The sequence below is a fragment of the Miniopterus schreibersii genome (assembly GCF_964146895.1).
Source record: "Miniopterus schreibersii genome assembly, chromosome: 19".
NCBI lineage: Eukaryota > Metazoa > Chordata > Mammalia > Chiroptera > Miniopteridae > Miniopterus > Miniopterus schreibersii.
In genome coordinates, this window is record NC_138119.1 from 10,549,094 (window position 1) to 10,617,729 (window position 68,636).

The 68,636-nt window shown below is 51.4% G+C and overlaps 5 protein-coding genes across 5 annotated transcripts; 4 read left to right on the forward strand and 1 right to left on the reverse strand.

Annotated features, from left to right (window-relative positions):
- The first annotated feature begins 8,117 nt into the window (after positions 1 to 8,117).
- S100A8 (S100 calcium binding protein A8) lies at positions 8,118 to 9,199 on the forward strand. The gene is made up of 3 exons (XM_081121275.1): positions 8,118 to 8,206; positions 8,704 to 8,866; positions 9,015 to 9,199. Exons 2-3 carry the CDS (start codon positions 8,726 to 8,728, stop codon positions 9,141 to 9,143), a joined length of 270 nt encoding a protein of 89 aa, XP_080977401.1. The 5' UTR covers positions 8,118 to 8,206; positions 8,704 to 8,725; the 3' UTR covers positions 9,144 to 9,199.
- A 10,490-nt stretch (positions 9,200 to 19,689) lies between these two features.
- On the forward strand, positions 19,690 to 21,319 carry S100A12 (S100 calcium binding protein A12). The gene is made up of 3 exons (XM_081121033.1): positions 19,690 to 19,777; positions 20,450 to 20,607; positions 21,097 to 21,319. The coding sequence occupies exons 2-3, from the start codon at positions 20,470 to 20,472 to the stop codon at positions 21,235 to 21,237; spliced, it is 279 nt and encodes a 92-aa protein (XP_080977159.1). The 5' UTR covers positions 19,690 to 19,777; positions 20,450 to 20,469; the 3' UTR covers positions 21,238 to 21,319.
- Positions 21,320 to 30,271: 8,952 nt separating this feature from the next.
- Positions 30,272 to 32,639, reverse strand: S100A9 (S100 calcium binding protein A9). The gene is made up of 3 exons (XM_081121433.1): positions 32,535 to 32,639; positions 31,986 to 32,154; positions 30,272 to 30,676 (listed from the first exon to the last, which is right to left on the reverse strand). Exons 1-3 carry the CDS (start codon positions 32,585 to 32,587, stop codon positions 30,374 to 30,376), a joined length of 525 nt encoding a protein of 174 aa, XP_080977559.1. The 5' UTR covers positions 32,588 to 32,639; the 3' UTR covers positions 30,272 to 30,373.
- A 7,885-nt stretch (positions 32,640 to 40,524) lies between these two features.
- On the forward strand, positions 40,525 to 51,417 carry PGLYRP4 (peptidoglycan recognition protein 4). Its single transcript, XM_081121461.1, has 9 exons — positions 40,525 to 40,605; positions 41,127 to 41,222; positions 42,110 to 42,208; positions 42,984 to 43,185; positions 44,531 to 44,649; positions 45,947 to 46,099; positions 47,354 to 47,552; positions 49,786 to 49,904; positions 50,960 to 51,417. Exons 2-9 carry the CDS (start codon positions 41,141 to 41,143, stop codon positions 51,136 to 51,138), a joined length of 1,152 nt encoding a protein of 383 aa, XP_080977587.1. The 5' UTR covers positions 40,525 to 40,605; positions 41,127 to 41,140; the 3' UTR covers positions 51,139 to 51,417.
- Positions 51,418 to 55,954: 4,537 nt separating this feature from the next.
- Positions 55,955 to 65,089, forward strand: PGLYRP3 (peptidoglycan recognition protein 3; the record flags this gene model as incomplete). Its single annotated transcript, XM_081121857.1, has 8 exons — positions 55,955 to 56,009; positions 57,187 to 57,294; positions 57,899 to 58,100; positions 58,723 to 58,841; positions 60,056 to 60,208; positions 61,274 to 61,472; positions 63,882 to 64,000; positions 64,890 to 65,089. 8 exons carry the CDS (start codon positions 55,955 to 55,957, stop codon positions 65,087 to 65,089), a joined length of 1,155 nt encoding a protein of 384 aa, XP_080977983.1.
- Between the last annotated feature and the right edge of the window lie 3,547 nt (positions 65,090 to 68,636).

The window sequence follows — 68,636 nt, forward strand, 5'->3', positions numbered from 1 at the left end:
CGGGGCCAGGACTGGAGACAGGGTCCATTTGTTTGTTCATCAGTCAGATACTCATTTGGCACCTACTGTGTGCCAAGGAGTGCAATGAACAGAGCAGATACCACCCTTCCCTGCCCTCATGGAGTTGACATTCCGGTGGGAAGGGGGCAGGGACTCTGTCAGGCTTTTCTGAAGAAGGGGACAGGTGGTCACCTCATTGATCAAGAGCTCTCAGTTACGGAGGCTTTGGCAGCCCCTCCTTGGTGGCAGGAGTATCTCTGCCAGGACTGCCAGCTGAAGGTGGGCAAGGAGTAGGACTGGCTTCTGGGTGGGCAGGAGCAGGAGGCACAGGACCCCAGGCTCCCACAGGAGTACTCTGGAGCTTAGTGTGGAAGGCAAGGCCGGGCCTCAGACTCTGCTGCCTACATGTCTCTCTCCAGGGCCATCTCCTCCATCCTGGACATGTGGCTGGAACTGTATCCTGAAGATTTTTTCCAGCCCCCAGAATTTCCCTGCCTGACCATGCTGTTGGCCTACCTAGAGCTCAACTTTCCAGGCTCGGCCCTGGAGCATCAGGCCCAGCTTCTGCTTCGAGAGTTGGAGCACCTTGAGCCCACAGAGGCAGAGATGGAGGGTGAGGATTCGGGTGAGTGATGTGGGTGTGTGGGGAGGAGGTGGGGCTCGGCAACACAGAGAAGAGTTTTAGAGGCTGGGGCTAGGCCAAGAGTAAAGAGTGGGCTCAGATCACTATCCCCATGGCCTGCAGTCTGGGAAGACTTCCTGGAGGTGGTTTTTTGAACTGTGACTTCTTCGATGGCTATGAGAGATTTTCTGTCTTTAGAAGGTACATAAAAGACAGTCATGGTGATAATATGTTCTGTTTTTGGGTCTACAGAACCAGCTCCAGAGCAAGATCAAGAAAGACCTCAAGAGGCAACACCAACCTAGTTGCCTCTCCAGAGCCAGAGCAGGCTCCAGGCTCAGCTTTCATTGAACTTTAAGAGACAGAAGAACCACCTGCAAAATGTGAGCAACTCACCCCAGCTCCTGCGAGGCCTGTGATCCCAGGTCCTGAGCCACAGTGTGTCAGCTGCCACGGCAGAGAGGGCTCCTGCCCTTTAAATGCAGTTTTTAAATTTTTGTGTTTATCTTACAAATGATAAAGTGTAACTGTATTTTTCTTATACTATTTAGTTAAAATAACATGCATTTTAAATGAAATCTAATAAATGTTAATAAAATAAAATTTAATTTAAATAAAATATAATTTAACTCTATGATCTTTCAAAATGTACATTCCAGGGGCATTAAGTACATTCACAATTTTTCACAACCATCACATCACATCACAACCACTCTCTAGTTCCAGAACCTCTTCCCGTGGTTGTGGGAGGTGTTGGCAGCTTTAGTTTAGCTAGGGGTTGGGGGCCGGCAGTGCACAGCTGTGGCTCAGGCAGGGGAGGTGATGTAAATTCATTTCTATCCTTCCCCCCAGCACACAGTGCACATGGCAAAATTTGGAAGAAATGTCAATGTGAAAAAGAGTTGATATTTAATTGTATGGACCTAAAGTAATTTAAATGGCTACTAGTAATGGATTAAAGAACAAATTTTGATATATGCAAATAAATGACACTGTGCACTCATTAAAAAGCAGGCTAACATTGACTTAGTGTGTGCGCAGATGTCCACAGCATAGTATTAATGAAAAGACCAGTTAAAACACAGTCACGGAAGGAGGTCATCGCTGTATTGGGACAGTGTGTGGGGGGTTGTTTTTGTCCCAGATCAAGAAAAAGGCAGGGTGAAGGGGGGGTGCAATATGAACCCCTCCCCCAACAAGCTCTGCATCAAAAATGGATTTTTTCTGAGTGACAGGTTATTATCTAGCAATTGTCCAAGGTCATATTGGCACACCAAATTCCTTAACTAGGTGGTTTCTAGGTTTTTATTTTTATTTGGCTTTGGATATTGCTGTGGTAAACACCTACTTATTGCTTTTTAACCAGACTTATTGCTGTTTAATTACTTCCTTGGGATAAATTCCCAGGGGAGATTTAAGGCAAAGGCAGAAGGGCTGGCTGACAGGACAGCTTAGATGGGGGAAGGCAGTTCACCTGCCACCCAAAGGCCCAGGTGGTGCCTGTGTGGAGCCAAGCCCACACGTCTGGCTTCTTTTAGAGTGGGGTCGTTTCCACATTGCAGGCGATTATTTCCCTATAATACAGCAGCTCCTACCACTTGTTTCTCACCTCCCACCTATCACCTAAACCATTTAAAACCCTGTGCACAGGAGAAAGTCGCAGCTGTAGCTTGGCACACAGGGCCCTTCGCACTTGTCTCCATCTTACCCTCCAGCTCTGTTTCTCCTAACTGCTCCTCATGAACCCTGTGGACACCGTCCCCTAGCAGGCCACCCACTCTCATACCACTAAGTCTTTGACCATGCTGTTCCCCTGCCTGGAGTGCTGGTCCTTCATGCTTCTCCTTGCAACAAAATCTTTTCTTCAAGTCCCACCTAAAACATTGCCTCCTAAGGAAGCTTTCTCAACTCTCCAGGCAGAAGGTGTTCCTTCCTGGGTGCCCAGGGTACCCTGTTCGTGTCACTAAGTTAGTAGTGTTCACAGCGTGTGACTGTCCCCTCCACAGGACAGGAGGGCAGAGGCACACTGGACACGAGCCCTGGTTTTGAAGGTCTCTTGTCTCTGGAGAGCCCCAAAGAATCAGTGCACAAAGGCAGAGCGCCTGGGAAGGGGCCAGGACAGGGTGGGAAGATGCTGCTGGTAACTGGCTGGGGAGGCGGGTGTCAGGGCCAGGCTGGGAGGGTTGACTGTGAGGTGGGTCTTGGGCAGGCCGAGTCAGAGTCGGGGGCAAGGGCACAGCCAACAATCCGGCCTGTTATGGGGAAGAGCCTGAGTGGAACTTGGGTGACTGTCAATTAGGGAAGTCTTCCTGGAGGAAAGACGGGTTGGGTCTGGTTTTACTAATAAAAAATGATGATAGATGTGGGTGTTACTCCAGCTCAGGGCTACTTGTGACTCACCGACCCAAGTCCTCCCTTGGTCCCTGCCGGCCCCCTGAGACCTGCCCCTGCCCTGTCTGTGCTGTCTGCTTTTCTCTCTCTCCCTGAGAGCTCAGGAACCTGAGGCACGGTCTCTCTGGGAGGGTCTCCTCTGCTTTAGGCCCTGCTACGGCTCATCTTGGTGGGATTCTTCTCTGAGGATTGTCCGGGAACCCACGTCCTAAACTTACTGCGGTGGAACAATGAGTTTTAAAAGACTGATGGGTGATCATCTTCATTGCTCCCCTGTGCAAATGACTGGGGGGCGGGGGGTGTCATTTAAGGGACTAGACTTGGCTCTCTCCCAACTGGGTCTGTAAGCCACAGAAGGGCAGCAGCCCCCTGCGGGCTGAGAGGGGGTCATTTTCTCTGGTCAGTCAAGCTCTGAAGTGGGATTTAGCCCTGCTGCTCCCTGGCGGGACCCCCACTGCCATGCCCCCCCTGCTTGCCCGTCTACCAACACTCGCCTTTGGGGACTCAGCTGGGCCCCACCCTTTCCCCCCTGGACCTTGCTGCCCTCCACAGGGCCTGAAGTCCCCTGTGGAGGTGCGTGTCCCGCTGCCCCACAGCGGGGCTGCTGTGTGTGTCTTCCATCAAGCCAGGGACCATGTCTTACCATCTCCCTGTGCTCCCACCGGGCCCAGGGGCAGCACAGTGGTGGTCAGCCGGGTTGGAGGAAAGAAAACAGGAACCTGACTGGAGTCCCCGTGGGCCTCTTCCTCATGGCCACAGACCAGGCCACCCCTCCCCTGCCAGGGGAGGAGTCTCCCTGCCTGGCTCACCTGAACCCAGCTGGGTTTCACAGGCCTTTGGGCCCGAAGCCCAGTTCTCCTCACCTTCCTCTTGCCCCTTCTTGGGGGGATTTCTTCACAGCCCTGCCTGCGCCGTCCTGATTTTGTCAGCCTAGGCAAGGCCTGCTTGGATCTGTTGGGACATACACAGGACAGGACAGAGCTCTTTCCTGTAAACAGGGCCAGGTTCCGCTCCCCCAGGTTGCCCCACGTCCCACAGTCTGATTACAGGCTCTGCCTCCTGTCTCGTCCCGCCCCCCAACATGCTTACCCAATTCCCGACATCCTCTTCTGCTAGGGCAACCCAGCCTGGCTACCCCTCTCCCCGAACCTCCCACAGCTGTCTGTCTAGAGGAGCATCCCTGGGGGTGACAGTTTGTGGCCTTGCAGGTCAGCCTGCTCCCCTGACAAGCATGCGATCCTGGGAGGAGGTCAGGGCTCCTGTCTGCCTTGAGTCTCACTCACTGGATCTAGAGACTGTTGTTTTTTTTAATCTCTGGATGAAGAAAGCTGTCCCTACAGGGGATGTACCCATAAGAAGGAGCTTGAGTAACTCCCCGTGCCTCAGTTTCCTCATCTGTCACATAGGAATCATTGTACCTGTAACACTCACTTTACAGGGTTATCCAGTGAGCTAGTGGAGGTAAGAACACTTTGAAAACATGACGTGCTGTTTGGATGAGGTGTTATTGTGCCAGGTAATACAGGAGAGGGTCTGGTGAGTAAGAGCCATGTGCTAAGTGCTCAAGAGAGCCTTGGTCGAAAACGTGTCGTGTGTCAGAGACAGTCCCATTTTCCCATGAAGAGGTTGACTCGTCTCCTGCCAAGGAAGTCAGACTGCATTGGTTGGTGGATTTATATCCTGCCTTGTTCCAAAAATGACTTAAGGTGGCTGGGGTGTGATAAAGGGAACTTCTGCGTTGGATAAGGCATGGATCAAGCATTCAATTCTGCATTCATTTAGACCCCCAGTAAGTATTAACTGAGCACCTAGTATGTACCAGGTCCTGGGGCTGTGAAGTGGTTTCTGCTCTATAAACTGGCCCCTGGTCTCAAAGACAAGACAGACAAGAAACAGATGAATCATAATATAGCAGGGTGAATGCTGTGAGGCGTGGGGTTTGGGCAGCACGGAGAAGAGGATTAACTCGGTGTCGATAGGGGAGGGGAAGGAGGCTCAGGGATGGACAGGGGTGGCCGGCAGATGGTGCCTGGGCTGGGTCAGGAAGGACGAGGGGGACTTTACGGTGAAGAGGTGCCCAGGCAGGGGCAGGAAGTAGACGATGTCACACACGTCATAAGTAACCTGAATCATTTGATGCACTGAATGTTGTATCTCTCTGAGGGCCTCAGTTTCCTCATCTGTAAAATGGGAATTATGATAGTACACACCGCATAGGATTATTGTGAGAATTAAATGGGTCAATGTAAGTAAAGCACTTACACCGCCAAGTGGCACAGCAAAAGCCCAATGAATATTAGGTATGATTTTGCTGTTCCTTGTTCTTGTTATCGATCACCGTTCTATTACTGTGTGTGCCAGGCACTGTGCTGGGTCCTGGGAGGCAGAGGCGCACGATCCCGGCGTGAGGCTCGCTCACGGCGCAGCAATGGTGCCACACCCTCCAGCGGTGCTTGCTTGCTGTACGCGGCTCTAAGCGCCTTACACGATGTTTGTACAAACTTTTTATTAAAATGTTATACATATTAAAAAAGTCTGCAGCCCGGCCGGGCGTGGCTCAGCGGTTGAGCATTGACCTAGGATCCAGGCGATCGGGGTTCGATTCCCGGTCAGGGCACATGCCCGGGTTGCGGGCTCGATCAATGACTCTCCCATCATTGATGTTTCTATCTCTGTCTCTCCCTCTCCTTTCCTCTCTCTGAAATCAATAAAGATATATTTTTTAAAAATAAAAATTAAAAAATTAAAAAAAATAAAAAAGTCTACAAATCATAAATATTTAACATCTATTATTAATCTTTACAATAACTCTCTAAGGTAGGTTCTATTTCTTTTTAGGTGGAAGCCTTTAACATCTTATTTTTAACTGTGGCAAAATACAGAGAACATACAATTTACCACCTTGCCCATTTTTAGTGTGCAGTTCAGCTGTAAGCACATTCACATTCAGTCTCCAGAGCTGTTATCACCCTGCAAGTAGAGCTCTGTCCTCCACGGCCAACTCTCCATCCCCGCCTCACTCCGGCCCGGAGCCACCTTTACGCTCGCTGTCCCTAGGAATGTGCCCACACTGGGTACCTCACAGGGGTGGAATCACAGAGCATTTGTCTTCCTGTGACCGGCTTGTTTCACTCAGCATGATGTCTTCAGGGTCCATGGTGCTGTGGCACGTGTCAGAATTCCCTTCCTGTTTAAAGGCTGAATGACACTCCATTGTACACATGCACCACATTTTATTTATCCGCCCATCTGAGGACGGACACTTGAGTCGCTTCCACACTTTGCCTACTGTGAGTAATGCTGCTGTGAATGTGGGTGTATAAACATCTTTTTGAAACCCTGCTTTCAATTATTTTGGATACATACCTAGAAGTGAAATTGCTGGATTGTACGACAATTCTGTTTTTAATTTTTCAAGGAACCACTGTACTGTTTTCCACAGTGGCAGCCTCATTGCCCACCCCCGTGATCACGCAGGAGGGTTTCGGTCTCTTCACATCCCCCAATACCGGTTACTTTCTGTTTATGTTGATAGAAGCCGTTCTAATAGGTGTGAGGTGCTGTCTTACTCGTTTCCCTAATGATTAGTGATGTGGAGCGTCTTTGCATGGGCTTAATGACCATTTGTACATCTCTGGAGAAGTGTCCATTCAAGTCCCTTGCCCATCTTTCAATCAGATTTTTGTTGTTGTTAAGTGGTAGACATCCTTTAGATACTCTGGATATTAACTCCTGTCAGATATATGATTTGTAAAGATTTTCTCCTATTATAGTCTACTTGAAGGTAGACTCTATTTTTAATCTCTACTTAATAATTGAGCTAACTAAGGCACAAATAGGGGAAGTAATGGGCCCAGGGTTACACAGCAGTAAAGCTACGGATATAATGAGGCTAATCCCAGCTACTTCCCCCAGGAGGCGGTGGTGGCCCAGGCCCCAGAGCAGCGCAGGGTAAATAAACATTTGTTGGCTGCGTGAAGGAAGGAGAGGAGAGGGGTTTTCCCTGCAGTCAAGTTCCTGTCGGGTCAGGCCCCTGGATCTGGTCTGGCCGCTGACATGTCCGTCCGTCCTGGGAAACTCAGGTGAACCCCTCGCCTTTCTGCTCTCAGCTTCCTTGTCTGTAGTGGGTGAGTTCTGCACCCCACCTTCCTGGCAAGTGTGTTCTGAGGCTCTAAATAGATTATACCGATGTGAAGTGATTTGTAGCAAGAGAAATATGTGCAACAAATCTTCAGCATCAGAAGCTAGTTAACCTGAGTGGCATTTTGTTGGGTTAGGGAGCAGCTTACTCCTCCTGAAATCCTGGAATCCCCCTCTTCTCCTCTTGGGCAGGAAGCACTCTGGCTTTTACAAAGTACCCCTCCTCCATCCCACCCTCAGTGGGTTCCTCTTCAGCCCAGGCTCCTGGGGTCAAGGCGCACAGCCATCCCAGAGGGGGATGAAGGGGCCCTGGGGTGCTTATGCAAAGGCTCAGAGCCTCCTGCACACAGAGGGACCCCAGGCCAGCTTTTGCCTCCCAGGCACAGTGCACCCCCAGCTTCACAGGGCAGGAGGGGGGGAGGGGCATGGGCAGCAGGAGGGAAACTGGCTCTTAGCAACATGTCCCTGCAAAGTCCAACCACCCACAAAACAACGAACAATCATGGAATTACTGCCCCTTTCATTACTAAAGTCCAGCAGCAGGACAGGTGTTCTTAACCTTTTAGGGGTCTTTGGACCCTCTTGAGAATCTGCTGGAAGCCACGGAGGATTGTGCTTATGTGCACACTCAAAATAATGCACTCACTTCAGTTGCATTTAGAGATGCACAGACAGGCCACAATGTAGATTAGCAACAGTGGGGACTCAGGAGGGGGTGTCCTGGCCACCAAGCTGGGAGATGCCAGCAGCCCGGAGAAGGAGTCCTCACCATCTCTCTTCCTGGTTTCTCCTGCTGGGCACCACTGCCCGGAAAAAGCCTTCCTCTTCCCCGCCACACCCCACGCCCCATCAGAAATGTTCATTCTGCTGTGATTGCCCCATTCACCTGGTTAGGAAACCTGAGGCTGTAGCAACCCTGGAAGGGAGCAGCTGCCTCTGAATGGCCCGAGGCCTCGGCAGCTGGCCAAGTGCAGCCGCTATAAAAGGGAGCGCCACTCAGCCCTGGTATCCTGTCAACTCTGTCAACTGTCAGCTCCGTTTCAGGAAGACCTGGTGAGTGGGACTGCCCTGGCCTGCCCCAAGCTTCTGGCTTCCCCAGGGGAGGGCTGGGGACTCGGCAGCCTTCTCCGAGAGAGGGGAGAGAAAGCTCAGGGAGGTCTGGACCAAGGTCCGGGCCTCCTGGGGGAGTGGAGTGACAGGGACAACGAAGAAGTCAGTCCTCTAGCATTTATGGGTGAGGGCACACTCATCTCCTAAGCTGGGCTTCTCTTGGGCAGAGGGTGAGGGCATGGAGAGAGTTGGCAGGCACTGTGTGTGTGTGTGTGTGTGTGTGTGTGTGTGTGTGTGTGTGCCTACCCCCTCCCACACTCTTATCCATGTCACCCCACCCCGTCTCATCACGGCTATAGCCATCCTCTGGGTTTGGTTATTTGGATGGCACAGGCCAGGACAAAGCCATTACTCGGCTTATGAGCCTTCTGAGTGTCCCCTTAGTCTTCACTCAGCTGTGGGCAGAGGCGTCATCCCCACCCATGTGCTCCCCCTTCCAGGTGGGACAAATCCTCGGGCACCATGCTGACGGAAATGGAAAACACCTTGAACAACTTCATTGAAATCTACCACAAGTACTCCCTGGCGCAAGGGAGCCCCCACGCCCTCTACAGGGATGACTTGAAGAAGCTGCTAGAGGCTGAGTGCCCTCAGTACATGAAGGTGAGGGGGGCTGGGCGTGGTCCAGCTCTCTGCCTGGCTCTGATGACGTCCCGGGGCCATTGGTCCCCCTGCTGCCCCAGGTAAATGGCCACTCTTCAGCTTTCACTGAGATCCTGCCCCTCTGCTTCTCTCTCCCCAATCTGCACAGAAAAAAGATGCCAACACCTGGTTCAGGGAGCTGGATATCAATAAAGATAATGCGATCAACTTCGAGGAGTTCCTGATAATGGTGATCAAGATGGGCGTGGAGGCCCACGAAGACATCCACAAGGAGTAGCAGGGCTGCTGGCCCGGGGCTGGGCCCCGAACAGTAATAAATTGGTTGATACCTCAGACCTCTCTTGTCTCTTGCTTTCCTCCGACAGAATGAGGTTCCTGGGGGTGGAGGGGGGGTTGGAAAACCCACAGGAAAAAAACAATCCTCTGTTGTCCCCCACTCCCTATGTCCCACGAACTTTCAGTTCTTACCATTTGTCTGGTTTCCTCTCGGCCCCCCCTTATCACTCGTCCGTGTTCCTCCTAAACTGTTTCTGAGTCTCTTCTAGTGGGGCCCTGAGTCACTGGCTGTAGGACTTAAGGATTCTAAAAAGTCCATGACACTACAGGGTGATGGAAGGGAAACCACTGTTCTCAAAACTAAATTTTATTTTCCAGCTAAATGTCTTAGATGAGACTCTTGGGAAATGAGGGAGATACCTGGGTAGGTGTGTGAGGGGGGAGAAAGAAACGGATTCTGTGTGGTGTGACAGGAGGTGGGTGTTAAGAATCTCACCGTAAGTAACACGAATAGCCTCAGGCCCAGATTTTGGGAATTTTCCTTTTCTCTTGACTTCCAATCTCCCAACTCAATTAAAAAATAAAGGAAGGGGCAGACAGGCCAGTACATTAAAACTCAACTCAACAAACAGGCTGCTCAAATGCTGCCCTGTGGGGCGAACGCTCTGGTGATCAAGGAGACATCAAAGGGCTTGGTGAATGGGAATTTCAGAACACAGCCGGAGCTGGGTTTCTTGCTGTACCTTGGGAAATGTTCTGTTGTCCCCACTGGGTGATGAGGCTGAGGTGTTGGTGATGGAGAAGAGGGTAGGGAGCTGTCACCAGAATCTCTACACCAGGGTTTTCAACTTAGTCTACTACACATCTCTAAATGGAACTGAAGCGAGTGCATAATTTTGTGTGTGTGTGTGGGGGGGAGTGAGATGTGGGAGGAGGAGATTTACCATTATCAATTCCATTTGCCAATGAGTCTGCTGGGAGGGGCAGACTCATCACTCGGAGGGGCTATGGGAAGGGGACCCAGAGGGCCCTTTGGAGTTTCCTTGTAAGAGATGGGCACTGGCTGTGAAGAATTACATTACCTTGAGCTCTCGACAGTTGGCACCTGAGCTCATGAAGAAGCCAGAAATGCTTCCTGTCCAAGAGGAGAAGAGGAGGGTGGCTGACTCCCCAGGATTTCAGGAGGAGTAAGCTGCTTCCTAACCCAACAACATGCCACTCAGATTAACTGGCTTCCAGCCCTGAAGATTACTCAACCCTGGTTACTGGGATTGTTACTCGTAGTAGACTTTAATCAAATGAGATGCAAATGAGCAGGGAAAGGTAGCAGCTGACACCTTTATTCACCACCCAAGGCTTTAATTACCAGCCAGTCTTATTATTAGCTAACAAGTTAGTGACAGCGGTTGGCAGCCAGCGGAGAATTAAGACTGGGACCTGAGATGAGGGGGTCTAGTTATCAAACAGGAAGGGGGCTCCTGCTGGGCAAGGGGGAGGCTCAGGGCTAAAATCGCTTCCCTCTCAGTTCTCCTGAAGGAGAGCTTTATCCACCCCTCAAAGTGAGGCCGCCACCTAAGTCAGGAGTGTGGGTGCGCCCTCTGATCGCAGAAAGGGGTGTCACGCAGGTCTGAGAGGGGCCTGAAAGGTGAGCTGCTGCCCAGATGTGGCCCAGTCAAAAAAAGACCAGAAACGCTTGCGGGGCTCACCAGGCCTCACTCAACCTTTAGAAAGTATGATGAAGAATGCACAAAGGCAGAGCAACCTCTGTTGTCCACACTGGTGAGGGAAGTGTGTGCGTGAGCGTGTGTGTGTGTGTGTGTGTGTGTGTGTGTGTCGGAGTGGGCCCGGGGGCCACAAATCCCAGTGCCTTTGATTGCCCTTGAAATGCTCTATTGGACTTGCTGCCAATGGATTCCTCAGGGGAGATTTACCATTATTGGTTCTGTGTGCCGACGAGTCTACTGACCTTGAGCCCACTCAGAGACCGTGGGGGAGGTGACCCATAGGGTCCTCTGGGGTTTCCCTGTAAGTGATGGGCACCGGTTGTAGAAGAATTGCATTGACCTCGAGCTCTCAACTGTTGATACCCGAGCTCGTGGTTGGGCAGGGCAGGTGACCCCACCGTCACTGGCTGCCTGGACAAAGAGGTGGAGGCGAGGGGGGCATCACCGGAAGGTCCATGGAGAAGGCAGCTTGGAGACTCTGGTTTACAAACAGGACTGTGCTCATCGCAGGAACCCCTGTGCAGAGTCAACAGGCTGGTGGCCCAGGGCAGGTTGATTTGGTTTCCTGTTTCCCCAGCTACAAATGAGAACAAGTTGAGAAATATGTTGTTTAGCAGGAAACTTCATGCAACGTTTGGGCCCACAAAGGAGACCTTGGCAGATTGAGGCAGATCCGGCCACTGAGATTTCCGGGGCCCTTGAGGATGACCTGTCCGAAATCCTGCTTGTTTACCCTGGTTCTCCACCCAAGGCCCCTGACTTCAGCCAGGATCCTCACAGTGGTGACAAAAACCCTAAAGACATGGAGAAGCTCTGGAATTGGGCAATTGGTGTCTAGCAGTTGAACAAATGAGCTTATTCCTGTGGAAAGGACTTTCCCATACATTCCTCCACCTGGGAGCCAGACCATTCTGTTGGGGTCCAGATACCAGCCTATCTCCCGGCCTCCTGACCTGGAGAATTCAGTCTAAATTCAAATGGGCTGAGGAGGGGACGGAAAGCTACCAACACTTACTGGGTGTCGGTGTGAAAGGAAAAGATCATCTCAGACCTGGAAAAAGACAAAATGGTGATTGCTTACACCTTCGACCTCATGCTAGAGTCAGTCTGAATAGAAGCAAGTTCAGCTACTTGTTGATCTTTCATCATTGGACACTTTTGGGACATGTCAAAGGTCAGCACAGTATATTGGACTAACAAGGCCCGATGGATAAAGTCAGTTTATGTGCTTGATGGAGTAATATGATTGAGTAAGCTGGCAGAGATGGTAAATCCCTAACTGTCAGGGTTTTTATCACTCTGTTTAAAGTTAAGAGATTCTTATATCTCACTTAGGAGTCTTACTTAGGCATTCCTTTTCTGGCTGTCTTTATATATTCTCAAATATTCTTCAAACCAGCTTTAAAAACAAACTTCTTTGCCATTAATGAATTAAAATAAGAATTTTGGGCCCATCATATTTGTTGATAATTGTGCTTCTCAGCACTAGATTTTGTGACAGTTTACCTCATTTATTTTTTGTAACAACCCTAAAAGAGGTCATTACTATTTCTGTTTTGTATATGAAGAGATTCGGAACGGTTAAGATAAAATTGACTAAGCTGGCAAATGGCAGAGGGAAGGTCAGATCCCCAGCTGTCTCCAGGCAAGAAACCTAGGTTAAGGCGGGACACTAAAGCCCTCTTTTGTAGCCGGCTTCCATCCTGTGTGTGCACGGAGGCCCTTCCTCTGCTGGCCTTGTAGTCCTCACCTCCTGCATGGTCTCAGCCATCCAAGCATATAAAGCAAAGCACAACAGGTGCCAGGATGAGTTTCTCTCTTGGGCCTCTCTCACCAGGCACAGCCCAGGGCCTGAACTGCTGTTTTTGGGTTTTTTTCCTGGTGTGAGCAATCCTCTAGACAATGGAACAAGAAGATTGACATTTGCTTTCCTTAACCTCTTAGGTGTTGTTCCAGTAATAACTTCCTCTCCCTTCTCGGCTGGGGAGACTTTCTTTCGGTCTTAGGAGCTCTAGAAGTTTTCATGTAAACAATTCTCTGATTTGCAAAATCACGGTCTGAGCTGGCTGCTAAGGCCAGGACATAGACATTTAGCAACTCTTTCACACCTTCTGACCCAAACCTCTTTCAGGGGATAGTAGCCTCGGCCTCTTGCTGCTGAACAGGCCTAGTTAGCAGCAGAAAGCATGGAACTGTCCTGCAGCCAAAGCCCATCCAGAGGCTCCTCATCAGCCCAGCCCAGCCAAGCCCAGCCCAACAAGGGCTCCATCCAGTTCAGCTTGTTCAGCATCTTCCTTTGCTCTAGCACATTTCCCCCCTGTGCTCTCTAGAGCAAAGTATTTAACGAAAATAGGATACTCTGGATTTCTTTCCTACTTTTGTCCTAGACCATTCATGAGGTGTATCTGTTAAGATTTAACCGTAAATATCACACTTAATGAAGAAAAGATAGACATTTCTCTGTAATGACTGGAAGAAGACAGGGTGCCCCCATTACCACTTCTATTTAATATTTGTATTGGAGGCCCTAACCAATGTTATAAGACCAGAATAAATAAATGAGAAGTAATGGGAGCTTTGGGGGCTCTGGCCACATGAAGTAAATGGAAACCCTGCAGGGCATTCCCAGTTCTGTATTTCATTGCCTCCTTCATTTCTCCCTTGTGAATAACAGCTATTCTTCCTAATATTTTAGAAATGCGCCCCAGCCAAATTGGACTTGGTTCTTTCCATGAGGATACTAATGTCATTACTTAAAAACACACTGACTTGTTGGTATCTCTTATTTTTCTCTGTGGGCTGAATGGCCTTTTCATAGCCTGCACCTGGATACCAGGCTTGGAGCAGGAACGATGCTGCCATAATCTCAGATGTGGAGAAATCAGCTACTTGGAGACCTGTCCTCTAAGAATAGGTTCAGAAATTTAGAAATTCACAGTCTGAAGTAGGGACCTCAAAAAATCATTTCTCCTGCACTTGCCTTTTCTGATATATATTCTGGGTCTCACAGAGAGTTAACTTTTCAACAAATTCAAAAAGTGCTTTATTTGCCTTCTTTTTCTTCCAGAATATTCTGCCAACCACTCTGCGCTATCCAAAGGTTTGGGGGTATCATGTAGGACTCCTTCAAGTCCAGTCCATCCCAGCACTGACATTGGATAGTCAACACATCCATCTCCATAAACCAAACTTTTGACAAAATTACAGCTACTGCCTCAAAGCAACTGGCTCCAGTTCCAGGGAAATCAACTGATCTGTGAGACAGATGGGAATCTTCCAAGAAGCCCTCAGATGCAATAGGTATGACTTGATTAGTCAGTTACAGTCTTGTGTTTTTTATGTTCCTCATTAGTTGCTCATGCTCCCACATCACCGAGTAGGAGGAAGCCTGGTATACCCTTCCTGAGCCAAGGGCTCACTCAGGCCAGTGAGGGTCTGGGGATCAGTTCTGCTCTCCTGAACTGGGGGGCAGACAACAGCAGCCTCTTTGGTGGTGGCTTCTACTTGCTCTAGGAGCCGATGTTGAGGCTGGTCTGCACAATTCCGTGGATGATGCTTCTCCATCAAGCTGCTAGGGCCCCTCTATGAAGCCAAGCCCAGAGCTCTCTGTGCAGGGAAACAAGTTCTGCTCTTCTGAGTTCCTGTCCTGATGATCACACATCACTCCCCAAAACACACTGGGAGGCTGGGTTTGGGAGTTTCCATCAGCAGATCTTACTGTCCCTGAGGCTTCTTTGTCACTGGTATGGTCTCCCCTTTCCTTATGGTAATTTGACTTCAAGAGATGTTTCCTACCTATAAATCTGGGAGGAACCAATACGTGTCTCTTACCTCATATCTCCAGGTGATTTCTTTGCCCCAACTTGGCCAACAGTACTGCTGACTAACTACACACGGGGGTCAGGGGACAGGCCTCTCAGTACCATTGCCCAACAGAGCAAAACAGAACTGCTTCACCCTAGCTCTCTGCCTTGCTGTTCTGAAAACATGGGGCAGCTCTCTCACCAAGAAAATCATTCCCAGCTGGTCAGTAGGGGGTCTCTGTTATAAACCCTCCAGGCCTCAAAATCAATGGAAGAAATATCCTTGGGCGAGGAATAACAAAAAGCAAACAAAACAAACAAAAAATAGTTTTACTGAGATATATAGTTCACATACCACCCCAATTCACCCATTGGAAGTGTTATACTTTTAAGAAGATAGTCAACGCTTTGCAAAATCCATTCTGCGAGAGCAAGGAACTGTGTGCCTTACTGGAAAGCATTTCACTGTGAGGAGGGAGTTTCCTGGGGCACCCCAGGAGTCCCGCAGGGGGACCTGAGTAAAGAGTAGATCTCCTTCAGGGTGAGAATTGCTCACTTTAATACACAAAGCCCAGCAAGTGGCTGAGGTCCCACTCGATCTGCTGGAATCTCGGGTGGGCCTAGCCTCCCTGGTGGTGAACAGCGCCTATTTTAAGCTATAAGCCAGTAGAGTGGTCATTTGGATTTGGACACAGTGTGGACTGATCCCCAGACCAAATCTTCGCCCACACCTTTCTCATTAGCAGGGTCATGGGCTTCCCCAGTTCTGGGGCTCCCGCAGGTTGGGAAGGGGTGGCCCTTGCTCCCCACTGAGGATACCCTCTCTCTTCCTCTCCTTGTGCCCTGCAGTGGGATGCTGGCTGGGGGAGCAGAGACCTCCACCCACTTCTTTTTGGGTGGCCATGGAGAGGTGTTTGGCCATCTCTCTCCTCCCAGCTGAGTTTTTATCACCTTCCCCCAGTGTCGGGAGCAGGAGGAGGCCCTTGCGTTAACTAAGCTGCATCTTTGGGAGCTGGGGAGCTGCACAGTGTCCTCTCCTGTGCACATTAGCCTCAGTCTGTGTAATAATAAAGCCAGGTCCACAGAATGGGCTCAGGTCCCCAGGAAATGACCCCCTGCTCCACAGGTAAAGTGAAAGGATGGCCATTTTAATTTTTTTGAGGTCCTTGGAGCTTGTCTTAGAGGCATCCCTCCCCAGACCTTCGGAGCTTCAGAAGTTCTGGATTGGATTGATGTTCCGAAGGGACTCGCAGTCCCAGCCAGGTGCCGAGGCCTGTACAGGGCCCTCAGCCATTTTCTCCGATGAGGTATGTGTGTGTCTCTCCTTTCCCTCCTGCTGTAGACAAGAGCCTTTTCCTTCCCTTCTGGAACTATCCTCAGTGACGCCAATGAATCCGAAGCCTCAGCACCAAGCCCTCCTGGAAGAGCGGCCCTGCCGTGAGTGGGCCGGGCCAAGTGCCCGCGCCGTCGGCTCCGGCTCGCTCTCCCGTGGCTCCCGGGGCACAGGGTCTAGCAGCACTGACGTCTTCCCAAGTTTCCAGGAAATGCCCCTGGGGCCACATAACTCTCCCTAGCTCTAGCACGCTGTGTGGCCTCTGTCCTCACCACGGCCATGGAGCTTTCCCTCCACGAAGCCCACGAGGATCTCGAGGGGTGTCTCCTGACCTCCTCACCCCTCCTTTCTCCGATGTCTGCCACCTACAGTTCTCAGCCAAGTCCTGGTCCTCCCGGGAATGCCTGCTCCTGAGGCCGTAATGTCAACTCCTGTCAACCGTACTGTCCTCCGGCACCTCACTGGCCCCGCTACCTGCCCTGGAGGTTGGCTCAGAGCCACAGGGTGACCTCATTCCCACACCCTCGGACCCAGGCACTGTGGGTCAGAGCCCCCTTTTCTGGGAAGAGGGTCAGTGTGTTTAGAAACTCAGGGTATGAGACAGAGATGCTAAAACAACCTTTCCTGGAGCGCTCCTGACTACTCGGCTAGCTTGTCTAGGGGCTCTCAAAGAACTGAATTTTTCAGCAAACAAAAACTTCTTTATTTTCCTTCTTTGCTCCCTGAGTGTTTTGTCAATCACCTGGTGCCTGTCTAGGGACTAAACACATCCTGTACATTCACAGGTGTTTGCTGTTTTATTTCATCTTACAATGAACTGATATGCTACATATAGTCGGTGTATGTCGCAAAAAATATATGGGATATGCCCTGGTTGGTGTGGCTCAGTTGGCTGAGCATCCCGTGCACCGAAAGGTCAGCGGTTCGATTTCCAGTTAGGGCACATGCCTGGGTTTGGGGCTTGATCCCCAGTAGGGGTGTGTAGAAGGCACCAGATTGATGTTTCTCTCTCACACCCATGTTTCTCTCTCTTCCTCTCCCTTCCTCTCTCTCTAAAATCAATAAGAACACATTATTTTTTAAAAGATATGGAATGTAATAGTAAAGGGAGGGAAAAAACACATAAAAAGTAAGCATCTGCAGGAGCTCTTCAAGCAGCCTCTTTCCTCTAACTGGTCCCTCTGACTGGTGAAGTGGTGACTCTCATGGTTCAGTGGGTGCAAAGCTCCAGTTGTACAAGATGAAGACATTCTAGAGACCTACTGGTCAGCACGGTTCACTTAACAATATGGGTGTGTGCACGTAAACATTTGGTAAAAGGGTGGATGACATACTAAGTGTTCTTACCACAAACAATAGAAACAAAGGGACTCGGGGTAGCTTTGGGAGGTGAGACCTGTTTATTGTGGTGATGGTATCACGGGTACACACAGATGTCCAAACTCATCAAATCCTACGCGTTAAGTATGTGTAGTTTTTTATGTATGTTTATTATACATGAATAAAGCTGTAAAAGGAGTTGTTTTCTCCTGAGAGGGAAAAAAGGAAGGAAGCAGTGATTTGGACAGTCTCTGCCACACCTGGTTTCCTAATAGGATTACGGCCTTGCTCAACAGCAGTCAACATTTGTTCAACATTAGCTCTAGGGGAACGGAGCAGGCCGTGGTGCTGAGTAAGCTGGATTGGATTCCAGACTGTGACTGTGACAGGATGAAACCCATTACTCGGATCTTATTTTCCCCATCGGCTGCTCATGCTCCCATCTGCCCAGTTCCTCCTCTTGGGGCCTCCCCATCCCTGAATGTTCTAACACCCCTGGGGCTTCCTTACGGCACTGCTGGGAACTGTTCCACTTCTATATGCCGAAGGGGCAGGCAGCCGGGGGCTCACTTGTCCCTCTAGAGCTGTTGCATCTAGACAGTGTGGCTGGACAGTGTGGCCACTGAAGCCTGGAGGTGCAGTTTTAGGGACAAACCTAGCCCACTGCTGCAGGGACGCACTGCACAGGGGTCTGAGTCCATGTCTAGGCCTCCATGGTACCCTGTGTGGGGCCATGGGGTCCTGGGGCCCTGGAACTCCGCTTCTTATAGTCCACTTTGCCATGGCAACTGTGCTAACGAAGCACGCAGGGAAGTCTGTGGTATTGCATGCAGGTCCTCAGGCTAGACTTAAAATATGTTTATTTCAGAGGCCTTGATAACCTCTCTGACCTTGGCCCTTGGGTGGTGATCATTTTTGTCTACATTGGCAGCTCTTTCTCGCTGCCAAGTTTGGGGATTGTGGTGGGAAAGTGGGGGAAGGCACAGAGGGATTGGTGTCTCACTTCCTGAGAGCCCTGGGGTCCTTCTTGAAAATCTATCCAGTGACTGGCTTTGTATCCCAGAACGACTTAGGGAGAGGACTCCCTCCTGTACCTCTCTCCTCCCCAGAGACACAAAAGACAGTCATTAAGTTGGTCTTCTGGGCTTGTCAGAACTCACCCCCACCCCCTCTGTGGCCTGAAAAGCAGCCTGTATAAGCCCCTATCCTAGTGTGGGTTTGGGGTTGCTGGTCTTGGCCTGACCCCCACTCAGTACTCCTCACCTGGATCCTCGGAGGTCAATTCTCAGTGTTATAATTTAGGAAGATGTCTGAACCCATCTGAAACAAAATTCCAAGAGTGCAGCCATGGAATTTGTGCTTCTCTGTCCCTGAGCCTAGCACAGGACTTTTCACTTGGAGTGGGAGTATGGCAAGGAAATAATTTTTTTAAGTCTAATCAAGAATTGACTGCATTGAAGAAAAAATCTGGAAGAAAAAAATCGGGCCTGATAAGAGCATCTGCATCTACCCCAAATTATGTTTTTTACAAAAATCATGAGCATGTATTTTTTTCTTTTAAAATAACTAAAGAACTATTCTTATTTTAGGGGGAGAATGACAACAGTGGCAAAGGTTTTGAAAACAGACAAATCAGGGTTTGGTACTTAAAAAAGTGACTTGACCTCTGCACACTCATCTTCACCTGCAGAATGGGCATACGGTGGGCACGCGCCCCACAGAGCTGGCTGCGGAAGTAAGTGAAGGTTCTATCGAGCAGTGTCTGGCATGTCCTAAGTGCTCAGTACATGCTCACTTCCAACAACACAGAGACTTTGTTTTTAGAAGAGTTTTAGATTTAGGCAAAACTAAGAAGATAGTATAAGCAGCCCCCCTGTTCACATTTGTCTGGTACATTTGTCACAATGAATGAGCCCCTCTTGATAATCATTACAAACTTAATTCCATGCTTTTTTCAGATTTCCTGTTTTAAACCAGCGCTCCTCTTCTGTTTCAAGATTGCACGTTCACTTTGTTTTTATCATCAGCATTATTTTGGGTAATCGACACTCAGCCAGTGCCTCTCTCAAACCTTCCTTTCCAGGTAGGAGCCATCCTGGCGGTGGAACTTGCTCCCCTTGCCTTTTAGGAGGAAGCGGAGGACTGAACTAGAGCTGAGAAATGTGCGGGGCTTCTGTGTGTGGGTGGGGTGGGGTTGGGGCTTCTGTTTCAGGTTGAGCAGAGGGTGCGATGGGTGCAACTTGACCTTCTTTTGTTGCAGTCAAAGCCACAAGTTTGAAGCTTCTATTGAGCAACAGCATGTGTACCAGCAGTTGCCTCAAGGTGAGTGAATCAGAGAAGTTTCCTCACTCAAGGTCAAAGGTGAGGCCTGAGTGCCTTATAAAAACCTTCCTGGCTCAGTGCTCCTCACCAGTGCTGACTTCTTGCTAGAGCTCCACACTCCTCTGCATTGAGGGTAAGTGTCGTTTCCTTGACTGGGCCCTCGGGGGTCCTTAGAGTAGTGATTGCAGGTGGCCACGCTGCAGGCTATTGGAAACTACAATGCCCCACTTGCTGGAGCTCCTCTGGGCTGACTGCATTTTTTTTTAAATTTTAAATATAAATTTTATTTTTCAATTACAGTTAACATACAATATTAGTTTCAGGTGCACAACATAGAGATAAGACACTTATATACCTTATGAAGTGAAGGGCTGATTGCATTTTGGACCCAGGGAGAAGAGCTCTTGCTATGCTAGGTAGACCCAGCCTGAGGACTTAGGGATGGCAAAGGTGGGTGGGCTGGTGAATGTCTGTAAAGGACCTGTGTGGCCTTTCACTTGGGGAGAAGGAACAGCCTGGAGAAACACAGAACCCTTCCCAGCTGAGCTTGAGCGAGCGATACTCTCTGATTATACTCTCCAGGAGATGTGGGGACATGGAACACTGCCTCAGGCAGCTGAGGTTCATTCTTTTCAACGTTAGATGGTGTTAACATTGCCTCCAATCCACAAATGAAGAGCAGAGAGAACACGAAGCCTATGCAGGGGAGGTCATCAGGTGTTTAAATGTTGGACGCAAAAAGAGAGGAGAGAGGGGATATGGGGGGTGGGGAGGAACTGTCTGAGACCTGCCTTGTCTCCCAAAGGTGAACGTGAGGTTGAGAAGATGACTAAGCTGGAAGACCATCTGGAGGGAATCATCAATGTCTACCACCAGTACTCAGCTCGCTTGGGGGATTTTGACACCCTCACCAAGCGTGAGCTGAAGCAGCTGATCTCAAAGGAACTTGTCAACACCATCAAGGTAGGTGACACCCCTGTCAAGGTGAACTTGCCTAGCCTCCTGTGTTGAGGGCAGTGGCAAGGACTGAAGGTTGATGGAGGAGCAAGGACTTGGGTGGCTTCAGCCCCAATTTCAGCACCCAAGGAAGTTCTCCCCCTGCTGTGGGAAAAGGGCCTATCTCTGTCTCTTGGTTGACTTCCTCTGTTACCTCAGGCTGTACTGTCTTTCTCTCTCTGGACTTGTTTCCACATTGCTGAAGTGGAGAAAGGCAGTGTAGGGAAAGGGGGTGGGTTAGTGAACTACAGAGAACCTCCCAGGTCAAGACTTCTGTGCTTCTAGGATGGCTTATGACAGTGGCTTCTCTCCATCTTCTGTTTTGTCATGCTAGATTCTCCAACACAGTTTTGGCCAATGAATTAATGTTCTTGGGACTCCCTAGGCTAAGCTCTGGGGGATAAGAAAGAGGGAGGGAAGCCTGAGCTCACTGTGTCTGCTGTCCCTTTCTCCTAGAATACCAAAGATCAAGCCACCATTGACAAAATATTCCAAGATCTGGATGCTAATGGAGACGGACAGGTCAACTTTAATGAGTTCATAGTCCTGGTGTCCAGGGTGCTGTTGACTGCCCATGAGAATATCCACAAAGAGTAGGAAGCTCTGAGTGGCTTTTCTCCAGCAATGTCTGCAAGAACTGAAGGAAGTGAAAGTTAATAAATGTATCTTGAAAAGTTCTTAAAACTGTGTGTGTGCTTCTTTTCTTTCCATGCCTGTGGTTTCCAAACTTGATCACAACTGCCCCCTGCTATTCTGACAGGCCTCCTTTGGGCCCCTGAGACCTTGTTCTCTCTTTGTTCATTTGTTCACCACCTATTTATTAAATGTTTATTACTTATGCATTTATTCATTCATTCCACAAATATTCACCGACCATCTATGATAGCCACAGACCAAAGACACAAAGTTTATGTCCTCTTGGGGCTTGCATTCTATTGGGGAGGGGATAGAAAATAGACAAACAAATAGAAATATATCTTATGGCACACCAGTAGGTAATAATAGGTGATATGAAGAAAGCTAAAGTAGGGAAGCAGGGCTGGGGGAGGGAGGGTGCTCATTTAGAGAGGTTGATTAAGGAATGCACATGAGCAGAAACCTGAAAGACAGGAAGGAGAGCAGTGTGCAGATACCTGGGGTCTAAGAGTTCCTGGCACAGAGAAGCTAGGGCACCCGAGGGACGCCTCCTTGACTTGCTCTAAGAGCAGCACAGAAGGCAACGTGCAGGAGCTGAGGTGGGGGTGGCAGGAGGTGTGAGCCTACAGGGAACAGGAGGCAGGTCCTACTTACAGATGATGGGAGCACTTTGGACTTTTATTTTTAGTGGACTCAGGAGCCATTGGGGGCTTTTGAGGAAGGGGGCAAGATGATTTCACTTATGCTTCCAGAGGTTGCCCTTGTGGAGAAGAGACAGCCAGAGCAGGCAAAGCACAAGCAGGGAGACCAGCTAAGGAGGGGTTTCCCAGAGCAGAACTGACCAAGAGAAACGTCATGGGGCCACATTTGTCATTGTAAATATAGTTGTAGCCATATTATTTGAAGCCATAATTTGAGGAAATTAACATGGATGGACCTTGAGAATATTACATTAAGCAAAATAAGTCAGTCAGATAAAGCTAAGAACCATATGATGTCACTCATATGTGGGATATAAAACTGAAACTCATAGACACAGACAACAGTGTGGTGGTTACAGAGGGAAGGGGGTGGGGGGTAGGAAAGGGGTCCAGATACATGGCGACGGCAGATGACTTGACTTTGGGTGGTGGGCACACAATACAACACAGAGATCATGTATCATAGCGATGTACACTTGAAACCTCTATGACCCTATTGGCCAGTGTTACCCCAATAAATTTAATTTAAAAAAGAAGAAGAAAAAACAAACAGCAGCCAGGCACAGCCTTGAACTCTGGCAAACTCTCCAGCAGCTGCTCCCCCGGCTCCTCTTCAGCTAGAGGCACAGGCCAGAAAGGCAGAGTTTGTGACAAAATTTCAGAAAAATTAGGTAACTTGCTGGAGCCCAGGTGTGACATATTTGAGGAAAAGTGAGAGGAAGGGGAGCTTAATATTGTGGGTGGGGGTGAGTTTGTCTTTCTATTTATTCAGTGCAAAGCTCCGTGGAGATGTGAAGGAAGCTGGGAATCAGGCCCGAGGCTAGGAAGTGACTGGTCTTAACCCTTGAGGCCTGGGGCTGGAGGTTGCTGGACCACACACCTGAGGGACTGCACCTCTGGGACTAGGACCTGAGGCAGCGCTGAGGCAGAAGGGGAGTGTGGAAAGTACAGCAGGAGCCTGGAGGTTACCCCTTTGCTGGGGATGGGGCAGGGAGGGGAGGCTGAAAATGGGGGGGTGAAGTGGGATTGGCAGAAGACAGAGGAATTTGGACCCAGAGAAGGTGACCTTGGACTGGCCCAGGCTTGGAAGGCCTCTGTCACCAAGGGAGGACAGGGGAGCACTCGGGGAAAGCCCTCACTTGCTGAGCAACCTTGGGCAAATCACGTTGCCTCTCTGGGTCTCTGCTTTCTTCACCTTTGAAGAATTTAAAGGAACTCAAATTCACTCAGGTGTCACCCAGTTTTAATGTTCTGAGATACTTCGATGGGAAGGGGGAGAAACCAAGTGGGATCTAGAAGGGATATAGTATTAGAATCTGGTAAAAAGACAACCAACGGACAAGAAAAATATGCAGTGTATTTGCTATTTTGAAAACATTCACCAACCATGATTTTGTTTCAAAGTAACCAAGTGAACCACAAATTGTACTTAAAATCCTATTTTTAAAATTTTTAAGGGCCCCCAAGCTTGGTGAAAAATCATCAGAGGCACCTGAGAGCAATGAAAAAAGCCCTCAACCTAGAATCAAATGTGCTTGATTAGCCTTCAAGCTCAACTACTTCTTGGCTCTGTGAGTTTGTGCAAGTGACCTCCCTTCTCTGGACCTCAGTCTTTTCATCTCTAAAGTGCAATGCTTGGACAAGGTGACCGCTAATCCCTCCATGAAAATGCATAGCTAGTCCTCTGACCATGGCAGGTACCACGAAACAAGCCAATGGACATGAGGATTGTTAGAGCCACAGGACCACAGAGACTGGACCTATCCCTCAAGCACCTCACTGTCAACTTCCTGTCAACCAACATGAGCCCTGGTCTCCAGCCATTCCAGAACATTCTCCAGCTACCCCATGAACTGTCAGACTTCTCAGATTTGTCCTGTTGTTCTGTCCATCTAGGTGTCTTCTCTTCCCTTCACTAACAGACATTGTCAAGTGTCTGCTCTGTGCTAGGGCCAGGCTGCTGGCCCTTCTTTAGCTCTGGAACTCCTGCTTGTGTATCGGCCTTTGGAAGTCAGGATTCAGTGGGATGGCTACTGGAACCCCTGGAGCAAGAATAGCTGGGATACAGCATTTTAACGTGGCCAATAAACATCTTCAAAGTTGAAAGAAAGCAAACTAGACTGTAAAAACCCAACTTCCTGTGTGTCTCTGATTTCTTTCGTTACCTAACACAGCGCTGGGCATGCAGAGGTTCAAGTTCTGCCCTTTCTAATCTCACCTCGGCATCAATCTGAGGAAGCTTTCCTCCCCCCTTCCTCATCTCCCCTGCCTCCACTCAAGCCAAGAAGACATCAAAGCAACACCTCCCCTGTGCTCCCAGGGTGTCTGCTCATCACTCACCTTCACTTTTCTGTCTCCAACATAATATTGAAAATACCTACTTGGGTGTCTGTTGCCCCCGTGGGACTGAGGGCTCCTTGAGGATGCAAAGATAAGATTCAGTCAGTCCCACAGCAGCCGTCTGACTGGTCCCCATGCTCCTACTCTAGGTCCCCCATCCGTCCTTCACACAGAACCAGATGACCTCCTCCAGCTGTCAATCATATCAATCATCCCCCCTCCCCACAGAGCCAGAATGACCTCCTCCAGTTGTCAATTAAACCAATCACCCCTCCTCCCCACAGAGCCAGAATGACCTCCTCCAGTTGTCAATTAAACCAATCACCCCTCCTCCCCACAGAGCCAGAATGACCTCCTCCAGTTGTCAATTAAACCAATCACCCCTCCTCCCCACAGAGCCAGAATGACCTCCTCCAGCTGTCAATCACTTGCCTGATTAAGACCCTCTGGGAGCTTTCCAGTGCTTGTCATTCAGATCTCATTTTTATTGTTACCTCCCAGAGAGGTTCCTACGGGTCCCCACCCCAGCCCTGCAGTCGCAGTAGCTTTAACATGTCACTCATATTTTCTTGCTGGAACTCATCACCATCTGAATTGGCCTATTCTCTATTCCTCGTCTGACTCTCCCCTGGAAGTGAGCTCAGGGGAGCAGCGCTGGGGCAGTTGGTCGGCCCAGCGCGCTGCAGGCAGGAGCTCCTCCGGGACTGTGCCGGGTGAGTGAATGCCTGCTCGGTGTTGGTGGGGTTGAACACAGTTACTGTTCTCTACCTGAGGGAGTGAACAGGTGACTAAAATGCAAGTGAGACGCCTGTGGTGGTGGAGGGGGTGGGAGAGGACCCCGTGGGCAGCAAATGGGTTTGGAGGCCTTGCTGTGGAGTGGACCCCTCTGCCCAGACCTCGGCAAGATTTGAAGGCAGTTGTCTTGACCCCCCTGCTTCTCCTTTCTGGGTTCAATGTCTTCAGCCCTTGGACCATTTTCCCTTGTGATTTTTCCTTCTATTATTAATCATCTTGTTTTGGAGAAGTCGCTCCTGGTTAGGTGTGACCCCGAGTTACTTCTCTAAGGCATCGCCTCCCTGGGAGCACCCCAGCTACTTGGGACTGCACCTCACCACCGAGACCAGGAGGCCAGCGAGGAAGAGACTCACAGAGAGAATGTCAGAGGGTAGAGAGACAAAAGAGGGGCAAGCAAGAGGGGCAGGGGGGAGGCATGGAGCGGCGAGGGAGGGAACTGGCTCGGCCGGGGTGCCAGAGTCGAGGGTCAGGAGCCTGTGCCCCTGTTGCGCCTGCTGCCGCCACCTCCCCTTTACTCCTGGCTCAGGTCTGGGCACCCACCCCCTTCCTCGCTGTAAGGCTACCTGGGCACAGGGGGGTGTGCTCGGCAGGCCGGCGGCCTTTCCTTCCGTGGCTCCCATTCCCCAGTTCCCGTGGACGGAGGGGTCTGTGATGCCGGGGGCTGGGGTACAATCTGCTGGGAGCTGACAGGAGACTTGGGGTACAGGGACTGTTTCAGGGTGAGCCCCAAGAGGCAACAGGACTTGCGCAACCAGTTGTTTCAGTCCTGTTGTCACTTTGGTCATTGGCATGTCAAAACCCATGACATGGGCTTTTTAAAACCCAAGTTTTCAGCAACTGCTGGGAGGCAGGGCAGGGCACAGAGGTTGCTTCTGGAGCTTCTTTCGGAGCAGGGCTTGAGTCAGGGTTGTGTAAGATTGCCTCACGGGCTGGCGAAAGCTGACAGCCAAGGAACAGTCTTGGGAAACAGCAGAGAATTGTCTTCTTTATCCTATGGGGTTGCAGGGCATGCCCACCTAGGTGAGATGGGGCCTGGGGTATTCGAGATCCTGGCTGAATTCGTCTTCTCTGAGAAGTGCCCCCCGGATGATGGTGGCAGCCTCCTCTTGTGCCAGGGGAGAGTCTCACTCCCACCCCAAATCCTCATTCCCTCCACAAAACCTCCGCTGCTCCCACCCTCTGTTCTTCTGCTGAAAATGTGAGCTCTGTGGCCTAGCAGCTGCCCTGCTTTCCTCTCTACCTCCCGCCTCCCCTCGAACCCAGGGCTCCACATTCCTGCCCAGAGCCCACCTCTGCCCACTTTCAGGCCTGTGCGCATACCTTCTCCTCTGTCTCAAGCACCTGTATGTTTCTAGGGGGACACCCACTGCTGCCAGGCTTGAAGCCACGCTAATCTTTGCCTTCCACAGTGACAGCCAGCTAAGGGACAGCCTGCCCCCTCAAAGTCCTAGGGAACTTTTCATCTCTCTGGCCTTTCCTCTTCCGTGTCAGACTCATTGGAGGTGCTGTCTCGTCTGCCTGCAGGCCTGGGAGTGCCTGAATGACAGGCGAGGCCCCTCCGAGTGCCTGACTTACAGTGAGTCCACGATTAGTGTCAGCTGAGTGAATGAGTGGGCCAACAAGCGAGTGATGAGGTCACCCATCTGTCCCCCTAGTTCCGGGAGCATCTTGCATCGCCCAGGCCCCGGAGCACAGTGAGAGTATTGTTCAGCATCTGGGCCAGGTCAACAGCTTAGGCCTCCACTGCTCCTTCCTTATTCCTCCCGAAAGCCACCCAGAATACGAGTTCCACAGCTAAGGAGAGCAGGTCCCTCTCCTGGGACTGAGGGGTGGCCTCTGATGACAGGTGCTCTGTTCTTCAGTAACTGTGATGCCGGGGAAACCTCAAAGTTATTTCCCAAAGGATGCGTTAAAAATCCTAGAGGGAGTCACGGATTCTCACCTGGGAGTGGGGGGAGGGAATCTTAACCTTGACACTCTGGGTTCCCTAGCTTAGGGAAGAAGCCAGCTCTCCTCTACTCAGCAGAACCAGTTTTCTTCTTGGAATAGAAGGGGCTGATGGGATGGAAGGGCCTGACTCACCTTGACCAGCTCTCTTAAATATGTTTAAAGAGAATTCCCCAGGGTTGTGTAAAGTGGCTCACTGCCAGGCCTCCCCCTGGGTCTAGAACAATCTCCCACTCTCATAACGATCTAGCAGAGCAATAGGGCAAAGGGAGAACTCGGCTTCCAGAAGCTGTCCCCTGCATCCTGCTGCTCCACCCTCTCCCAGCCTTTAGGTTGTACCTGGACATGCCCCTGATGCCCAAAGCTGTCCCATCTTACCCTCCAGCTCCATCAGGGCCTAGGACTACTCCACCTTCACCCAGTCATCTGGAAGGCTGCTGACAGCTTGCTCCTTGCTGGCACCTGGGGATAAGCAGTGAACCTGCCCCAGTCTTTGCCTTCAGGGCCCCATGAGACTTGCTGGTACAGGAAGCGCAAGGGTAGAAGTTTCAGAGAGTTCGATGGGCCTGGCAGAGGAAGCCTCTATATGCTGGAGAAAGGTGGGTGGTCAGGAAAGTCTTCATGGGGGCAGTGTCACAGAGACCCCAGGGTGGGAAGGACATTCTTGATGCAAAGGCACAGAGGCCAGAGAAAGCCCGATGCCGTTTAGGGACGTGTCTTGAAGAAGCGGACAGGGGGCTGTATGGATGGAAGGGGTTCAATTTTTTTCTGTGTCGGTGGATGTGGAGAGAAACTCGCGTTAATGTTCAGAGGGCACCAGGAGACAGGCACTGGCTCGGTGTGAGGAGAGGCTTCTCAGCGCCGGTGCCAAAGGAGGAAGCTCCCTCCCCTGCAGCAGCGGGCAGGGCCCTGTCAACCGCTTGTTAAAGCTGTTGGGGAGACACTCCAGCACGGGGTGGGGCAGGCTGGGTTAAATCAACAATTCACAAGCTTTTTCTCAAGACAAATCCCTTTCTTCAAATGGAAGCTTCTAGGTAAAGGCTGGTATAACTGAATAAAGCTGGGAAGGGGCTTCAGGCTCCACCACCTGCTTCCCCCGCCTGCCAGTGTGAGCTTCCACCACGACACCCAGGAGCCTCCCATCTGCGGAATTCAATCCCACCCTCCTTTCTCCACACCTTTTCCCAGAAGAGAGCATGGAACAAGTGAGAAAACAGAACATCTGCACAGTCAGTATTTGTTGAGAACTACTATGTATCAGCCGTTACTCTAGGTGCTGGAAATAAAACAGAGTAAGACCAATGGCAGGAACTTGGCGCTCAAGGAGTTCGCAGTCCAGTGGGAGAGAGAGTCACAGACATATTCACGGCACCCTCCCCTCCCCTCCTGTCCCTCCCTTCCTCTCCTCTCTTTTCCCCTTCTTTCCTGTCCCCTGCCTTACCCAACCCTACCTTACCCCCCTACTCTAACCTCCCCTTCCCTTTCTTAACCTACCCTAACCCACCCTTCCCTCCCCTCTCCTCCCCTACCTTACCCGGCCCTACCTTACTTTACCCTGACCCTAACCCTACTCTACCCTACATTTTTCCCTTCTCTCTTCCCCTCTCCTCTCTTACTCTCCCCTTCCCTCCCCTACTTTACCCGAAGCATGGAGTCCAGGCAAAGCCACTGGTGGAAACCAGGCCTCCCAGCTCCCAGACTGCCTCTCTTTCCCCTACTAAGATGCAGGCAGAAGGGGTGACCCTTTTGGGAACAGGAGAGTGGTTGAACAAGGCTGTCAGAAGGTGTCTCCAGTTGTCAGTTCCCCAAGTCAGGCAGAGAAGGACCTGGGGGCTTCCAGACTCTGTTCCTCGAGCTCACAGCCTGGAACAGTTCCTCGAATCACCAGCTGCCCTGCAGTGGGAACCCTTAGATCTTTACACCCACGGCAGAGGCCCCTGGGCCCTTAGAGCAGGGGCCAGCATGGCCCGCTGCAGCCAGCGTGGGAGAGCTGAGACCTGCAGTCTGGCCCGGCAGCTCCTTTCTTCATGCCCAGCGCCTGGGGAAGAAGCTGGGAGATGCAGCCATGGAGAAGGTGGTCTCAAGGCCCTTTCCTCTCTGCACCGTCTTGGCTTACTCCTTCAGTGTAGGGCTTGGGACTGGTCCCTTCCCCACTCTGTGCCTTGCTTTCTTCATTGGTAACATGGGGGAAAGATGGCTCAATCTTTCCCCAGCTCCCTCCAATCCTAATTATGTTGGTCTTTTCTCTGTGGAAGGACCGGGCAGGGAAGACACTGTGATTTGGGCTGTGGTCTTCGGAAGGCCGACACTAGTCTGGTGATAAACTGGGAAAGGCCATGGAGCTGGGGGAGATGGCAGAGGAGTCACTGAGATGTCTCTGAAATGAGCTCCTGGGTCTGGAGGCTGCTTGAGGAGAGAAGCTGGGAGCCAGGCCCAGCTACAGGTTTTGCAGAGGGAAGCAAGTGTCCCTGCTGACCTGAGCCATCAGGTACTGACCAGGGACTGACCTCAGGGAGGTCAGTTTACCCTCAGGCTTAGAACCAGAATCTTCAGGCCCCAAAGGCTCTCTGGTTCGAGAGTCCAACCTCCTCATGGGGCTGCTGGGCATGGGTTGGACTCCCTGACTTTCACCCATGTGCACACCAGCCCCGCTGTCCATGGGGAGGGAGAAAGACCCTTCATTTAACAGACACCACCACTCCCGTGGATTCAGAACTTCATTTGTGGGTAAACACACCCAATTGTCCTTGTTCCCAATGCCCAAACTCCAGATTTCCTCCTCAGACATGGCCTGTCTGGTGTGTGTCTGGAATCTTCTAGAGGAACCAGGTCCCATTAGAAGGGAGATGGCTGTGTGGACAGCATTGGGTAAAGAGGGGTTGTGGCTGGGTGGTGGGGGTGGCTGGCATGTCGAGGGAATGGGATACCCCTTTTTTGCTTTCTCTGGTGACAAGGGCCAATTTGACAGTTTGGACAGGGAAGTCCTGAGCTGGGCTGGGGTGACTAGGACCTGAGCAGTAGGGTCTGAGGTCTGAGGTGAGAAAATGGTCAGGGCAGTGAGCACAAGGGGCTCAGAACAGAACGACAACATTGGGGCTTCTCATCTCGTTGCTATGAATGAAGGGGCTCAGCCCCGGGGAAGGGGCCCAGGTGACTAACCCAGGCCCCTGGGAAGGCCAGGTTGCCAGGGCGGAGGAAGCACACAGAGCACTGACTTGGGGCAACACTTTATTCATCTCAGCCCCAGCCTCGGCCATGTGGCACACGGCCCCGGGGCCCTAGTTGGGCAGGAACAGGGTGGCCTGGCCTCCTGATTAGTGGTTGTGGCTATGGCCATGGCCATCGTGGCTGTGGCCGTGGCCATCGTGGCTGTGGCCGTGGCCGTGGCCGCCGCCGCCACCCCTCTGGGTATGGCAGGAGTTGGGGCCACTCGTTCCGAAGCCTGGCCCGTGGCTGTGGCCTTCCCCTTTGGGGGTGTTCTTGTGCATCTCCTCGTGGGAGGCGATCGTCAGCTTGGCCACCAGGATGATGAATTCCTCAAAGCTCAGATCCTTGTCCCCGTTCGTGTCCAGGTCCTCCATGATGTCGTTTATGGCTGCTTCATTCTTCTTTTCCTTCTGGAGGTTGGGAAGAAGGGTGGTCAGGGCGGAGGTGGCCAAGGCCAAGGACAGGGAGCACAGCCAAAGGCCCGGGCAAAGGCACTGGGGCCCAGGCCTGGCTTCTGGGCCTCAATCCAAAACTTAAAAATGACCGTGGACGGGGTACCGTTTACCTTCCAGTTATTCCGCACACCACCCAGGTCTGGCTCAGAGCCAGTCCTGCCCCATCCCCTCCACTCCTGTCCACTTCGCCCCTCCCTCCCCTCTCCCAGTTCCAAATTAGTGCCACTCATTTCAACCTGTGTAACAGGAAGCACTTGAGGGTAACAAGAGGACTGGGATCTTGTGCAGGGACAGGAAGCAGTGTGGGTGCTCCGTTGACCCCAAAGGGTGTAGTAAAGTGTGCAGGGACTGTAAGGGGAGGGTAGGATCCAGATGTGGCAGAAGAGAGCTCCAGTGGGGTCCAGCTGTGCCACTTGCTGGCCAGGGCACCTCAGCTAAGTCCCCTCTGGGACCTGAGGGTGCCCAGCTCATCTCCCAGGCCCTTTCCTCCTGCTAGGCTTCTGCATTATTGTCATCGCCCTGGGGAAGACCTGCCCCTCGTAAGCAGCCCATTGGCAAGGTCCTACCTTCCTCTCCTGGCCTGTCACTCTGCTTTGGGCAGAGGGGTTATTGGTGGAGATGGGGGAGGCACCGGCCTCACACAGGGGAAGTCTCACCAGCACTACCCCCTGCTGTCTACCCCAATCCAGCATCCTGCTTGCTGAGGCCCCACCTGTGGGGACCAGTCAGCATCCCTAACCTCTTTACTGATGCAACTCTCCAACCCTCCAAGGTGGCGGCAGCTCCAGGGTTGGCTGGCCACATAGCCCAGGACATCCGCTCCTGGAGTGGAAATGAGACTGGTATCCAGGTGCACCACCCTTCCTAGTCCAGGTCTCTGCTGCCCAAAGTTTCCAAATGTGTGAAGAAACAAAACGGGCCCTCCTTTTTCCTAGAACTGCCTAATCCTTTTTAGATCAGTAAATACCATACACGGTCCTGAGTGCTGTGTACAGGCCACTGCTGGGCGAGGCTTCCCACGTGCCCTTTGTTTCCTACTGGAGACCCTTCTGATCAGAAGAGTGCCCTCGGGCCTCCTCCGGGGCTTCTCTCCTCAACATTCAGGTCTCAGCTCACACATTCAGGTCTCAGCTCAGATGTTACCATCTCAGAGGGGCCCTTCTTGTCCACCTAACTAGTCATCTCTCCTCTGCCCAGCCCAACTGCCCCACAGCATCCCTCTTACTTTCTTTCAGGCACATATTGGCCAGGAGCCCGACCTTACCTTGAGGAAGTGGGGCAGCTCCTTTTGCACCATCTGCTTGAATTCTCTCTGGTTCAGCCTGTCCGGGTGGCCCAGGCGTGTGGAGTACTGGTGGAAAATGTTGATGATGGTCTCAATGCTGCATTCCATCAGAGACGACATTCTGTCTCCTGTCTTCCCGTTCTCTGATCTAAGGAGAAGCAAGGGGTCAGGTGCTTAGAAGAAAAAGGCTCTGGTGCTTCCTAGACACCTCCTACTGGCTGCTCACAGAAATGAAGGGGGGAAACACAGGGTAAAAAGAAAGCAGTTTACATTGAACTGGGATCTGGTCCTATCCCAGACACGGGAGAGATCATTTTTAGAATATCTGAAGAACATCAAAAGGCAGAGCACTTGAGAGCAGAAGGCTCCAGCAGAACGTGGCCTAACGAAATGAGAAGGAAGCTTTAAAGTGAGCAGGTTAATCAGGGAGGGCTTCCAGCAGGAGGGTTTGAAAGCAAGATAGGTAGCAGGTGTAAAGAAAGGCTTGGTAGGCAAGCTCCTGCCCAGGGAAGCTGGCAGCTTACTTACCTAAGCTGAGGAGTCACAGAGAGGGGTTTGACAGCGTCTTGTGGGCCAGGCATTTATAGGTGTCTCATGGCCAAGAGGCTGCTCAGCCCTCTAGATTGCTTCACAGGTGAGCAGTGTGGTAACCAGAGGAGCTGGGCTGCCAGGAAGGGGGCTGGGGCGGAACAGGAAATGTTCACATAGATCATTCTGTATTTTTGTGAAATTCCCAGTCCCGGGCCTGGAGCTGGTTGGGGAGGAAGTTGCTTGTGTAGTTCACTTCCCCTCTGCCCCACCCCTCTGCCTCCTCTGAGCAAGCTGCCCCTCCTCTGGCACCCCTCCCTCCTCTTGGCCTTACCCCCCCCCCTTGTTGAGGTGGCGCCTTCCCACCTGTGATAGCTGGTGCTGGGTGGGCTGTGGTGGGCTGAGGACTCCTGGGGGAGCTGACCCACTCTGCCTCCCCCATGTGAGCAGCCCAAGGATGACCTAGCCTCCCCCTTCCTGGCTCTGTGATAAGTGCTCTTCCTGAAGGCAAGGGGTTCGAGTGGAGTTTTTAGGTGCACAGGGGGTGAATCTGGCTTACAGGGGCCAGGGTTGGGGTGGGGTGATCAACCCCTTTGTATTGCAGATGAAACTGACACCCAGAGAGGTGTCAGAGCAAGGTCACATAGCTGGTTGCTGACATAGCAGGGACTAGGCCCAGACATCCTTGTTCCAGGCTAAGGGTGATTGGATTATACCTCCCCCTTGTAGTTTAAGGGAGAGATCCTCGGGGCTTAAATGTTTTTAGAGGCTGTCAGCATTACTCTTCTAAATCCTGTTCTCAACATGGAACCACACCCTCGAAGCGCTTATAATAACAAGACAACTGTTTTTATGTAGCCTCTTGGGCAAGACCTGCCCCTCTGGCTGCAAGGCTGCAAACCTCCTGTGGCTCCCATCTCCCAGGAGACAAAGATGAGCTGCTTAGCACAGCACACAAAGCGCTCAGGATGGCCCTGCCTGGCCTGCTCAGCCTTTCCTCCTGCCCCTTCTCCTGGGGCCCATGGTGTTCACTGAGACCTCTAGGCCTTTGTCTTTGGTTCTCTCACCCCGGGTGTGCCCTTCCCTCATGATAGATGCAGTCCTGATAGGGGTACAAGGGTAGAATAAAAATATGATTTTTAGCCTGGCTTGTGTGGCTCAGTGGTTGAGCAGCGACCTATGAACCAGTAGGTCACGATCTGATTCCCAGTCAGGTCACAATCCCGAGTTGCAGGCTCGATCCCCAATAGGGGATATGCAGGAGGCAGCCGATTAATGATTCTCTCTCATCACTGATGTTTCTATCTCTCTGTCCCTCTCCCTTCCTCTCTCTGAAGTCAATAAAAACATATTTTTAAAAAAGATGAATTCCCAAAAACGTTAAAAGAAATACGATTTTTATTTTTTCCTGCTCTTCTCTTCCTCTCTTTTCCTTTCCCACCCTTTTATTAATAGAAGGCGTAACTGATTAATCAACTGTATATGTTTAATCTTATGTTCTGGCTAAGATTTTGTTGTTGTTCTCAGTTGACCAGGCAAGAATAAAGAGACTTTTCACCCAACCCTAAACTTAACACGCCTGGCCACCAGGAATGTGGAGGCTAATTGATTAGTCTCAGAAACACCAGAAGGATGCACACCCGATCACCTCTTGGCCTGCTTCAGAATGCTGACCATCCTGTTCCAGGGCCCAGTAATGAAGAACTTCATCAAGACCCAAGACCCCCACAGGGACTCAAATTCCAGGACTGTAAGTGACCAGAACCCCCTGTACTTCCTGCCCATGTTCCCTTTCTCTGATTCCTCGCTATAAGCTTCTCCTAACAAGCTTACAAGGAAGGTGAATGTTAGAGTTTTTGCCCATCACCTTCCCAGATTCCGACATCTGATATTATTAAACATGCACCTATAACCCAATCCCTCTCTCTGCTTTTTGGTTGGCAGGTAGTGACAGGTAGCACGAGCTCTGGACTCAGTTGACCTCCAATCCAGTCCTACCCACCCTGCAGGGCTCAGTTCAATGGTATGTCCAGGAAGCCTGCTCTGTTCTGCCCAATAGGAAACAGTCTCTTTCCTGGGACAATTATTTTCACAACACTTCCTTTCCTGGAGTGAAGTTATTTGCGTATTTTGCCTTTGTCTGATCATTGCCTGTAGACCCTCAGGCAAAGTTCTTATTCAAGTTCATGCCCTCCAGGGCCTGGCAAAGGGAGACCTCACATTTGCTGAAGGATCATGTGCTTACTGGTACCCTGCCCCTTGACCCAGGAAGCGTGTCTGGAGAACCTACTATAAGGACCTTCTCTAACCTCTTGCTTCCTCCGGTCTCTCCGCTTCCATCAGGGGAGTGTTCCCGTCCACCTCTAGCAGTCGTTTAGTCCAGTTGTCAGGAAGCCTTCCCTCGCTGCCCTGGCCCCTCCTGACCGCACGGCTCTCTGAAAGCCCTTGAGCACCAGACATTAATGTTAGATGCTGGGGAACTTGGTGAGTGAGTCACAGATACATGGGGAAGGCATAATCTTATATCCCGAATCCCTAATCACATTTAAGCTCCAGAGAGCTAAGGACAAGGGCCTGGCACAGTGCCAAGCACCCAGCAAGTATTTAATCAATGCTTGCCAAATGCATGCTTGAATGACTGAGTAAATCATGTACGAATGAATGAGCCATGCAAGTCTGGCCCAGGAGCACAGGAATGGGAACTTCAGGGGCATTCCCTAGTGGGGCCGACCGTCTGTTGTTCGAGCTGATGGAGGAAGCCTGCAGTGCAGCAAGGAGCCTTCCCTCCTCAGGCCATTAGGAAATCTGTTGTTTCTGGCAATCAGGGCAGGTACCCGGGCGCTTCTCCTCTGTGAGCCCACAGCGCCCTCTGCTGCCTCTATTGAAGCACGTTTCACTCTGGACCAAGGATCTCAGCCTGTAGGAACTGGAGAGGCTGGCTGGGCCTGAGAACGTAAACAGCACCACCAACAGGGTGACTGTGGCAACTGATGTGGGGCCTCAGGGTTGGGACACTCACTTGGGAGTGGTGTCCAAAGGCCACAGCAGGCCCCATGGTTCCAGGCCAGCCCAAACTCGGGGGAGGCCAGGGCTGAGCAGTGGAGGTCCTGACCCAGGCAGGCTACTGTTGGCTCCATCAACAGGTGCCCCACCCCACCTAGCCTTCTCACTGCCCAGCAGGCTAGAGGTTGGATGGAATAAGGGGGTAGGAAGTGGGGTTTTCTCCTTGGGGAAACTCAGAGCCTCCTGCTAGGGCATAAATTGGAGCAATATTCCTGGTTCTGGACAGCGACTCTAGAGGCTGCCATTGGGAGGAAAGGGTATGGCTCCATTGGCTGTGTTAAAAATGAATCAGAATACAAGTGAGCTGGCAGAGCTGCTGCAGCTCCAGCCCAGTCATTGTGCCCTTCCTCTCCCCATGTCCCAGCTGATGTCCTTCAGGGGATTTTGCCCCTTCTAAGTTGTCCATATTATACCAGGTGTTATAATGGGGTACAATGCTGAGCACACCGTGGGGCCTTCCCCAGGCTCTGCCTCCTCTAGCCTATGAGAGGGACAGTGGTTGAAAGCTTGCAGTGGACTGAGAGGCTGAGAGCTGGGTCCTAGTCCTAGCTTTGCCAGACTTGCTGGGTGGGCTTCTGAAGTTATTTCCACGTCTGGGCCTTTATTTTCTTTCTTTTTCTTTTTTTAAAAAGTAAGTTTTTATTGATTTTTAGAGAGAGAGGAAGGTGAGAGGGAGAGACATATAGCAGCATTGATGAGAGAGAGAAACATAAACATAGATCAGCTGCCTCCTGCACGCCCCCTGCTGGGGATCAAGCCCACAACCCAGGCATGTGCCCTGAGCTGGAATTGAACCAGTGACCTCTTGGTGCATGGCTCTACAACCACTACACAACACCGGCCAGGCAGGATCTCCATTTTCTTATCCCTTAAGTGAAGAGATGGGATTAGCTGGCCTTTAGGTACTACCTAGCGCAGACTGCAGTTTCGATGGAATCTTGGTGGGCTCCACAAATACAGCGAATCTCCTGGTTTACTTACTGCTCCCTCAGCTGGTGAAGTCAGGTTTCCTCTCCCCACAGGGCAGCTGGAGCCGGGCCAGCCCCTTCCAGGCTGCACACAGCCTGCTGACTCTTCCTGCAACCCCTCCTTCCCTCCTTGCTGCCCTCCTTGCCTCCATCCCAGCTCAGGACTCCCACATGTTCTTCAATGAAGATTTCTGGATTTGGACTCCTGACCACAGGCCTGCTGACATGCCCCATGCCCCTACTGCTCATTCTGTGTCTCTGGTACATTAGAATGGCTCAGAGGAGTTATTCACGGTAACCTCAGACCACTGTCCTGCATCTTTGGGCTCAGTCCACACCAAGCCTTGGCTGACCCCTTGCATCCTCGTGGGCATTGCCGACCGGCCTAAGGTCCTGAGGCGCCCTGCTCACAGCAGCCCCATTCCCTGCTTCGGCATCCACAGCGAGGCCCCTCCAGCAGGCTGGCTTCTTGGATCCTTCACCTGAAGCATTCCCAAGTTTGAATGCCTCCCCCTCACTCTACCTCGGCTGTCTTCTCATAACTTTTGTGATTTCTGGAAAACAAATAAAAAACATCTGGTGTTTCTTTTTCTCTTTCCTGGCTTCTGTTTTTCCAATCCTTCTCCTCCCCTATCTCTTGCAGAACCTAGTTTTTGTCTTCATTATGTCCCTGAGGTTTTAGATCCTTCCAGAAATTTCTGGCGAGTATCTCAGTACCTGCTGCTGGCTTCTTCTGCCTCTCAGGAATCCCTTTGAAGTATACAGCCCTTTATAGACAACGAAGGGCTCTCACATACATTACCATGTTGGCATCTTAATTACTGGCCTTTGGGTCAGTCTCAGATTAACTCCTTGAGAGTGGGTTTCTCGTATTTACTCAGCCTGGATAAGCTTTGCACACGAGAGACAACTGATAAAGGTCTGCAGATTGACATGATACTACTGGGTTACGATGGAACCTATGCTTAGCAGATTGTCACTTCCTATAATTAGGAAGTGGTGCAGCATGGGAGAGCAGAGAAGGAAGTGGGGGTGTGATGGGGACAGGGGAGCTTCTTGTGGGCGAAAGGCTGCTCTGCGATGATCAGAGTGTGTGCTGCACCCTTGTGGCCTCCACGCATCAGGACAGCCTGTGGCAATCCTTGGCCTGGGTTCCCAACCTTTCTGTTCTCAAGACTCTTTTGCACTTGAATAATTACTGAGTATCTCAAAGAGCTTTTGTTCCATGTAGGTTATATTGATTAATATTTACAATATTATAAATGTAAAAATTTTAAAATACTTATTAATTCACCTAACATAGTATTAGTAAACCCATTGCATAGTAACATTTTTAATTTTTTAAATACAAAATAGTTATAGTTTTTTAAAAAGCTAGTGAGAAGAGTCTTTAATAGTCTTTAAATATCATCGTGGATATTATTTTTTAGTAATTCACCAAAACTCAACAAGTGGAGGTTTCTCGCAGCTTAGTTGCAGTGTGGAATCTGAAACCATATCAATGAATCCTTTGTACTCTGTCAAATTAGAATCCGTTGGTCTATCACAAAATTTGAATGGGTCTTTTATCCAGGCATGACTTTGTAACTTCATGTATGGCCATTTGGGAAATAATGATTCGCTGAGTTAATCTCATCTTCCAAATGCTGACACATTTCACTCTCTAACAGATATATAAAATAACACTGATTAATATCACCATTTATCTCATCAGAAAAATCTTTGAGTATTGGGAAACTGTTGAACTCATGGTGGCAGGTGCAATATTCCAAAATTCTGACTTTTGCTGGAATGTTCCAAATTTATTATTCAAACAAACCCCGTTGGTTGTTTTCCTTGAAGTGCTATTTGTTCTTTCTTTCAAGTAAAAATGGTGTTCCAGGGGAAAAGTGACTAGTTTCGCTCACCACACAATCGCACGAGGGCTTTAATAAAAGAAAATATCTAATAAAATGAATAATTTTACTGCTTCATCAAAAACATCCTCAAATGAAACTCTTTTTCTCTTGGAAAGAATACAGGGTGATCAATACACTGACTGCTAGTGCAGTTTGGTGCCACCTCTTGGTTCTGGCTGAGGCACTAACAGTTTTACATCTTGTTGTTTTTGCATCATCAGTGTAAATATCAGTGCAGTGAAATATTATTCTGGAAACAGTTTGACCTCAAACTTGCTTTTCTTTCTCCTTTCTTCTTTCCACACCGTTCAAAAGCATGCTCTGCTGTGTCAGGGACCGGTAACGAGACAGACTTGGGGGCTTCCATCGTGGAGGTTTTATAAAGACATCCTAACCCTACATGATGCAGAAGAGGGAGTTAGGCAGGACTGATGGTCACTATTCACAGAGGCCTCTGGAAGAAGCCAGGCTGAAGTGGAGCCTCGGGCCCAGGTGAGGGAGGGAGCCACCCAGCTGAGACAGGTGAGAAGGGCTGGGAAGGGCACCAGCGCTGGTCATTCAGAACTTAGCAGGCCTGGGAGGATTTTATTCCTAAGGGCACAGACCACATAGCACTCTTCCTCCCTCCCGATGCCCTCACCCAGAATAGGTGTTTGCCTCAGGGAGCCCCTAGGCCTGTTAGTCCCCCAAGAATTTGCAAGTCTCCGACTGAACTCTGCTCTACCTGCTCTTTCTCTTCTCTTAGGCAGCCAGCACTCCTCGGGCTTCCTGGTCCCCCAGCCCATCTGCAGAGGAGAACCAGTCTCCTTAACTCCCTAATTCGATGCCCGGGAGGCGGGCGAGCCCACAGCCTTCTCATTGTAAGAGTTTTGATGGTAGTGAGGACTGGGAGACAGCAGAAGCGTGGACAGCCTCGGGTCACCAATGTTTGTGAAACTGTGGGGTCCCTGCAGCTTGGGCCCCAGGCTAGCTCTACTTCATCTCCTTCTCTGTCTCCAGCCTGTCCCCATAAGCACCCTTGCCCCAGGATGTATCCCCTGCTCTCCTGCACAGGTGCTCTCGGCTGTCTTCCCAGCCCGGGCCTGGGTGGACCCACTGGGGAGAACAGTGGGGGAGACCAGCGTGGGTTCAAAGGACGCCTCCCAGAGGGCTTTTCCCGGAACCCTGGGCCTGAGGGTGAGACTGCAACTCTGAGAAGGGCAGCCTTTCTGGATGGGGGCACTCCCTCAGAAGGGTCCTGTCCACAGTCTCCGGAGGCTGTCCCTTCCCCTGCGAGGTGAGAGCACCCGCAGGTCCCCCTGGAGACTCATGTCCTATTGCGCTCAGGGGAGTGCCATGTGGAGCTGTGAGAAGAGTCAAGGGCTCCAGGAGATCAGACTGTGCACTGTGGGGTGAGTTAGGTGGTGGCTATAATACGGCCTAGAGCTGGGGTGAGGGAGGGGCTGGAGAGTCTCCATTTGTGGGAGGCTCCCTGGGTGGATGACAGTTGCTGCTGAGGATGGGGGTGTGGCAGAAGGGGGGATGATGGGCATGGAGGCTACAGAGTCAGAACAGGGCATGGCTGCCGCCTCCTGGAATGCATCTTTCTATTTCTTTGCTGCTATCCTGGACACTGTCCCCCACCCCCAGTCCTTTGTGGGGCAGGGTGTTGGCAAGGAACCTCTACCCACAGCCTTCACACGCCCAGTGAAGATCTGTCTCCAGGCCAGGAAGTTCCCAGATGTGGGATGTGACCCCCCCCCCAGGTCCCATGGGCACCCCCAGGTTGGCCGGGCCTCCTGAGGGCTGGGGTGAGGAAGGAGCTCAGGGAGCTTGGGCAATCTTGCCCTTTCCCAGGGAGGAGGCACCTGGGCTTATTCACAGGGCGGGCCCCTGCTCTCAACCCGCCTCCGGTTTCACCAGGCTCCTCTCAGTGCTGTGGAGGGAGCAGGCTCGAGCCTCAGACCTCTGCCCTTCTCCTCTCCAGCTTCTGTTAGGGATCCAGCTCTCCCCCTCTGGGGAGCCAGAGCCTGAGGCTCCGTTCCCAGGAGGGGGCGCCCTCTAGTGCAGGGAGGGTGAAGGGCAGAGGCCAAGTCTGAAAGGGGGAGCTGCCAGCCAATGAGGGGTGAGCCACCTGCACCCTGACCTGCCCGGGATCCCCAGGTATTTCTGAATGTGTGTGTGTGAGTGTTTTTTCTTGGGAAGGCCTCTCCCAGTGAAGGGACTGGATTCAGCCAGATGGAGAGTTAAGATCAGATTTCCTCGGCCTTAGAACTGGGGACGTCCCCCCCCTCCCAACCCATCCCCAGCTGGGAAGGTCTCAGTACTAGACCCACCCATGTGCATCTGGATTCTATGGCCCTACCCTCTGAGAATGGGGGTCAGCAATGCTACACTCAGGGTTAGTGTGAGGATTAGTAATATTGCAAGTGCGAGTGTCCGCACAGGCCCTGTCCACAGTAGGCACTCAATGAAATGGACTTGCCCAGGCTAACAGGACGAGGGTGGTTACCGCTCTGGCGAGCAGCTTACCTGTACTGGGGACCCTGAGAAGTCTGGCCAGGAGCTGGCCCTCAGGAGGCCCACAGTTGGGCAGGAGGCAGACAGGGGGCCATGCAGTGGGTGGGTGCCTGTTTGAGGAGTGCACATGGGGGGGTCAGGTTAACTGTCTGTGCCTCTCCCAGGGCCAAGGTCCACAATGTCCTCGTCAGTGTCCCAGGATCACGTGAGGATGCTGCTGTGGCTTCTTCTCTTTCCTGTCCTAGGTCTCGGGGCCTGGGGTAAGTTTTCCATCATTGGATCAGAGGGTCTGAGAGTAACTAAAAGAATCATTTAAAGTCTCATTGCAGGAATTTTTTAATGCTGGCTCTCCCATAGGGAGAAAGAATAGCTTTGTATCAAGAGCCCAGAGCTTGGAGTCTGTAGGCCAAGGTTCAAATTCTTGTCCTGCATCTAGCAATGATTTTAAACAAGTTATTTAGCTCTTTAGACCTTAATTTTACCACCTGAAATTGAGGTGAGGTTATGGTCTCCTAAACTTACTGTGAGGATGAAAGGAGAAAATTCAGAAAGGACTTCACAGTGCTATTTGTTATTATGTGGACCAGAGGCTAGCCTGTGACCAGGGTTCACGTTTTTCAATAAGGGAAAGTTCCCTGGGGAGTTAGGATGCCCGTCTCCATGGTCCTTCACAGGAGCAGGGGCATCTCAAATGCCCCAAACCAGTCCCACAGGAACTGTCTTGATTATCACAGGCTATTCTAATCCCTCCTCCACTTACTCTCCCCATAGCTTCCACTAGGTAAGAGTCACACAGAGAGGACACTGTGAGTTTAAAGTGCCTGGGTACACTCCCAGCTTTTTTTTTCCCAGCTGTGTGTGTAGATGTAGCTCATGAGAGAAGGGTAATGTTTCCAACTCCCTGCCCTTGGCTATGTCACTAGCTTTCTGGGGGAGTGCCTGGAGTCAGTGCTGGAGAAAACCACACCATGTGCTTCTCTTGGAGGTGGTCCTCTGGTCAGCCCAGAGGGGCTCCTGGAGGGCCTCAGGGGTCTGGGGAGACAGAGGGAGCCTGGAGGGAGAGGCAGTTCCTGGCCCGAGCTGTGTGCTGAGGTGGCTGGTACTGGGCTCTTTGAGGACTGAGGCAAAATGGAATGTTCCTTTGCAGGTGATTTCTCCTGGGATAAAACACAAACCAGACTCTTGTCAGAGAGGCTCCGGTACCTGTTCGGCAACATTTCCCAGCTCACTGGAAAAGGCAGTCTGGGTCTGTATGGTGACGAGGCTTAAGGATGGCTGGGGTTGGGGATCCTCAGGTGACAGATATATCTGAGGTCAGCACAGCCACTCATTGCTGAGATGGGGGCAGTGGGTCTGAGACACAGAGAGGGACAAGGCAAGCTGCCTGCATAGACTGCCTTGACCCCTGGGGATGGAGTGGTGCCAGGAGGGACAGAAACCAGGAAGGGGGGAGGCCAGGTCTGCACTCTAGCTGAAGGATGGAGACCCACACCCTGCCAAACCAGGTCCTGCCTGGAGAGAGCCCCAGGCTGAGGAGGGACTGTAGCCCCCTCAGAGATGGCTCGGGAAGGACAAAGAACTCAGGCAGAGTCACAGAGAAAACCCTTGGAGAGCACAGTGCACACAGAGGGCATTAGTGCCCAGGAGAGACCAAGAGGGGGGCTCAGGGCTTTCCCCAGGGTGAGTGGCAAGAGGGGGATGCTTCTTGGAGCAGGGGCCTGGGCAGACCTAATTGGTAGTCAAGGGCATGTGGCCTCTGACTTCTGCTAGTTGTGGGCAGGTTCTGTGCAAAGCATCCAGCTTCTCTGTGCAGGTATAGACTCTGCATTGGGATGAGTGGGGGCAAGATGGGGATGTGGAGGAGAGAAGAGGGTGCCTGCTACTGAAGGCCTTCTCCTAGGCTCCTCCACCAGCACCAGGCACACATAGCCCAGAATGGCACGCACTGCTCAGGGGCTAATGTGGCAATGATGGGGCAATGTGTGCTGAGTGACATCCCCCTCCCGGCGTTCCCCCCACAGATGTCTCCACCATGGTCTCTCGTAAGGAGTGGGGGGCGGGAGCTGTCGGCTGCAGCACCCCGCTGACTATGCCAGTGGACTTCCTTGTCATGCACCATGTTCCTGGGCTGGAGTGTGACAGTCAGCCTGCCTGCAGTCAGCGGCTGCGTGAGCTGCGGGCCTATCACATGCACAACAACAGCTGGTGTGACTTGGCCTACAAGTAAGCAATGGGGCTAGAGGCACAGGGTCAGAGCTGCTCCTTGGAACGCTCTTCCCCCCCTTCTCATCTGATTTCCTGACTTTCTGGGTTGAGGTTATATCGGGTTTATAATAAATAACATATTTTCAAAACCCTATAAAATTCCAAATCCTTTGGATTTTTCTGAGGCCCTTGACTCTGAGATCCCCTAAAAGGAAGCAGAGATGGTTAAGTTCTAGCTATACTTTCTAACCCCCTCCGAGCCTAGCTCACACAGCACATTGCAGGTTATGAATGACTCCACGCACTGGAGTGGGTTTGCTCCTGACAGTGGGTGAGGCTGGCTTCCCATGCTGAGGGTGAGGGACCAAGACAAGGAGGTTGTTTGATTTTCTCAAAGTCACACAACTGTGTGAGAGTTCTGGAGCCCAAACTGGCTCAGAACTGTCTCTACCCATTGTGTGTCCCACTACACCACACACACGGGGCTTCCACCTGGTGAGGCAGCTGTTCGTCTCTTTTCCCACTGGCCACTCTAGCAGACCCTCTTGGTGGTCAAGGGCATGTGGCCTCTGGCTTCTGCTAGCTGTGGGCAGGTTCTGTGCACCGGAATGGTTTCCTGCCTCGGTGCCCACTGCCTCTCTCTCTTTTCTGCTCCAGGCTCTCACCCAAGTCCTGCGTGGTAATAAGGGGAGCAATGCCCTCCTGGGGGGGGCAGGAGTGGTGGATCATTCCCTCAGCCCCCAGCCTTTCTGAGGGGCAATTCTAAGCGGCATGGACATGGTTCCTTGGAAGGTCCTATGATGGGGGTGGAGGGGACTGAGCCCCCGGTGGCCAGTGTGAAGCCAGCCCAACTCCCCCACTTCCTCGAGTTCCTTCCTTCTGCCTCCCTCGCTCCCTCGCTCTGGCTTCTGGGGTTGCTTCCCGAAGAGACAGCCTGCATCGCGTCCTTGTCAGAGGTGCTGCTTCCCCGGAGGTCTTTGCAAGGCAGAGCCCTGGTGGGCAGCCTGCATGGAGAACACACAGAAAGCATACATTTTTGAGGAAGGAGGAAAGGAAACGTTTAAGGAAATGTGGGGGCTGAGAAGAGCCCTGACGTTGTGCGGTTGGGTCTGTGTTAACTCCAGGCCTTTTCTCCTTCCGAGTCTGAGAAAGCCCAGGCCTCTGAACGAGGAGCGGCTAGGGAGTGTGGGAATGGTCCCTCTTACTACTGAGGATGAGTATAAACGACGGCCAGCCGTGGCCTGGGACGCGTCCCTGCCCGTTTCCTCTAGTGGCCGTGGCTCGAGCCCTTCTCCTTTGGAGGCTCTGTAGGTGGCTCCTCTTGCGGGAACCAGCCACTGAGCCGCTGTTTCCCTGCCTGCAGCTTCCTGGTTGGGGACGATGGCAGGGTGTACGAAGGTGTCGGCTGGGGCGTGCAAGGTGTGCACACCCAGGGCTACAGCAACGTCTCCCTGGGCTTCGCCTTCTTCGGCACCAAGGAAGGTAACGGGCATCCCAGCTCCCCTTCTCCAGAGTTCCCTAGCTCCTTCTCAGCACTCAGCTGTCTTCTCGCCCTTCACACACGTCCCCGGGTGGTTGGTTCCCTCTCTCCTGGAAGTCTCCTCCCCCTTGACTTCCCTGACAGGACAGCTGAGTCCTCCCCTGGCCTGGCTCTCTTCCCCACAGGAGGTTCCTCTTCTGGCCTCTCTCAGTGGGGGTGCTCTCCAGCCTTCTCTTCACAGCCTGTTCTCCTCCTGCTCCTGGAAGGACCTGCGCCTCGACTCTCACTTCTGTGTCAATGACAGTCACACCTTCCTCTCTGGCCCCGACACTCCTGTAACACCAGGCCATGCTTTTCTGTTCCCTGTCGACGCTTCCTCTTCCCAGCTCTCTTATCAGAGATTTTGCGTTTTTTAGAAATTTTTAGAAACAACCTTGAGCTTTCTAAATCCCTGAATCCCTGAATCCCTTCTACTTTCTCCTGTTCTTATTGTTGCCCCCCAGCCGCCACATCCTCATGGACAAGTTCCAGGACCATTCCCTGGGGTCTGTGGGCCCTTGACTGTTAGCAAAGTTCTTGCACATCTAGTTTCTCACTGTCCCCTCTCAATGCCCTTATCAATAGTCTGGATAAGTCCCATGGTCACTATTATATAACATGCAACCCGTATTTCAGAGGTAAATGACCCAAGGTGACTCGGAAGGAGAGGAATCAGAACACAAGCCCCAGTCTTCCGTCTTCCTTTTCCAGCTCTGGGGTGGTGCCCAGCATGCCAGAGACTCTGGTGTTCAGCATGCTTTGTTTATGTGACCACTCGTTGTCACCTGGGTGTCACTTTGTTAGTTGTGGGATCTTGAGCCCATTACTTCTTGGGAAGCTCAAATTCCTCTTTATGAATAGTGGAGGTAATAACAGCAGCTACCTTTGAGGTTTGTGGTGGGGGGTTAATACAGTGAATGCAGGAAAAGAGGCTGGCACGTGCCCAGGTAGGCCCCTTCTGACGGGAAACCCTGACCCAGCCAAGTGGGCACTGCTGAGCATAGCTCTGCCTTCAGCTCTTCCAGGGACAGAGAGAGGATGAAAGAAGACTTAGCGCTCACTGGGGAAGGTCTTCATCCTGGGGCACCGAGAGCTCTGTCCAGGCATACCCCTGACTTTCACACTTTCAACCTGGGGGTAGCCTATTTCCCTTTCTTCCACTCTGACAGCTCTGCAGGGGCTGCCAGGGCATCCCGTCCTTCCCACAGAGCCCCCAGACTCAGGCTGGGCCGAGGTTTCCCACAGTTCATTCTCTTGCAGGCCACAGTCCCAGCCCAGCTGCCCTGTCAGCCATGGAGCGCCTGATGTCCTATGCTGTCCAGAAGGGCCACCTGTCACCCTTGTATGCTCAGCCATTTCTTGTGAAAGGCGAGAACTGCCTGGCTCCTCTGGAGAAGGCAGGTCCCAAGAAAGGTAAGACTTTCAACCCTCCTGAGCCTCAATCCCCCCTAATTTCAAATCACCACTGGGAGTGACCTTTTTGGTCAGGCTCTCATTGGAGTCCTGCTGATAGATAACTGGTCACCCAACTTGAAACCTTAGGGCAGGGAGACCTTGAGAGGGACCCTCCAGGTTACGTCTTTATCCCTCGGATTTCCAGAATGTGGGAGCCATGCACTGTGCCTGATGTGATACATGTGCATTCATGTCTTCAATCATTTTCAATCATTCAGCAGTTCTTTACCCAGCACCTGCTAGTCACTGAGGATACACCAGGCAATAAAACACACAAACACAGTCTCAATTGTGTGAAGTTTCAACCTAGAAAGTAGAGAAAGCCAGGTAGCAAATAAACAAGAAACTATTTAGTACATTACTTGGTAAAAAGTGCTGTGGAGGGAAAATAAAACCACGGAGAAGGTTGGCATCTAACACAAACACGCAAGTACAAAAACTGGAACAGCACGAACAGGCTGGAGTGATTAAGTCTCCACTTACCCTGACTTTAGAGCAGGAGATTGACATCATTCAGGTAATAAAAGGTGGACAAAAGGTTGATTTTGGGTTTAATAAGCAGCAGCATCCAAACCAGTCAGCTATCGAGGGCCTGGTCTCCACAGTTAATAAGCACTTGCAGCCTTTTCTTGGACTTAATAAAGTTTTAAAGACTTTAGGTCTATTATATTAAAGCTCTGAGCAAATTTAATCTTAACCTTTGGGCTTATGCCATCTGTCGACATTAATAATTGCCTACATTGTTAGAGAGTTTTATAGATCACAAGTGACTCTCAGAGACATGCTTTCAAATAAAAATTCAGCTGCTTTCTCCAAAAGATCCCCATTACACATTCTCTCTCTTCCTCCCCAACACACTAGCCAACCATGCAGATAAATAAGTACGCTTTGCTCTTGGAATAAAGAGCACCCATGTCCCCTCAGAATCAGCAGTCCCACTGTCCTTTGGGTTCTGATTTTTGGATCAGAGGCTGTGGTTCTTTGGTTCTTGCCTCTGGAGTCCAACCCCTCTGTGCAGAGGTACCCGTTCCCAGGTGGGCCTCTGAGAGCTGCAGGGCTCTTCGAGCTCCAGTCGGGATCAGGCCAAGATGCCCAGAGGGTGGTGGATGTTGGGGGATCTTGGGGATTACGTTGGTCAGCCTTCTCTAGTGAGGGGGTTGCCATGGATGGGCACAATGAATCCTCACATCCTTGCTTTTTGGCTCCACACAGCTTGCCCCGACATTGTATCTCGGTCTGCTTGGGGGGCCAGGGAGACCCACTGCCCCAAAATGACCCACCCAGCTAAGTACACCATCATCATCCACACTGCGGGGAGAGCCTGCAACACATCTGAGAAGTGCCGCCCGCTGGTCCAAACTATACAGTCCCTCGTCATGGACAGATTCAACTCATGTGACATCGGGTATAAGTAAGTGGACCTGAGGACACGTGGGCTTCTATCCCTTGGGAGCAGACACTGAAACTTTGAAAGGAGGGGAGAGGGAACTAATGTTTACTGAGTGCCCACTGCACAAGAGGTGCCCCATGTGGAACCACAGGTTTCTCCTGCAACCCTGTGTGGGCCTTAGCACAGAACTAGGGGGCGCTCATTCCCCTAAGCATGTTCCCCAAATGTGTCCTTTTTCAAAGTCATATAATGACATGACGCAGGCCAGGGCTCTGCTGAAAAGATAGTAGAAGAGTCATATGAGTGCAAGATTGTGCAATCTGTAGAAAGGGTAATCAAAGCCTGTTTCTCTCTCATAATCACCTCACACTACTCAGCGGCTCAGGCTCTGCTCCCTGTTTGGCTGCAGCCTGTGGTTTGTCTCCCTAGTGTTGGACTCATGCTATTGCTCTGCAACTGGACACTGTCAGCCTCCTGGGGAGAGAATCTCTCCTATCCGAAGGCAGGGGGAGAGCCAGATAATACCTTCTGATTTCTCTAATCTCTTTAATAAAGAGCACTCTAACCTGGGGGAAAGCAGAGCTTCTTAAAGGATTCTCTCAGAGCTTGCAAAACTTGCAGATAAGGTTTCTGGAGGATTCCAGCAGGAGAGGTTGATGCTAACCTGAGACAGGAGGGATAGGTTCGGGCTGGCAGGGAGGAGACGCTAGGTGTTGGGCCAGGGTGAAGTGTGAAGATAGAGAGCCCAGCAGCCCTTGAGGGAAGTGGGAGGAGCCATCTAATGTCCTAACAGGAACAATCACACAAAATTTTGTTGTAGGCTGAGATACTGCTAGCCCAGAGGGCAGTGTTCTGCCTTAGATGAGTTACCATCACTTGCTATATGCTCCCAGCTGACTGCCTCTCCTCTCCCCTTCCCCATTTTAGTAGCAACCCATCCAGGATAGGAGAAAACTTTCCTCCAGCATCTTTCACCTATAAGGACCTACCCCGTGCTTTGCCATGTCCTGCCACGCAGGACCACTCACAACGTTGCTCTCTTTAATTAGAATGGATACTTGACAATTGACTATAAATTTGGAAAATGATAAGGGCTGAGGGAGGTCCTTTCCCTTTCCCCATTCAGGCTTCAGAGGGCAGCTGCCTGTCCCTTGGCTCTTTGACCTTTCATTGTGTCCCCTGCACCGTAACTTCATGGTGCACTATTTCCTTATTTCCCCATTTTGAGACGGTCTGTGGTCAAGAGTACCACCTCCACACTTCCTACCAGTCTCGATGTGGCCTCCTCTTTATGTCCTTGGTCATAAGGGTTCTCTCTACCTAGTCTTCAGTTGGTTATTCAGGATGATTTTTCTATGTTTTAGTTGTAATTCCAGTTTGGTCCTGGGAGAGTGTCAGTGTAGCTTCCACTTAACCCACTGCCATCTTGGAATCTCCACTAGAGTAGTTTCCACTGGTGTCACTGTGGGGCAGCTACGGTTACACAAAAATACGCGGCTCCACTTCAGAAAAGGAATACCTTATTCTCTGATGAGCTGATGCAATAGCAGGAGAGAGAGGGCTGAGGGCAGTGTCCTGAGGAAGCCCAATCATGCAGGAAAGATGAGCTGCAGAGGAGTTTGAGGGGGCGCAGCCAGAGAAGACAGCCAGGAGAGTGTGGTGTAATAGAGGCTAAGAGAAGAGGGTGCTTGAGAAGGTGGGAGGGGTCCTTAGTGTCAAATGCACAGAGAGATCAGGAAAATGAAGGTCAGAGAAGCATAGTTTTTACTTAGTCTTAAGGAGGTCACAGATCACCTTGGGGGAAACAGCTCATTGGTGAGGTGTAAAAAGGCCAGGTGGTAGGGGTTGAAAGCTGTCACTCTTTTCTTTATAGACTGAGAGCTACCTGGGGCAGCAGTGATGTGCTGCAGCTACATGGGGTCATGAGAGTCAATTATTGGAGATTCAGGAATTTTACAAGCCAGTTGTTCAGTCATTGGTAGCCTGAATTGACTGAGGTGGAAGTTTTACACCACAGAAATCAAAGATAGAAATCAGGGCTTCCTGCTGTCTCCCTCCCCATCCCCATGATAGCTGGTTGGCCAGCAAGCCACTGTCAAGGACTTTCTTTTTTGTAACAGTGCTTAAAATTTCATAGCTAATCAATGGTTGGTGAGTTAAGGTATGAATGAATGAATGAATGAATGAATGAATGGAACAATCCCAGAGTGCCTCTCTTTCATGCTGATCTCTACCTCTCCTCTTGGTTTTCCAGCTTCCTCGTGGGCCAAGATGGTGTCATTTATGAAGGTGTGGGCTGGAATGTCCAAGGCTCCCACACTCATGGCTACAATGACATTGCCTTGGGCATCGCCTTCATAGGTACCTTCTCAGGTAAGTGGATGCTTTGGGCAGTAGTGGTCACTGCATGGTGTGTGAAGGAGAGTGTCTGACACAGGAGATAAGGGCCTCAGACTCAGGTGTCGTTTTAGCATTTGCTGGATTTACCCAGCTTCAAATTTGATGTTTTATTACCTTGATTGTGACCAGAAGTGACCCCTGTGTAGAATGCCCACCCTAAATCTACTTCCTCCACACCCAACCAAATATCTCTTTTCCAATATCCAAGACACATGTAAGATGAGGGGGAAAGATTTTTGTGTATATTTTTTCTAAGTCACACCACAGCAACAATGTAGGGACACTTGCCTTATTAGTCACAGCCATGAACAAGGCCCTGCCTCTGCACCCAGAGTGCACACTGAGAATTGTAATTGCTCAGAGCTATTGACCAGAGTTTGTTTAGACTCAGGGGCCTTTGGCTGAACCTCTGGGAAGAGGAGACCAAGCCACTGGGGCTGGTTAAGCTGATATTAAAATGAGTGTTAGACAGGGGCAAGGGGTAACCAGGAATATACTTGGAGATGGAGATGGATAAGGGAAGGGTTCAGGAAGCACACCTGTGCCTACAACAAGGTTTCTTAACCTTGGCACGAGTGACCTCCAGGGTGAGATGATTCTCTGCTGTGGGGCTGTCCCATGGATTGCAGGACTTTTGGCAGCATTCCTGGCCTCGACCCACCAGATGCCTGAGACACCCTTCCTCTAGGTGTGACAATCATAAACATCTGCAGACATTGTTAAGTGTCCCCTGGAGAGCTAAATGTCCCTTGTTGGGAGCTACCAGGCTAAATTTTTGCAGTGGATAAAGGCTTTGTATATCCCAGGGTCATTGCATATGTTCTCCCAGGCTCTGTTGTTTTGAGTCTTTGGTGCTGAGGAATCTGAAGCCTTGACTTAATCTTCTGTCTGTCTGCATAGGGTGCCTGGCAACAGTGGGTATACTGGCTCGGTGGTGGGTGTGGGTTAGGGGGGCATGCAGGCACGTGTGCTGCTCTGGGCAGGGTGGCCTGGGATTCTATGACTGATGGGCTGTCTGTGTTCGGCAGGTACCCCACCCAATGCCGCAGCTCTGGAGGCAGCTCAGACCCTGATCCAGTGTGCGGTGGACAAGGGGTATTTGACTCCCAACTACCTGCTGGTGGGGCAGAGTGATGTTATCAACACCCTGTCTCCTGGGAAGGCTCTGTACGACATCATCAGCACCTGGCCTCACTTCAGACAGTGAGGGGGCTCTGGTTCCTTCTGAGACTTCTCTTCACCTCATGTCCCCTCCCCGCCAGCCCCATTGCGCTGCCCAGCCCGGTGAGTCTGGGCCCAGCCTTCCCTTCTCCTCACCCTCCTCTCCCCCAGGCACCCTCCTGCTGGGCATCTGACCGAGCGAGAACCTAGAATCTTGGGGCTCTGCAGCCCTCCCTGCCTGGGCTCTTCAACTTGTTATTGGAAACACAGAAATGTTCTCTGTGGGGTTTTTTGTTTTTATTTTGGCTCTTGGTTTGGAAAAAAGGAGAGGAGAGAGGGGAAAACAGATGAGATCAATAAAAGGAAAACATTGTGTATGAAGAGAGGTAGACTGGGAACAGAGCCGTTTAACTTCGCTTCTAACATCAAATGTCTGCTTCCCTGTCTTCAGGGATTTTACCACACTCTTCCCCTGAAAACCACCCCCCACCATTTCCTCTTATCCAAACACTCCCCTCTAAGTGAGCAGAGTTCTCAGCAGTGTATTTGTTTCTTGCTTTGCCTGGATTATATGATGTCTACTGTGGGCGATGACTAATGGTTTGGCCCCATGACCAAGGATTGGAGAGTCTGAGATTGGACCATTGGAGCCTATCTGAGTGCTTATCAAGGGTGTTTGTTGCACAGTAAAATAACAATAATCAGGTAGGTGAGATGATTTCAGTCAGTCTTTTTCCCTAACCACCTGGGTACTTGCTCAAGAGACTCAAGTAAAAAGTGGCAGAGATGTGGCGGAGATGAAGGCTATGCCTGCGCCCAACAACAATGTAGTTCCCCTCATCAAACCAAGCTGGCCACCGCTAGTGTGGGATGTTCCGCCTGCGCGTGGCGGAGGCCAACGACGAGCTCCCAACTGGCACTGTTCCCTGGGACATCCAGCTGCCACTGGCAGCGGGCTGAGCACCCTCTGGTAGGGTTAGTCACTGTCCTCCCTGGAACAGATACTTGGTGTGGGTGTGCCACCTTGCACACAGTGCTTCTGGCACCGCCAGCTGTGAACTTCTAGAACGCCGTATTCACGGCCATGGTGTCTCACACGGCGCTGTTCCGACAAAGATACACATTTGACAGCAAAAGCATGGTGGGGGATGGTAGCACTGGCGTAAATGTTTAATCCCCCCCCCCCCCGAAAAGGAATAAAGCAACAAAGTTAGCAAAAGTAACAAAAATACACAGGCAAAGCCACACAACCAGGTGACAGTCTCCTCACAAACCCCCAATTCGAGCAGATGGGAATCAACCACCCCAAACCATAGATCTATACATTTCTGGCATCTGTGTAGGAGGAAACAGAGGGAGATAGCAGGGTGCCTGATGGACCTGAGACTTCAAATGACCAAGATGAACTTACCCCAAAGTTTAGAAAGCTCAGCAGCTAAAATCCAGAGGGGTTTACACACCCCAGCGGCGTGCAAACACAGAGTTCCATGGTGATGTCTACGGGACCTGGAGCAGTCTGGGTTCACGATTCTCAAAATTAGCCTGCCAAAGTTCCATCTCAAATAAAGTCCCACAGGGGAGAACATCTGGGAAAAACTCTAACACAGGTCATGGATCAGGGATATCAAAGAGAAAAAAAAGTTCAGATAAGAGTTGGGGAGGGGAGTCAAGTTCTGAATAAAAGCCAGCACATCTTTGAACACTTGATTGACAAGAAGGATGAACAGGGAGCTCTAGAGTGATGGGATTAGAAAAGCTATCCAAAAACCCAGGCATCCCCCTTAAAAGGTCAGTAAAACTAATTTTATTAAAACAATTAAGCAGCAGACAAGAATTGAAGTTTAATATTATATAAAGTTATTATAAGACAAAAAGAAAGGAATAGATGAGGTCATAAGGGTGGCCCCCCGATAGGATTAGTGTTCTTACTGAAAGAGATGTCAGAGACCTCTACTCATCCGAGGGAGGCAACTCTCCTAGTGCATAAATAGAGGCAACTGTCCGGAGGGGTTTTGGTGCTGGGCAGTCACTGGGAGGGAGCCGTTATCGTTTCTTTAGAAGGGCTCTTCCGACACAAAGCAGGACAAAGCAACAGCATTTGGTTCACAGCTGGATGCTGAGATTGGGGATATGTGTGAATGGGTCACTTGGCCACAGGGTCAGAATAACTTCTAGTGATGGCACATTGCAAGCCGCTGGAATGTACCTTTCTATTTCTCCTCCCCCATCCTGCCCCTGCTGGTGACTCCCGTGGAAGAGCACAGGGAGGGGTGTCTGGGGGTGTCGGTGAGGAACCTCTACCCACAGCCTTCACACGCCCAGTGAAGATCTGTCTCCAGGCCAGGAAGTTCCCAGCTGTGGGATGTGACCCCCCCAGGTCCCATGGGCACCCCCAGGTTGGCCGGGCTTCCTGAGGGCTGGGGTGAGGAAGGAGCTCAGGGAGCTTGGGCAATCTTGCCCTTTCCCAGGGAGGAGGCACCTGGGCTTATTCACAGGGCGGGCCCCTGCTCTCAACCCGCCTCCGGTTTCACCAGGCTCCTCTCAGTGCTGTGGAGGGAGCAGGCTCGAGCCTCAGACCTCTGCCCTTCTCCTCTCCAGCTTCTGTTAGGGATCCAGCTCTCCCCCTCTGGGGAGCCAGAGCCTGAGGCTCCGTTCCCAGGAGGGGCGCCCTCTAGTGCAGGGAGGGTGAAGGGCAGAGGCCAAGTCTGAAAGGGGGAGCTGCCAGCCAATGAGGGGTGAGCCGCCTGCACCCTGACCTACCCGGGATCCCCAGGGATTTCTGAGTGAGTGCGAGTGTTTTTTCTTGGGAAGCCGTCTCTCATCAAAGGATCTGAACTCTATGAGGTTTAAATGCTAACATAGTGGAGAAGTCGCCCTGCTCTCCCCTCTTGAATTCTTTTTCCTAATAAGAAAATGTTCTCTATTGGCTATGGGTCCTGCATTTACCTCTACCCAATTTCTTCCCTTTCTCTCTAGCCCTGAGTCTTTATGTATTATGTCTCACTTGCTTCCTTCTCTGGTATTTCGTCTTTTTTAAGTTTACAGAATGCATAGCAATGTGAGCCTTGGTTCCATCCTATCCTGCCAGCTCAGTGTTTGCAATTGGGGTGGCAGTGGGAGTGGGGGTGGGTGATACCCCTGCATGATCAGAGGCTGGGCTCAAGCCTTGCAGTTTTAGCCATATGATGTGACACCTCAAGACAGCATTTGCCAAGGTAACAGTCATGGTTGAGATAGCACCATGGTCAAGTGACCAGGGTGCAAACCTCCTGTTGACCAGAATTGATTGCTGATTTCCAGGTAGCTTTGCAGGCGGCCAGCCTAGGGGCTTTTATCTTGGGCAAGTTAATCCTTGCCTCAGTTTGGCCCAGGAAGGAAGCTGAACACTGTCCCACATGTTTATGAGGTGCCTGCCCTCATCTGTGATGGGTGCATTTTGTCTGCAACGCAGTTTTCTTGAATGAATGAAATCTTGGGTGTTATTTGCCAAGAGATTGCTTGTTCTAATTTAGGAAGCTCTTACACGCTTAAGTCTGAGATAGTGGTTCTAAACATTTCCATCTGGGGATTACTGGTTATAAAATAAAAACACTGGAGGGCATGACCTCCCAATTTATCTCAAACCTCCCCCTTGTAGTTTCTGAGCAGGATAATTGGAAGACCCAATGTTTTGGTTGATAGCTTGGAGAATTGATATTTCATTTTGACAGAGCACAAGTAAAAATACATTTCTGCCTGACAGTAGAGAAGGTTCCTGTAGCTGGAAAGGACCACAGAGGCCCTGGGGTTTAACCTTTTGGGTCCACGTTGAGACTTCATCACCAAAAACTCAAGCAGGCTGTGGAGAAGTTTCAGGCAGAGGCTCTGGAGTCAGACAGACCTGGGTGTGACCCTGCTCTGCTCTTACTGGTTGCATAACTTTAGGGAAGTGACTTAGACTCTCTGAGGCCCAGTTTCCTGATGGTAAGAGTGGGACTCAGGACACTGTGAGGAAATTGAATGGGATATCTATGGAGTCCTTAGCAAATACCTGGAACATGGGAGGTGATCAGTAAGTGGTAACCGTTGCTGTTATTAGCATCTGTCAGGATTTTGGGGGTTAGAGGACCAAATTGGATGACCTAACACACCTCTGGCTCTTTTTAAAAAATATATGGTTTTATTGATTTTAGAGAGAGAGGAAGGGAAAGAAAGAGAGAGAGAGAAGCACCAATGGGAGGGAGTCAACCTCAATCAGCTGCCTCCCGCATGCGCCCTAGGGGGATCGAGCCTGCAACCCGGGCATGTGCCCTGACAGGGAATCAAATCCAGTGACCCCTTGGTGCTGGGTTTATGCTCAACCACCTACCACACCAGCCAGGCACACCTCTGACTCTTAAACAGTGCTGGGGATGAAGCCAGTGCCCCTACTTATAGTTTACTGCTCCTGAGCCTCAGTGTGTTCACTTATAAAAGAGGGGTTAATAATATTTACAGGGATTTTTAAGGATTAAATATAAAATTATAGCACTAGATGTGAAAATATTTACACAGCTACTAAAGGGTTTTAGAAATTGTTATTGTCTATACTGGAAGGCCTAAGATAAGGCACCGTGCTCCTCCGAGGGACCAGGAGTAACAGGTGGTAGGTGAGGATGGTGGCCCTCACCTGTACTGAGCACCTGCTGGGGGTCAGGCCCTGTGTTGGGGACCATGAGGAGCCTGGCCAGGGCTGGCTTGAGGAGGCCCACAGCTTGGCCGGAAGGCAGACGGGGCGCCATGCAGTGGGGTAGGCCTTTTGAAGAGGGAGCACAGCTGGATTAACTGTCAGTGTCTCTCCCAGGCTGCCGTCCACACTCTTCTCGTTGGTGTCCCGGGACCACATGAGGATGCTGCTGTGGCTTCTTGTCTTCTCAGCTCTGAGCCTCGAGGCCTGGGGTAAGTTTTTTCATCGGGTCAGAAGTGCTTTCGGCATCAGCCCCAGCTGGTTTCACTTGCAGACGGTCCTCTCCAGGCTCGTCACTCCTCTCCCCCAGTCCTAATCCCCCTTCCAAGCCCGGCTCTGGCCCCTCCTCCCCGCTGAGATTGGCTCTAGTCCTCAGTTTCTCCAGCCTGCCCAGCACACCCCGTCCTCAGTGTCACAGTCATGGGTATGTTCCTGATGATTTTACATAGGGAAGGATCTCAGCCTTAGTGGAGACCCTTACTGACCTTGTCTTATAGACACAGAAACAGGCCACACTGTGGCAGTGGCAAGGTCATCTGTCCAGCGTCACCCCACAAGGTCAGTTGCCGAAGGTTGTCTGACAACTTTGGGGAGGCCGCAGAGTGTAGGGGTTGTGAACATGGCTCCAGGGACAGACAGCTTGGGTCAGAGCCCAAGTCCGTGGCTTAAAACCTGTATCATCTTAGACAAGTAACTTAACCTCTCTGAGCCTTTGTTTCTCATCTGTGTAAAGGGATTAGTTAATCTGCTTTGCTTATTTTATACAGTTGTTTTAAGCCACAAATCTGATAGTGCCCTTGAAAATGCTTTGCCACCTACAGAGCTGGCCTGTGGGAAGTGATGTTGGTGACATTGCTGGTTCTAGTGGTTATTGCTCCCATGACCTCAGGTGCTGGACAGGCAGAGGGGGGTGAGGCACGTCGTCTGTAATGACTAACCCTCGAGTAATCTTATTTAAAACATCCAGTGTGTGAGGGCAGTCACCATAGTTGGAAAATTTCTATATTTCAAGAAACTTGTCTGGATCAATAGGCACAATATATGTATATGTGTTAGCTCAAAATGACGATGACCATTTTGGCATGTGACATTCTGATCTATTAATAGGTAAGCAGGTGACCTGGGAAAAGCTGAGCTGCTCAGCTAAGGGGACAGAGAGACTTCAAAGCCCCTGGAATGGGGGAGGTAGGGGAGGGTGGGAACATGAAGGCCTCACTGGCACAGATGTGAGAGGCAGAGGGAGGGTGAGGCTAGAAACATCTTTAGAGGAAGTCAGGGGACTTGTGGAGGCCGAGAGGCTGTGAACTGTGGGCAGGGATGTGGAGCCGTGCCTTGGGATGGGCCAGGTGCTCTCCCTGGACCCGCACCAAGCGCAATGTTCCCTCGCAGGGGATTCCCCACAGTTCTCCTGGAATGAATCCCAAGCCAGAGAAGTGTCAGAGCACCTTGTGGACCTGTTTTATGGTGTCTCGCAGCTCATTCGCAAGGGTCGAAATGGTGAGCTGGTTTGGGGGTTGGTGGGGCTTCTTAGGTGGCCAGAATGTTTCTCAGGATTTCAATGCAGCTGGGTGGGTGGGGTGGGGTGGAGCCCCAAGAGGGGCATTTGCCAAAGAGTGCGATGGATTGTCTTGGGTCCTCAGGCAAAGGTGAGGTCCAGGAAGGAGAGAAGACCCAGGGAGAAAAGACAAGCCCCTCTTCCCAGCTCTCAGTAGGAGGGTGGAGACATCCTGTCACCAGAGAGCTCCCAGGGGCGCCAAGATGGACACAGACAGGGAGCCTCAGGCGGCCTGGGGGTCTTGTGGGGCTCTCTCAGTCCTGCCCACAGTGACTTAATCTGAAAGAGAGAGACACATACCTGATGCTCATGGAACTCCCTGTGGGCTCTGGACCCATGTGTCCCTAGTTCTAGGAGAGTGACAGACTTTCCAGAGAGTCACCTTTGTGAGGGAGGGCCAGACAAAAGACACAATCAGAGACCTGAGGCAGTACCAGTGAGGACAGCGAATCCTAAGGTATCCACATGAGGTGCTCCAAGAGAAGGCAGTGGGCTGGGGGAAGCAGGTAAGAGCTGCCACATGCCATCCTTCCGTCCCCTTTGCAGGTGCCCCCACCATTGTCTCCCGCAAGGAGTGGGGGGCGAGATCGCTGACCTGCAGGGCCCAGCTGACACCCCCTGTGGCCTATGTCATCATGGCCCAGCTCGGGGGGATGGAGTGCCAGGAGCAGAATGTTTGCAGCCAGAAGCTGCAGGACCTTCAGTCCCATTCTGTCTACAACAAAGGCTGGTGTGACGTGGCCTACAAGTAAGAGCCCACACTGCAGTTACCCTCCAAGGGGCCTCCCACCAGCCCTTCGCTATTTTCCCATCTTCCCACTTATGTTACTTTTAAAAAATAAGTACAAAATGTTAAAACAAGCAAACAAACAAAATCCAAAATCCTCCGGGGTCATTAGGAGGGAGGCCCTGAGCCATTGATTCAGATGTGGCCTTGGACTCTGGGAGCTCCTGGGATGAAGCACGGGAGGCCGTGCCGGGGCCACAGCAGCGCCCTTGCAGCTGGCAGAACATTACAGTGTGCGGGGGCTTCACGATGACCACCCCAGCAGCCCCTCCCAGCCGCTCGAGCAACGGGCAGGAGGCTGTTAAACTTAGGTCCTCAGGTCCTTGAGAGTCACACACTCAGATTCCACTTTGAGCTGCAGGAGTATTTGTGAAGTGAGGTTCTGGGGAACACACGTAAGCAAAGTCACAAGAAAATGTAAGGAAGTCTGGGGAGTGTAGACTGGGGACCCCCCTCGCTCCCCCTCTTAGGTCACTGAAGCGCAGTACTTCTCCTGAGCCCCTAGAACCCTTCCCCTCTGAGGGCGGTGGGAGGGTTCCCGTTACCAGGATTTGACACTCAGTCCACGTTTCCCTGCCCGCAGCTTCCTGGTTGGGGACGATGGCAGGGTGTACGAAGGTGTCGGCTGGAGCGCCCAAGGCCTGCACACCCAGGGCTACAGCAACGTCTCCCTGGGCTTCGCTTTCTTTGGCACCAAGGAAGGTAATGGCCAACCCCCAGACCCTCTGCTGAGAGCTGTCTATACACTCCTTGTCTCACACGCCTCTCTCTTCTTTATAAAATTTTTATAGAATTTATTTGGACGAAACTGACCGCATATGCTGGGGAGCAAGGTCTCCAATGCTCCCCACGCTCCTCTCCCTTCAGTCTACGTCACGCTCTCTCGAAGTTCTTTCCCCGCTTGAACGCTATGCCATGGCACCCTTCACGCCCTCTTCCTCTTCTCTGGCCTGCACTCCTGTGAGATTGCTGAAGCCACTGCCAGCGCCTGAGCTCACGGCTTTGCCATCACCTCTGGCATCTGAGGCTGTGTGGCACTGAGCCCGCACCTGGCAGAGGCAGGAGAGCATGGCTTCTCTCTCCCTCCAGCACCCCTCATTGCAAGGACCCAGCCAGAAGCCTCCAGGCAAGGAAGCCCGAGAAATGTCCTTTGCAGGTTTTTTTTTTAAAAAAAATGTGTTCTTATTGATTTCAGAGAGAGGAAGGGAGAGGGGGAGAGAGAGAAACATCAGTGATGAGAGAGAGTCATTGATCAGCTGCCTCCTGCACGCCCCCGACTGGGGATCGAGCCTGTAACCTGAGCATGTGCCCTGGATGGGAATCGAACCGTGACCTCCTGGTTCATAGGTCGATGCTCAATCACTAAGCCACGCCATCCGGGCTGCTTTGCAGGTTTTTAGCCCCCTGCAAAACAGAGGAGAGCTAACAGATAAATAACTGGCACCTGCCAGGATGCCCATCTGCTCATGGGGCTAGTCACAGCATGTACCTCAGAGGTTTTCTGTGGGAATTACATGAGTTAATGGGTGAAAAGAGCCCTTGCCACATGCCCGATTGTGGGAGGTACTAAGTAAGTATTGTCACCCTTCTCTCCATGCTGGGGCATCCCTGACTTGGTCAGGTGGGCCGCCCTTTGCATGTAGCTTTTACTGCCTCCCAGCTCTTCCACCCAGAGATGGAGTGGATAAAAGTAGTTTGGCACTTGAAAGAGGTCACCAACTTGGCTCCGAGAACTGTCCAAGTAGATCCTTGCCTCTTAAGCGCCCTGTCCTGGCTTCCTCTCTTCCTGGACCAGCTTCCTCTCTTCCCGTCCACCAGTTATTCAGGCTCAGGCGTTCACCTTATCTTCCCTCCAGGTCTAGACCAGGTTGGAGTTTCTTGCTGACAGTTTGACGGTCCATGTCCTCCTCTTTCAGGCAGAAGTCCCAGCCCCGCTGCCTTATCAGCTGCAGAGGACCTGATCTTCTACGCCATCCGGAAGGGTCACCTGTCACCCAGGTATATTCAGCCACTTCTCTTGAAAGGAGAGGCATGCCTGCCCCATCAGCAGCCAATGATGCCCAGGAAAGGTAAGGTCCTCAATCCCACCTCACCCTTCTCCCAGTGACACCCCAGCATTAGGGAAGGTTTTTTTCCTATTGGTGTTCATTGGTTTCTTAGACCAAGAATACCTCATGCTGAGATTCCGAAAATTCTGAAAGGGTACCTTCCCGGCCTCCTCTCCTTCCTCTCCTTCCCCCTGGGATGATAGAGCCATGGGGCCATTCTTGACATAAGTAGGCGTGTACACACACTTTCACTCCATCAACAGATATTTATTGAATACTAGACACTCTTCTAGGTACTGAGGATACAGCTGTGAACAAAACAGACAAAACTACACATTTCAGTGAAGAAAGAAAAAAATGAAGTCAACCAGTAAAATACATATGATGTCAGATGGCAGGAAGGCTGTGGAGAAAAACCAAGCATGGTAATGAGGCAGTAGACACACAAACACACACACACGCACGTATATGTATGTATGTATTAGTGTGTATTATGTGAGTACACACACACGCACACACACACACACACAGGACAACCCTACAACCAACTGTAGCCACTCAGCCAGGGCAAGGATAATTTTTATTAACCTATCTAAAATTGTAAATCTCTAAATAAAGTTTGTCTGGCTTTCAGATCGGTGCCATCTTCAATCATGACAATCTTTTCACATTGGTAGAGTGCTTTATAGATTTCAGATTACTTCCATATACATGTGATTGGTTCAGAGACACTGATTTCTGCCTGTTGGTCCTATTACATAACAAGCACACACACCTGCACATATGCTCAAGGCATGTTCAAGCAGGTAGGCGCACTTTGCCTTTTGAATGAAACAACCACGACTCTGTACGGTCAACAGTCCTTTCCCTTCTGCTCACACGCTGGTCCCATAGCTTAATCAGAGCCTGTAGAGTTTTGCCTCTGTCCCTTGGCTGCAGCCACGTGACCCAGACACCCCATCTGGCCTGTCCCAGAGCCCCACAGCTGAGTTCAGGTCGGGGAGGCTGGGGAGCAGCCAGCCTGCAGGGGTGCTTGCCCCGTGCGCGCTGCGCGTTCCCAGGCCTTGGTTTCTCACCCCACCGCAGCCTGTCCCAACATCATCACGCGGGCAGCTTGGGAAGCCAGAGAGACACACTGCCCTAAAATGAACCTCCCAGCCAAATACGTCATCATCATCCACACGGCTGGGACACCCTGTGACACGCCCATGGACTGCCAGACTCGCGTCCGAGACACACAGTCCTACCACATGGACAGACTGAACTTCTGCGACATTGGCTATCAGTAAGTGGGGGCGGTGGGAATGTGACTGTCCTCTTCTTCAAGGTCATGGGAGGGAAGGCTGGGGGGGGAACCAGTGTTCACTGAGCCGTTCCTTTGTGCCAGGTGCTTTACGTGAGACATTGTATTTTATTCGTGCAAAACTCTGGACTATCATTCAGGCATAGCTAAGGGTTAGTTATCACTCCTGGGCCTCTTCTCCTCGAGGGAAGACTCTGAAAAGAAGACATTAGAAGCAACAGCAATAAAGCAAAACTGTGAGGCCCTTGTGGAAGACCATTGAAGGTCTGCGCCTTTTTTATGTAATCCCTTCCCGCCACTGAGAGTCACAGGTTCTCCCCCGGTCCGGCCCAATGCCAACTTGCTCCCTCTGCAATGTCTCTGGTGCTGTTGACTCCATTTTATATACACACACAGGAGCTTTTAACCTCTCTGGGCCCCTTTAGCTTCATCTCTACAATTGGGACAACAGTTCCATATCTACTTGAAGATATAGAGTGGAAAGGAATGTTCTTTTATGGTTCCTTTAATGCCAGGCCTATAACAAAGAAACACATTGAGCTAATGGAATGGCAGAAGCTAAATAGAAGACGCCTTGGAATTTCATAGAAGGGGTGCAGGGTTAAAGGATGATAAATAGCAATCATTCATCTGTGACTTTATCACAACAGCTTTTGCAAAAGTCTCAGGTGGGTTCGCTTTTGCATATGTGTCTTGTTCTGGATTAGCTGCCTGTCCCTCAACTCTCACGGTAAAAGTAGCCTTTGAAAGCCGGAGAAGCTGCTGCCGGCCTTTGCAGGACTGTCCACAGCCTTGCTATGGTTGCTCAGCACAGAGAACAGGGATCAGACTGTACATCTGAAAATCCTAAATGGAAAATGCCTGAAGCTGAGGGATGTAGGTTTTCCTTTCTCATTCAGTTGTCAAGGACTCGATCCCTGTTCTTTGACTTTCAAAGCTTGTTGTGATGACCCACTCACCCTCCAGCCTCATGATGCATCTCCAATCCTGCTGTGGATTGTAATCAAGAAAAAGGACCCCCTCACTCACCGTTTTCTAACTTTTTAACCAATATTCATTGGGTATTTGCTGTGTGCCCAGTGCTCGGCAAGATAAATATGGTTCCTTCCCCCATGGAGGGGAGAGAGAAGATAGTAAACCAGTGAGGACAAGTCAGAGTTAGGCACTGTGATGGGTGGGGAACAGGATAGGACCAGGACAAATCATTACCAAGGCTTTGGGACGGTGAGTGTGTCAGGGAAGGGCTCCAGGTAAAGGGGCCTCCACGCTGGGACATGGATAAGGAGTGTGGGTTAGTCAGACAAAGGGGGGCAAGGAGTGACCCAGGTGAGGGGAGCAGCATGCTCTAGGGTGTGGGGCCCAGACAGAGTACATATCTTTGAACTGAAGAACTTTAACTCTTACATAAAAGTCGCTATCAGAGGGGAATGGTGAGAAGTGAGGCTGGAGATGCCAATAGGAGCCACATCACAAAGGCCCCTGAAGGGGGTCCTGACAGATTGACTCTATTTGAGAGCAACTAGAAGGTCATGCCCTATGATAGGATTCATATCTTAGCAAAACCACTCCAGGTGCTATTTCAATAATGGGTTGGAAGGAGGCAAACTCTGGGCAGAGAGCTATTGCAGTAATCCAGACAAAAGGTGGGGGTCACCTGGAGCAGCATAGTGGCCGTGGGCACAGAGAGAAGAGAGATCCAGTTGACAAGTCATGATTCATGATCGGATGGGGCTGGGGAAGGGAGAGGGAGGCTTTCAGGACAATGCCCAATTTTCTGGCTGAAGAAATTGCAGAAGAAGCTGAGTTCCTTTGGGCATGTTGGTTTCTGTAGATACTAACTGTGGCTATGGGACTGGATGGCTGTCCAGGAAGAACACACTGAGTAAGAAGAGAGAGGGGCTAGATCAGAATCCTGAGGAGCACCACCTTCCAGGAAAAGGAGCGGGATGGCAGAGGGACCTGAGGGGAAGCACCAGAGCAGGGGACAATCAGGAGGGTGTGGCTCATGGAAGCTCAGGACATTTCAAGAAGAGAGTGGTCAACAGGGTCAGTGTAACTCAGAAGAAAAATACATGTCCATGGTCCTGGTGTCACCTCGGAGGGGTCAGATTCTGTGGCATTGGGGGGGGGGCTGGGAATGGCCATGTCATAGTGGACTGAAGTTGCTGTTATCACTGCATGTCACTGTCTGACCTCACTTTTCGGGTTCAGAGTCTGTGATTGTCTTTTTGTTCTTGGTTCTCTGTTTTGTCTCTGTGCACGTTGGCACCTAAGAGACGTTCAGTCAATATATGATACACGAATGAAAGAATGAATGGACCATTCAAGGAGTAAACGAAGCCAATTCTTCTTCCCAAAGTGACTTCCCCATTTTCCTTTGCCCATTCCTAGCTTCCTGGTGGGCCAGGATGGGGGTGTGTATGAAGGAGTTGGCTGGCAGATCCAAGGCTCTCACACCTACGGGTACAACGATATTGCCCTAGGAATCGCCTTCATGGGCAACTTTGTAGGTAAGGAGTGGGCATGGGGCAGAGGGGGTGCGGGTGATGAAGCCGCATGTAAAATGTCTGGGGAACATGGGGGAAAGGCTACCTTGTGGTGCCTGACAGTGTCAGGGGTACATTTTAGCTTTCAGGGACTCAATACAGGGTGCAGGTCATCCAGGAGTCCCTCCCTGGCAGAAAATTTCCCCCAAGTCCACCCATCCCCATACCCAGTTGCATCTATCTTTATAGCCACACCCAAGACAAGCATGGAGCAAGAGAGAACATAATCTTTTGCAAACTTGGTGCTTTTTAAAATATATATGTTTTTATTGATTTCAGAGAGAGGAAGGGAGAGGGAGAGAGAGATAAAAACATCAATGATGAGAATCATCAATGAGCTGCCTCCTGCACGCCCCCTACCAGGGATCGAGCCCACAACCCAGGCATGTGCCCTAAAGGGGAATTGAACCATGACCCTCAGATTCATGGGTTGACACTAAACCACTGAGCCATGCTGGCTGGGCAAACTTTGGTGCTTTTATGGCTCAGTCAGCAAATGCACCCGCTTCCTTGGTAACCATGGCAAAAGTGTTGAGGAGCATCGCTGCCTGTTATGGCAGAGTGTGGACAGTCAGCGGTGCCCTGTTGCCTCATGGCGCCTGCTCAGAAGTGGTGTGCTTGCTTCGCTTCTCATCCAGAGCAGTTCTGAACTTCCCAGAAGAAGCTTTGCAAAGGGGAATCAGGGAACACTGACCTTGTGTTATCTCTGTGCCTGGCTGCCACAGATGATGTGAATGTGTCGGCTATGGTGATGGGGTACAGGCACAGGGAGCCTGGAACACAAGTGCTTGTCCCTGCCCTAAGCAAGTAACCTTGAGACTCTGATGACTGATGGAGTACATGTGTTTTGCAGAAAAGCCACCCAATGCCGCAGCCCTGGAGGCAGCCCAGAGCCTGATCCAGTGTGCGGCGGACAAGGGGTACCTGACTCCCAACTACCTGCTGGTGGGGCACAGTGATGTCATCAACGCCCTGTCTCCTGGGAAGGCTTTGTACGACATCATCAGCACCTGGCCTCACTTCAAACAGCAAGGGGGCCCCAGGTCCTTCTGAGACTGCTCCCCGCCCCCACCCGGCTGCCGGGCCTCCCCTGTTCTCACCCGCCATCCTGGCTCAACACCTCATGTCCCTTCCCTGCCACCCCATTCTGTCCCTCCTATGTCAGGTTAGTATGATCCTCTCCTGCTAGCGGACCCCAGGTCGGCGTAGAGGCATCCCAGCCCTCTGAGCCTGGCCCAGCCTTCCCTTCTCCTCACCTTCCTCTCCCCCGGGCGCCCACCTCCTCAGCCTGGTGACACAATGGCTGATCCCTGTTTGACTCCTTGCTCTGTGCCTGTGCCCCTCTGCATGCACACCTTCCCTGCCGTCTGCCCGGCAGCCCCGAGCCTCACACCGGACCTGGGTCAGTGCCCCTGCCCCTCCTCTCTGCTCACACACTGACTTGTCCACACCTGGATGCAGCCCTTATTCAGGACCTATTTCCAAACGAGTCTACTGTCTCTACAGACCTGGGAGATTGTCCGGTTTTACTTACCTCTGTGTCCTCAGTCCTTCAGTAGTGTCTGGAATCCAGTAGATGCTACAGTTATTTGTGGAAGAAATGGATGAATAAATGAATGAGTCCATCCAAGTCCCTGCTCCCCTTTTAAATGTGCTCATCAGCCCCTTTGGGGAGCCCTTCCTGGACAGTCCCGCATCTTGCCCGCATTCTCTGTTCCCCTTCCCTCCCAGTTTCAGGGCTGGCTCTGGTCACTTGTCTGTAACGGTTGCTGTGTCTCTAGGTTCCCCTGTCCCATCGTCCCAGAGCTCCCAAGGGCAGGGACTGTTCGCTCCTCCAGACCCAGGCCTGGGCTGAGTCCACGCAAGCCGCCCAGGGCCTATTGCCCACCCCTGCCGGGCCAGCCCGGCCCAGCCTGGGGCTGAGCGAGGACCCCTCCGAGAGACCAGGCAGGCTAGTACTGCTCACTAGGAGCGAGGAGCTGCTCTGGTTTCTCCTGACCTGGAAACAGAAGGAGGGGGAAGGGGAAAGAGAAATAGAAGGAGCCAGAACCATGGACTCCGCCCCCCCCCCGCCCACCATACCTTCAGTGTTTATACTGTGTCTTTGCTTCTAGAGTGTTTTCCATCTCTTACAGCAAGGCAGGTGTGAACAGCTTCACAAAGACTGTCCCTGGGATCCACTGGATTCCCTCTATCCTGTCCATTTGTCGCTTGCCCTCAGGTCATCGGGAGGGTCAAGGAGGCCCTGGGGACTCAGTGCCCCTTGCTGATTCACACAGTCCGGGGGAGGGGCCCAGGAGGAGAAGCCCTGGAATCAGAAGTCACTCTACCAGAGGCTCTGGCCAGCCCGGTCCGCCCTGTTGGGTGCTGGCTGGGCACAAGCTTCCTCAGCCCCCAGTGTGTCCCCTTCTCGTACAACACCGAGGGGGAGTTTAACAGCCTTTCATGCAGAAAGTAGCCGCGGGGTGGATGTGAGATGCTGAGAAACAGTCTCATGAGAAAAGCTGCCCTTCAGATTTCTTAGCTGCCTTTACCATGGTCTGCAACACAGGGCTCCTCTTCTTGATTCAAACCCCACTTTCAGGCCTCGGGGTCTCACTGCCCCACCCCCAGCTCCCGGCCCAGGCAGGCTTTGGACAAGGGAGCTGTGGGCTCTTCCGCTTCCATTGGCGCTCATCAAGGCCTCCTCAGACCAACAATACTGCAAGGTCTGCAATATGGTCATCTCAAAATTAAGTGCCTTTCATTGGCCTTAAAGACACAGTAAAAGTAAACTCAGGGCACGCAGCAGGCAAGTGCTTTTTCAAGGAGACTCCTTGCGGTTGCCTCTTCTGCTTCCTTCATGTAAAGAGACCCTGCCCAGGTCCCCTTAATCATTTAAAGTGGGTTCATTCTAAACTCCCACCCCCACCCCAGAGGGTTGTTGAGAGAATGAAGTGAATTAAATGTGTTAGGGCCTTAGAATTTACAGTTTGTGCATAGTAATGGTTTCATTAAAGTCGGCAGAGGTATTGTTACCTTGTTGCTATTGTTGTGATTATTGCTACTACTCTCCTGTGTGACTGTGGCAGGAGGGATTTACCTTCTTGGGCACCAGTGTCAGCTGCCCTCCAGGGAGTTCGGTGCAAGCTGGTGAAATCAGGGTGAACCCAAACCTGTATCTGAGCAGGGAGGAGCCGGCTGGGCCGCAGGTGGGGCAGGTGTGAGGGAGCCCCTGGAGGAGGAGGGACATGTCTCCTTCAGGGCCCCTGTCAGGGCACACGTTTGCACACGTGCATGAGAGCATGCATGTGTGTGCATGTGTGTGCACGCACACATGTGTGTCTAGAGCCCATCTTGTCAGTTGTTTTTCACAATCGTAAGCTTGAAAAAACAAATGATGCCAAATGAACTTTTCTTTGGTTTCAGAATAGAACACTAACCTGGTTAAGCGCCTCCCTCTTCCCCGTTTTACAGAAAAGCCCACCCAAAGGTAATAGACGACCTGCTCAAGCCCATCAGTGAGTTAAGTAAAGAGAGAGACTCTCAAATTCTGAGCTCAGCACAGTTTCTACCACCCCCTGGTCAAGATCATTTTATGGCCCCTCCTTTGCGGCAGAGTAAAGTAAACCATCTTAGCAGCATTTAGGGCTTTCCACAATCTCACTCCAACCTCCCCTTTTCTGCAGAATGAGCCCAGTGGCCAATTTACAGGCTCACCTCCTAGACTTGCTCATATTGGGGCCTTTGCACACACTGTCCCCGCTTCCCCTTGACCTCTCCAATTCCCCCAGGTTTTAAGACCAGCTCTTCCAGAAGGCTTCCTGCTTCTCCAGACTGGAAATGACACCCCCTCCCCTGGGTGCCCATGGACTTGGCCTGGGTTTCTGGTGGCTCATCCCTGCCCCCCTCCCTTTCTCCTCCTGACCTGGACCCCAGGGCTGTGCCTGCCCTCTTCTGGTCTCTGTATCCCCAGGGCCCACTGCAGGGCCTGGTGCACTGGGGAACACATACACGTCTGTAGAACGGAGGGTGAGATCCACCCAGGCAGGGCGGGGCGAGCAGAGACAGCTCTTGCCTGGCTGCTCTTGGGACACTTGTTACAGAGTGGAAAATCCCAGTGTCTTCATGCTACCTGAAACCCGCCCACTACTGCAGTATATCAGTGTCTCCAGGTTAATTCCACCTTAATTCCAGGCCATCATTGCTCCCGCTCTCTGGTGGCCCCTACTAGGGTGGGATTTGGGGGAAGACACTCTCCAGGACCCATGTTCCCCACCCCCATTAGAGGTTTCTGTGATCTTCTCACTGGAAGCCACAGCCTGGGGGAAGCAGTGGCCGGCTGGCCCATCAGGAAAGGTTTTCTCCCTGAGGCCCCTGCCCACCTTCTCCCTGTGCTCCCTGGCTCTTCCTCTGTCTTTCTGGCTTCTTTCTTCCCACATTTTGGTCTCTTTCTAATGCCTCTGTCTCCCCCCAAACCGAGCCCTACTTGTCCCAGGGCTGCCAGGAATGCTGGGGAGTGGACGGAGGGGGCAGAAGGCCAAGGGTGGGGTTGCTCTGGGGAAGGTACTGGGTGGCTCAGAGCCACCCAGAAGCGGGACAGGTGTGTTTCTGGTCCAGC

Coding starts and splice junctions, on each gene's coding strand:
- S100A8 (XM_081121275.1), top strand. CDS start 8,726: ATGCTGACGGAAATGGAAAACACCTTGAACAACTTCATTGAAATCTAC. Junction 8,867..9,014: donor AGTGCCCTCAGTACATGAAG/GTGAGGGGGGCT, acceptor CAATCTGCACAG/AAAAAAGATGCCAACACCTG.
- PGLYRP4 (XM_081121461.1), top strand. CDS start 41,141: ATGTCCTCGTCAGTGTCCCAGGATCACGTGAGGATGCTGCTGTGGCTT. Junction 42,209..42,983: donor CACTGGAAAAGGCAGTCTGG/GTCTGTATGGTG, acceptor TTCCCCCCACAG/ATGTCTCCACCATGGTCTCT. Junction 43,186..44,530: donor TGGTGTGACTTGGCCTACAA/GTAAGCAATGGG, acceptor CCCTGCCTGCAG/CTTCCTGGTTGGGGACGATG.
- S100A12 (XM_081121033.1), top strand. CDS start 20,470: ATGACTAAGCTGGAAGACCATCTGGAGGGAATCATCAATGTCTACCAC. Junction 20,608..21,096: donor AACTTGTCAACACCATCAAG/GTAGGTGACACC, acceptor CCTTTCTCCTAG/AATACCAAAGATCAAGCCAC.
- S100A9 (XM_081121433.1), bottom strand. CDS start 32,587: ATGCCTGGCCCACAAGACGCTGTCAAACCCCTCTCTGTGACTCCTCAG. Junction 32,155..32,534: donor TCTGTGACTCCTCAGCTTAG/GTAAGTAAGCTG, acceptor GCTTCTCCTTAG/ATCAGAGAACGGGAAGACAG. Junction 30,677..31,985: donor AGCTGCCCCACTTCCTCAAG/GTAAGGTCGGGC, acceptor CCCAACCTCCAG/AAGGAAAAGAAGAATGAAGC.